General features: G+C 38.2%; 1 protein-coding gene across 1 annotated transcript; it reads right to left on the bottom strand.

Moving 5' to 3' along the window:
- Window positions 1-14,367: 14,367 nt before the first annotated feature.
- Window positions 14,368-53,853, bottom strand: LOC149251367 (protein CURVATURE THYLAKOID 1A, chloroplastic-like). The gene is made up of 5 exons (XM_089459375.1): window positions 53,548-53,853; window positions 15,359-15,465; window positions 15,071-15,178; window positions 14,918-14,989; window positions 14,368-14,707 (listed from the first exon to the last, which is right to left on the bottom strand). The coding sequence occupies exons 1-5, from the start codon at window positions 53,696-53,698 to the stop codon at window positions 14,636-14,638; spliced, it is 510 nt and encodes a 169-aa protein (XP_089315501.1). The 5' UTR covers window positions 53,699-53,853; the 3' UTR covers window positions 14,368-14,635.
- Window positions 53,854-72,089: the final 18,236 nt, after the last annotated feature.

The raw sequence follows: 72,089 nt of genomic DNA, 5'->3' as shown, positions 1-72,089 counted from the left end.
AACACTCATTCCATCTGTGGTTTCAATATGTCTTCCAGAGGTATGACATACCTTACTACAACATATAGCAAACCCTAGAAACCATTCACACAAATGGCTCTATAAATAATCTAACAACCTTCCAAAATACATGTGTTAGACTTCTCACTAGGGATTCATACAAATCCTAGATTTCATACAAAAGAATCAATCAAAATTAATCACAACTTGGTCATTGACCTGACTAGCTTCCACTAGGGTTAGTTCCAAACCCCTAGATTTTCAATCAACCATCAATCAGTCACTAACATGACCAACTACTACTAAGGTTAGTTGTGAACCTTAGATTTACGAGCAATCATCATACTCAACCAAAAATTCAAATTTCAACAATTTCTTCACAAATCTCAAATCATTGCATTCCAGAGATTTTACTTTGACTAAGGTTTAATTCCAAAACCTTAGAATTCCAATCTCAAAAATCATTACATGCATAAATCTCAGATTGTTATATTCACACATACTAAGCAACTTTTAACTTCACTAGGGTTTAGCTATAACACCCTAGATTTTCAAACATCAACATCATAGAATCTCAGATAAGGATTTCATTAAATCCTAAGACTCATGACCATCAATGACTACGTCATCACACATATCTAGGAATTCATAACCATGCATAAGCATATCATATGTCCAATAATATAAATACATCTGACCTAGACCAAGCTAGGGATCCAACCAAAAGGACATATCTCTATATTCCTAGATTTCATCACCATTCAAATACATTTCATATCATGAGATAGTCAAACCCAACTTCACAAATATCAATAAGAGTTAGACACATAAACATATTGATTATACTATGGTTTGACCAAACAACACACACAGACCAAGTAAATCAATTCTAAGACAATATAAGGGTCTGGATCACACATTCCACCAAACCCCAATGAGCTAGGGTTCCAATGTGGAAGCATAGCAAACCCTATATTACCAAAACTTGAAAGGTTACGGGATTTCCGATCTTAGCATTCCATCCTAACAAGTTAGGATTTCCCGATCATACCAAAATCCCAAACATGAAATCATCAATAAAGACTTCAACTAGCATTTCACAATATCCCTAATTAGTTTAGGGTTTCAGACATTCACAACAACATACTCTTCTATTAAGGTTTTCCAAAACTTGTCTAGGGTTCTACAAGAACATATAAGAGTGGGGTGGGTAGATTTATCAAGAGATGAATCATCCAAACAAGAATCACTAGGATTCAATACTGCTAGTCATAACAAGGTTAGTAATAGATCATCAAATGAATAATCTTTTCAATCAATGAATTCAAAGCATACCTTTGTTTCTTAACTAACCTTGTCTTGAGAGATCCTCCTTGCGGATGTTTTCCCTAATCAAGACAATAGAGGGAGAATGGTGATTAGTATTTAACATAATCAAAACTAAATGAATGCATGAGCCCAAAACTGAAAAGACATGAGATACTTATCTTTTTCTGGAACAATCTCAATAATGGCTAAGAGATCATCCTTGCGTCTAGTTATCTTCACAAAGAAAGTTTCCACAGTATCTTCTTTAGTCATCTTCGTAGTCCTCAGCTCATTCTTCAAACTTGCTACTTGACCAATGTTCTTAATAGTGAACAACTTCGACAATGCTTCATACATCTCTTAAGCATGATCAATGTCTTTTATCCCTTCGACCATTAGAGTTATAGCCACCAATTCTAGATCCCTAAATTTCGCTTTGTTGGAATCACTGACTTCTTCAGTAGGCTTCTTTACATTTCCTTTTACCAAATCCAGCACCTTATTCTTCTCAAGGATTAAGTCAATCCTCTTCTTCCAGGATCTGAAGTTGGATACTCCTTCAAGTTTGTTCTCACCCTTGATTGAGTTATACATCTTTCTTTGAGTATAATAGATTCCTTCCCTGAGATAGTGCCTATGAATAGATCTGCCTTTTTCTTCCTTCTTCACCAAAGCTCTCATACCATGTTGGAAAATTAGAAAGGCAGTAAAGATTTTATCGATCTTGATAATTACTTGTGATGTTTCTTATTATTACAATTCTTTATGTCTTCTTTCTTTAGTTCATCAAGCAATTACCAAAAGCGGCAACACATAAAACAATGAACACAAGATGTAGGCACATGCCAGGGCAAAACCCCCTCGAGCGGAAAACCCGGTCAAAGTAATTCTTCCTTTCAATAGTATTCTTTGAGACTCTTCACCCTAGACCTTGCTGAGACCTTCCCTCCACACCAAGTCAACCTCCAAAAGATTGGCCTCTTCCCAACAACTTCCACTATGCAATAACTTGCAACAGCCAACAGCTTCCGGCAGCAGTCCAAATTGGAAGACTTCGTTCTCCCAATTCAGAGCACGAAACAGAGTGAGACCACCACCAAAATTTCGATTTTTCTCTTCTCCTTAGACTCCCCTAAACTCGCATTCATTTCGGCTTCCTCACAACAGAATTTGCTAGCTATCCACTTCGCACTTCTGCCCAACAACATGATTTTCTCACTGTTGCCCAGTAGATGAGAAGATGGGAAGAGATGCTCCAAATGAATTCATAGTCCTTCCTTTTATAAGCTTCTTGTGGGGTAGAATGGGTCCTTAGTCCGACTTGATCTTCTCTTAGGTTGACATCGTGTGGAGGTTCCATAATTCATATTTTACTCAATATTAAACATTTTTACATGATTCAAAAGCCCAAGAAGGGTCTCTTTAAATGTACAATAATTCTATAGACTCAGAATAAATCCTAGAAGTCCTCAATAGGGAATTTGACCTAAAACTTGGTGACCCAAGCATGAAACCCATGCTTTAATAAGTCACAATAATAATAATAATAACAATTCTTTTCTTTATTCTTTTGACAAGTACATTACATAACGAATCAAGTATGTTATTGAAGACCAAACATAGTTACTTTTTCCAACATCTAGTACTACAACTCAAGCCAAAGGTGACAACACTTATCTAAATGATGGCTGTAATTTACCATGGTACAATAAAGCAAACAATAACAATTTAGAGTGCGATGATCCATTATTAGAATTCACCAATTTTCACCATGGTGATAACAAAAATTTGAAACCCTAGCACCATAAATGAGCAAAAACTTAATATATAGCAGTATAAAATACATCAAGCCTCATCATCATAATCATCAATACAATGTTGAGGTTCTCCCAACATGTGGAAAACATCATCATCATAGCGCCAAATCAACTGAAGCATGCTAGCGTCATCATGAAATCACCAAGGGTGGGAATACTCCACTATTCAAAGAAGACATTGCAACAAGATTTCTGACATATTGTCATGTCCCTTCTCAAACACATTTGTAATAGGGTGCAGCTACACAATTTTGCACAATTTTGGCTAAGGAAGAGAACCCATAATTTTCGACTTAGGGACTTACGAGGCAATTCAACTTTATTTGATTGCTAGTGGAATGTGGGGGCCACCCACATGGGAGTTCGAATTGGCCCATTCGAATAGCTTGGAGGGAAAGTCGAATAAGTGGATGGAGGGGCCCACATGAGGCTAGGGAGGTCCAAGGAGTTATAATGAGGGATTAGCTCTCATTTTGGATTCGTTCTTACACCTTGCAATCAAAATTACTTGACTGTTCACTTTGTTGTTTAGCTGAGTCAACCTACTGTTTAGCCACGAATCTCTCAAGCGGGAGATTCAACCTCTACTTTGGGGGATCATCCATGCCCGCCCTAGAGACGCAATTTCATAAGTATTTCAGGAGTTTCGAGAGTGTTTACAACACTACCATTCAACCACAACATGGAGTGCGTATTTCTGGCTAGTTGGGGAATACGCAAGGGGAGTTTGGAGCTATTAGTGATCAAGAATTTGATAGGAGAGTTAGAGGATTGGGAGAGCAATAATGGGCCAACCCTTCTTGTGAGTTTGGAGCCAGCAGAGCCAATATCCCAGCAGTCCGTTTTACAGTTACCTGGGCTTGTGCAGAGAGCCATCACTAGGCTCACGTGGGAGTTGGAGGAAGGAATTGTAGAGCTGGAGCTGGCTAGGAGAAGTAGGAGATCATTTGGAGGGCCATTTGAGGAGCATTGTTGGAGTTGGGAGAGCAGAGATTGACAGGATCAGTCACAGCAACAGAGTTCGAAATTGGAGGAGAGCCAAGCTGCAAAGGGTCAATTTTTGCAGGTTGGAACCAAGGGAAACCCTTTCTGGGTTTTTCTAGGTTTTTGGCAAGGATCAAACTCCTAAATTTATAGAATTTTCTGGGCAGATGTACGGGGTCAAACAGGGGTCCCAACTCAACCAGCAGCTAGAGGAGCTAAGGGGAATTTGGGCCAAAATTCCGAGATCAACATTTGGCCAATTCTTTCGTGGGTTTTTCTGGGTTTAGGCCAAGGAGAAAGGAGCTGAAATCTCATAATTTTCTGAGCACAGGAAGCAATGATTCTAGCCCTTCGAAGTCAACAAACAAAGTAGTTTTCTGGGGCAACGCAGTTCAGTTTGGTGCAGTGGTTGTAGCAACCTTCAATTTAGCATTTTCTCACCTGGGTTTTGTCATGCTTGTCCATTGAGACAAATCCAGGTGCACCATTCTAATTTACTATTGTATTTGCTCCTGAAGAAGTAATAAAATGGCTTAGCAGTTCTCTATTTCTAGTGTTTCCATGGGTGCTTAATGTATATTTCGTTTTCCTGATTGCTGGATTGTTTGCATGCTTTGTATATCACTTACATTCCTGTTTAGGAACATTGCAGTGGTATCAGAGCCATAATCTTGGCTCAGCCTATTGGAAAGATTAGAATCAAACATGGCGATCACCTGGAATGAGGTGATGAGGATACAACAAATGATGATTGATGTGGGGAAGAAGTTGGTTCATTCCTCAGTTGGGAATCCAGACATGATTGCAACTGATGTGGAGTTATTAGGGGAAAAATGGAGGGCATACCAATCATTGGGTCATGGCATTTAAGCGTCCCTCTCTTTTTGGGAATTCTGTGAACTAAGGGGTATGCACAAACCAATGGAGATTCAGTGGGATTTTGCAGGGATGATGAGAAGTATTAAGAAAAAGATGAAAGCGTATTTGAAGGGGCCATGGTTGGCAAAGAGATAGTTGAGCACACACCCATTGATGAGGCGTCATGAGGTATTCGGGGTTCTGACTAAGTTCTCAGGTGATAACAATGCGCCACAGGTTGGTGAGGTGTCAAAAGACAACTCCACTGTTGTTGAGGAGATGATAGGTACAAAGGCCTCCAGATCTATGACAGAGTTGCCAGACGACAGTCACCTAAAACTGACTGGTGAGAATATCATGCATATTGGGTTGTGTATGAAGGAGCAGTCGAAGGCTCATGTTGAGCCCGTAATGGAGGAGGATGTGTAGCCATCCCTTGGGCTAGCCATTGATAGGGTCAACATAAAGGTCACGCGTTGGGTTTTCTGCACAGTTCACTTCAGAGGCCAACTGGTGGGGTCTATAGCGTTATCAACCCACCCTTATGCGTTGGATTGAGGGAAGCTGAGTTGTCTAGACATACTCGAGGGGGTGGACAAGTTAGCAGGACTGAGCTGAGCATGATACCACATCAGCTTGGAGGGCCTGTTCCTTTCACAGAGAATTACACATTCGATACCTCCTTTGGGATTGGATGGCAAGAGGTATTAGGCTGGTACTCGATGGAGCAGGTTAGGCGGTTGGATACATCCATGGCCACATGTCAGCAGAGGCCATGGATTACCAGAGGGACTCGAGGGCACCCACATTTTCAGATCTCCATCAGAGCCCAGTTAGCACTAGTGACAGGATGGTTTGACAGGTGAGGAGACAAATTTCATGAGTTGTCATGGCATATTGACGATGCGTGGAGTGACAGGGTGACTAGCTTACTTTGGCAGGAGCTGGTAGGAGGAGGTGGCATTGACAGGCTATCAGACAGGGCATTATATGGAGAGAGTGCTTTCTTACTAGCATATGGGACGCAGGGACTATTGAGGATAGACGCAATAGTGTCATTTTCGTTAGCATGTGGGTAGTCAGGCCGCTCAGGTCTTTCAGAGCAGATGGGGTATGTAGCCCACATCATGGAGGGCATACTAGCAGAGAGGTCGATATTTTGGCCCATGCAGGATACTGTATGTTACAGGGTGGTACGACAGTGGGCAGTGGTACACAGGACTACACAGAGTTATGTCATAGCGTCCAGTGTTATGTAGAGGGATGTAGTCTGATGCATACAGACCCAACATTAGGCCAGATCAACCAGTGATGTGCGGGGCTATGGAGTGAGGAGCAGGGGCCTGTAGAGGCGCATGGAGATGCAGGGTGGTGTGTCATAGTATGTTGGATTGCTCTGTGGAGTGGGAGTGCCTCACATCGCATTGAGTACATGCGGGGAGTGACAGGTACAGTGACACATGCAGGACCCAAGCCAGTATAGGATGGCATAGCCGTAGTCGAGGGTATCCAGCGGTGTACAGGGGTAGGCCATGGTGTACAATGGCATGTCCAGGAGTATTGGGATGATCGGTGGCATGCAGGGGTGTATAGTGCTGCACAACAAGGTCATGGAGTGTTGCCTCTAGGGAGACCCTTGGACGGAAACATTGGGCATACCTTTGGGCATAATTCACCTAGGATTGACGGGGACACAGATGAGCGATACTTAATGGTATCATCAGGGACTCACACGCCTGACCCTCTTCTACATCCATCACGGGTGCAGTCAATTTTTCTGTTGACTTTTTGCACTTTGGGCATGAGCCACGGGGGACAAGGAGCTCACCCGAGATGTTTGGGTGAGACTTAGCGCACTAGGGGGGAGACTTTTTAGCAGTGGCGTTGGGTTGGTGTGTTAGTTGACAACCACAGGTTGGGGGATGAGGTGATCATCTACAGGGGTGGCATATCGTTCATCACAGAGCCTATGTCTAGGGATCTAGTCCCGAGGGTGACATGTGTCACTCTTTTCTCAGGGCATGTTGGAATCGAGCATGAGCAAAGTATAGCGGTTACGACTGAGGTAGTTTCCCAATATGTGTCTGGGCTCTAGACCTTATATTGGCACATTATCGAGAGGGAAGATGGCAGACCCATGGGAGATCGTTGGCAAGGACAGGAGGGATCCACATACCCTGAGTTGATTACAAGTATCAGATATCCATCTTTTGGTTGCATTCAGGGGGTAGCTCTTTGGCATACGTGGCTTCCAGCGATCATCGGTACTACATAGTGGCAGGCACAGGGAAAATTAGCATGCATTAGATTAGCCCACGATATATGGAGCCTATATAGTGATCACATGCAAGGACTAGAGATGAGGGCCAGAGGGATTCCATTGGTTGATAGGGCTATGCCGCAGTAGGTCTAGCTATGGGTGCAGGGATTTAGTTGATCGATAGATCACTCGTGATGAGCGGAGTCGTGACAGAGAGTGATATAGTTTGCTCTTGGGATGACACATGGGGGTTCATAGAGGGTTTCATCATATGGGGAGGCAGACATTCTCTGTTGCTACACAGGTTCGGTGTTAGATTTGGATGGGTAGGCTTGGGTGCCATGGAGATGCTCACGCAGGATGTGTCTTGCCTCTTTCAGTATTCCACCATCAAGTTCTAGGAGAGGAGGATACTGACTGCGCACAATGGGGAGTATGACATAGTCATAGTAGCGCAGCGTTAGCATGGTGGCACCACTCTGGGACTAGCAGGGAACTGGGGCATCACAGCTCAATAACCTTTAGGGATGCGCTGACCACTGCAGGGGGAGATCATACAGATCTTCCATTGGGCTTTAGCGAGTCACTGATTGAGTAGGGGACTTCTGGTACTTTCACCAGACAGGATAGTGAGTGGAGCGAGGGGAGCTTCATGTTGGACAGGCATGCCTGTGATCCTGGTATTGAAGGATTCTTCCATATCAGGACAGTGCAGAGGTCAGGGACGATCCAGTGGCATGTCTGGGACCCTGGCACATTTTGTAGTGACAGTGGGGAGCAATAGTTAAATAGGTTTCTTGCTTAGGCATTGCTTGAGGACAAGTGATTTTTGGTGCATTGGAAGAGCTTGCCAGATGAGGATGCCACCTAGGAGGGTGAGCACATTTTGGAGCACCCAATTGTGAGGTTGTTTGAGGGCAAGCAACATTTGAGAGGGGAGGATTGTCATGTCCCTTCTGAAACACATTTGTAACAGAGTGCTGCTACACAATTTTGCACAATTTTGGCTAAGGAAGAGAACCCATAACTTTCGACTTAGGGACTTAGGAGGCAATTCAACTTTATTTGGTTGCTAGTGGAATGTGGGGGCCACCCACATTGGAGTTCGAATTGGCCCATTCGAATAGCTTGGAGGGAAAGTCGAATAGGTGGATTCATTCTTACACCTTGCAATCAAAATTACTTGACTGTTCGCTCTGCTGTTTAACTGAGTCAACTGCCTGTTTAGCCACGAATATCTCAAGCGGGAGATTCAACCTCTACTTTAGGGGACCATCCGTGCCCGCCTTAGAGAGGCAGTTCCATAAGTATTTCAGGAGTTCTAGGAGTGTGTTACAGCATTACCATTCAGCCACAATAGAGAGTGCATATTTCTGGCTAGCTGGAGAATACACAAGGGGAGTTTGGAGCTATCAGTGATCAAGCATTTGCTGGGAGAGTTAGATGATTGGGAGAGAAGCAAAGGGCCAACCTTTCTTGTGAGTTTGGAGCCAGTATCCCAGCAGTCCGATTTACAGTTACCTAGGCTTGCGCGGAGAGCCATCACTAGGCTCACGTGGGAGTTGGAGGAAGGAATTGTAGAGTTGGAGCTCGCTGGGAGAAGTAGGAGATCACTTAGAGGGCCATTTGAGGAGGATCGCTGGAGTTGGGAGAGCAGAGATTGATAGGATCAGTCACAGCAATAGAGTTCGAAATTGGAGGAGGGCCAAGCTGTGAAGGGTCAATTTTTGAAGGTTGGAACCAAGGGAAACCCTTTTTGGGTTTTGGGAAAAGATCACACTCCTAAATTTATAGAATTTTCTGGGTATATCGAAGGGGTCAAACAGGGGTCCCAACTCAGCCAGTAGCTAGAGGAGCTTAGAGGAATTTGGGCCAAAATTTCGAGGTCAACGTTTGGCCCATTCCTTTGTGGTTTTTTCTGGGTTTAGGCCAAGGAGCAAGGAGCTGAAATCTCATAATTTTCTGAGCACGGGAAGCAATGATTCCAGCCCTTCGAAGTCAGCAAACAGAGCAATTTTCTGGGGCAGCGCAGTTTAGTTTGGTGCAGCAGTTGTAGCAGCCTTCAGTTCAACATTTTCTCACCTGGGTTTTGTCATGCTTGTCCATTGAGACAAGCCCAGGTGCACCATTCTATTTTACTATTGTATTTGCTCCTGAAGAAGTAATAAAATGGCTCAGCGTTTCTCTATTTCCAGTGTTTCCATGGGTTCTTAATATATATTTCGTTTTTCTGATTGCTGGATTGTTTGCATGCTTTGTATATCACTTACATTCATCTTTAGGAACATTACACATATAAGCTCTGGAAGACCAATCTGAAGCGCTTATCATCAAATATGGACTGGAACATCACACCACTGGGAGAGTGTTGCTCACACCAAAATCTCTAGCATGTGATGCGAATCATATGGTTGCCTCTCATAAAATATGAGGGATAGTAAGGAGAATTTGTGGAGTATACCTTGGGCATGTATTGAAAGTGGAAAGGATGCCAATGAACCAAACAACAACAAATAACAATATTTTCAAATTTTCTTTTCCTTGAAGCGACACAGTTATGAAGACGATTGTGAGTTTGAAGCCAATTCATGGCTAATTACGAAGCTAAAAGAGAAGGATTTGACTTGATGTCGAATTGCATGTTATTGCAATGACATATAGAAAGTATAGGAGTTGAAGTTTGAAGACTTTCAGTGTAAAATTGGGAATCAATGATTGCCCATTCATTGGATTTTTATAGCTTGCAAGTGAAACATTCTAAATTGATGGGACCAGCCCAACGCTTTACCCAAACTACCGTAGGAAAATGATGTTATAATGTTTAATTGTCACGCGGGAATGACTTTGCAATGTTTGTATGATTGATTAAATTATTTGATAGTGATGACACGTATATGCAATGCAATCAGATATTTTGGGCTTTGGTAGATATGGCATTCAATTCGGAAATAATGCAATGTACTTGCCTTGTTGTCTGCACTTCCCGCTCAACTCTTTGCCTGTTCCTTTCGTTCGTTGGTATTCTCGGTCGTTTGTTGTTGTCCGTCGAGGGTTTGCTCCTCAATGTTCTGCAAGGTCTTCGTGGCTGCCTGGGTAAGACTCCTGTGCATTCTGGTTTCTTTTTGCCGTGGTTCTACAAGTCACAGTTTGTTAGCTCATGCACTGAGGTTTTCTATTCTGGTTGGCAACTCGTTGTCTGCTTGTCTCTAGGTTTGGCTCGATGGCTTCCTCCGGTCTCAGGCTTGATGCAAAGGTAATCTATCTGTCTCTGTTTCAACAGTTAAGTTTTCTCTTACAGGCTCTGACCTGAATGCGCCTTGTTCTCCAGTCTAGCGACGCTGTTGGTGGAACGCCTGTCTTCATCCTCACAGCAACTCTCAGGTAACGTTGGCAGTCTCAACGTTTCAGTTCTGTTGCTTCCTGGTTCTAGTCTTCCACTTCGTTTGCCTTGCATCCACTAACACCTGTAAATTCTTGGTTATGCAGATATCGAGGGTTTGCTGTTGGCGGATTTGGGGTTTTCCGTCACGGCTTTGCACGGTAGGCTCTGCCTCCTCTAACTTATGTCAGCCCTTCGTTCTGGTCTTCTGAACTCTGTCTCTTTTCGAGTCAAATGGGTTTGTCAACGTTCTCTGTGAGCGATGCTCTGTTGTATTTGGACCCCGGTCTTACAATGTATGTCGACTGTCGTTTCCGGTTGTAATGGCGGTTCCTTTTCAAACCCTCACTTAGGGTTTAACGTCCAGGGTTTAGGCACTTATACTGGATTCGAATGCTTTGTTTGAAAACCCTCACCTAGGGTTCATGGCTCAGGGTTTGAGCGTGCACGGCTTCGGCCTTACAGTTCTGTTGTGTAATGTTATTTCACTGGACTTTGCAATATTTTGAAAGTAATATTTCCGGCATAAATGTGATAAGACTGGATTGGAATTACCTGGTGATATACGTTGTTTGTCTTCTCAAAATTTTGTGGTTTGAACTGCTATTGAGCACCTCTGTTTGCTTTAAGTAATTCGTGAGATTTTTTATATGAACCTTGTAATTCTGTTGGTACGTGATATGGCTGTCACTTGAATTGTAATTGGAAACTATTGCTCGGTCTGTCGATGGTTGGCCCGTATGAAATCCTGGCTTCTCCCGTGATCTGCTTTAATGAATTTTCAAACCCTTGAATTTAAATCTGTTCTTTGGTCTTCGCTGCATGCACTGGTTCTCTACCTTCAGGAACGTGAGGAATTATTTGTTTACAAGAATTTATGAATGGTTAGCGGTGTATTCAATTTGGTCATAAATCGAAAAACATAATGAAACACAATAGGTATACAGATTGGACAGAACTTCAATTTTCTCTGTTGTTATTTCTTAACTGAGTGCGAGAGGTATTGGACTGAACCCCTTCTTTGGTTTGTCCTGTTACATTTATAGGTTCCCTGTTCCAGTTAATGAAACTGTACAATTGCTTTTTTTTTCAGTTACCGACTCTTACAGTTACTTGTTATTAGACATTCGTTTATATTATGACAAGATTTCCTCTTCAACTACATTTGTCTTTTCCCTTTAAAATAAAAGGATAATCACAGTTTGTTAACAACAGATCAACACATGACTATAACTGTTCAACTACCCTTAACTAACATAAAATAAAATAATAAAAGTCCTATCTACTTTCCTGTCAACCAACAGAAAGACTAAATAAAAGTAAATTCAACTTTTTTTGACCTGGCAGAGACTTCACCCGGTCATGGTGAGCTAGATGCTCCTGCATCATAAACAATTGGGGGAAAACCCAGTCCTGAGGGTGATTTTCTTGTCTGAATTTTAGCAACAAATATTATCCATCAGCAGTGAAGGGTCTCTCAAACAGCAGTCAAAGTAGGAAGGAGAATATGGCCTGGGGAAAAGCTAATCAAAACAGAAATAAAAAGCTAATCCAAACAGCAGAAAAGGCTACTCTTGGTGTGCATAGATAGCCTGCAATAGCATGGTTTTCCTAACTCTTCCATAATCAGTGTGGATGAATGACACCTTGTGCATTGAGATCCTTTATAGGGAGAGTTGAAGGGAAAGACTTAGGTTGGACAATTTTGATCTCAAGAATCAAGAGAGTATTGTAGCAGTGAAATTCTTTTCTATGTTCCATCCACCAGGCTTTGACCACCACCTTCAATGCAGGGAAGGACATCAATGGCAGGCGTATCACTCACTATGACACAATCAATCTCTTGGGTAATAAGTGTTTTGACACAATTATGCTTTGTTCTAGTTCTCTAAGTCCATTGGCTATGTTGATTTAATTGTTCTCGCAGCATAAGTTGGTTTGCTTGTGCATTTACTCTGAATCTATTTCACTTAAAGTACACACTCTTTCGTGCTTATTCTTCTACTTCCATTGTTATAAACCTCCAAAAATTGATCCCAATCAACTGAAATAAGCATCATAACTCACTCTCACTGTTGATTATTTACAGACAGTCTGAGAGTGGGTGTTATAGTGCGTTGATCATATTGGAATACGTGCAGATTTGTTAATAAGGTGGCATAATACATCCATTAGCGACATCCCCCTTGAGATTGGAATAGTCTCAGTCTGAACAGAGAGGCCTTCCAACTATGACAAGGGTTGATTTGCCTACAGTTTTGGGGAAATTGCTTGTGCAGGCTTGTGTGATAACAAGCCTAGAACATGACTCACCTTGAGGATAATCCTTGCTCTTGTAACCCTGAAATTGACCATTATTTGATCCAATACCTACAATATTGTAGCTGAAATTATCACCCAAGCACACCTTGCCAATGTCTCTTTCCTCAAGTCCACAAACCATTATCTATGGAGTCATGGAACGCCATATGAAAAGAGGCACCCATGTCTACAATCAAATCTTGTTCCTCAATAACAACAAAATAACATAAGAAAGTCAAGTAAACACTTGCAGCTTCTTCGTCACCTTTGGAAATCATGATAGTAGACTCTTTTTGTTCTTCTTTAAAAAGCTTTGTATGACTTGCATTCCTTTTTAGTGTGCCCCTTTTATGGCACTTCTAGCAAATGATTTCCTTTTTCTTCCTTCCTCTAAGGGCAGACCTTCACCTTCCTCTTGTTGGATCTATCTTATCTACTTGATCTCTACTCTTTCCACTCTTTGGAATGACCTATTGAGAGAGGAAATCTTCAATATTGTGAAGAAATTCAGCCTTCCTTCTCATCATCTCTTCTTGTAGAAGTTGGGCCACAATAGCATCAAACTTGAGTTGATTAACTTTTGCAGGTCCACTGATAACTACCATGAGAATCTCCCATGATTCGAGAGACTACTCTGCAGGGTCTCAAATTCTGGTTGGCAGCTAGGTGTGCTCAACCGGGTGTGTGGCTTGAGAGAAGACGTCAGCAGCCAATCCACCCTCTGGAAAAATGCTCGAATGTATAGGAAATAGCACAGTTGCTAAAGCATCCAGACTGGTATTTGGGAGATTTTCGGTTCAAGTTCTAGCTGCTCCATGTTTGCTCCTCAACACCATAACATAAGAAATAGTGCCTTCCAGTTAAGTAAGAATTTATGAACATACAATGCGGTCATTATGATGGATTGTAGCTGCATGCATACTTATTAAACTTACTAGTTCTAACTTCTCATTGATGATAAACAATGATTAGTATTTAGTACATTATCCTGTCATAGAGATAGCTGAAAAATTATCAATTAATAATTAGCATCGATATCGGGCATTCACCTTGACAGTCATTAGCTAGAATACGTGTGTTGTTTGGAAGCACCACAAAAATCTAAGAACAACGCACTCTAGTTGCAGTCTTGCTTCACATTCATATTAAAAATTAACGATTTTAGGGAAGTGCATTAAGGTGTTGAAAAATGCAATGGGCTTCACTTTTAAACAGTAATCATGATACTTCCCTCTTTTTCATTAAAAATATGGTTTATACCAAAAGCCAAAGTAATTTCCCCAAAAACGTAAGTTGAAACATGTTATCCCACATAGCACAAATCAGTCGTTTTAATCCCTATATCGCAGTTCCTTAGATTTAGGACCTCCTAAGTCTTACAACTAAATTACAGTGCTAAGTTTTACTTTCAACCAAATTACAGTGGAAGACATACCAAATGCCTCATGAAAGCTATAGTATTCTGTGAATTAAGAAGTACAGTTTTGAATTCCAAATGGGTCAACATATGCTTACAATTGGAGAACATAGTCTGGCTAAAATTAAAAGCAGATAACATGTAATCAAAGTTAATATCTCACTAACATGAGACTATTCTCTAGAAGGGATTGTACACATGGTCCTTAAAGATACAGTGCAATGCCTGCCTTTCCTCAATATAGCAAAACAGATAAAAAGGATCTCCTGGGAACAATCTTATTTCCATATGTATTTATGTTACAAAACTAACTATTCTATGGTTGAACCGGTAATCTTCTTCTTTAATTCTTCAACATCTGAGGCCAGCTCTTTTCGGCTTGACTGTATAAAGAAATAGAAATATAAATTTCACAAGATTAGTAATGGGCATGCACAGAGAGATTTCTCAGTCAAATATTCCTGTAATAATTCCTGAACGACACAATATCACAATTAAAAGACGAATCATTACTAGATTTCCATTAATGTGAGACATAGAGTTTGACATCAAAACTACTAATTAGACCAAAAGTATTTTGAATATGCAGTTACCTTAAACAAGAGGTATCGATAGACAAACCAACCAGTGTAGCCAAGTCCAATTAGCTCCATAAGCTTAGGGAGCTGAAAAAATCCCACCAAAGATCTTAGATCTTACAGCAATGTATTATTGGAATGTATTTGAATTTAAGTTAAATTTCATACCAGAGGAACTGAATTTATTGCTGCAACAATTATAGACGAAATCCATAGAGCCAATAGTGCACCTCCACCGTAAATTAGAACTGTAGGTTTGTTTTCAACTGCATCCCACTGTGACAATGATCAAGATCAAAGGTCTTCAAATCAAAGTGGTTAGAAGCATATCATCAATCTTCTATTCAAAGTGGAATTCAGTTTCATGGCCAATAAATATATGGCTAGAATTCTCTTTTCTTTTCCTTCAAATAATTAGTTTTCTTGGTAAAAATATCCTTGGGTGAGTGGAATTACCTTTTCCTTTAAGTTAGCAAGCAATTCTTCTGTTTCAACAGAGCTCGTGGTAGAAGTATCCTCTGATGACGAGGCTTTGATCGAAAGAGGTGAAAACTTTAATGAGCCTGCAAGCAGTTGCTTTGTAGTTACTTTACATCGATATCATCTAGGAAAATGTAAAAGACAATAATTTAACAACGGTGTGATAAATTTGAGCAGTTGTTGGAAGATGCATTATTTTAATCTCCAGTTAGAATCAACCATGTCACTTTGTGGCCATGATCTGGATTCTATGCTGTCCAAAAGGAACTCTTTGCAGCCCTATGTTCTAGAAGAATGGAAAGTCTCTTGGCACTGATGGTCGGTCTTGCGAGTTGTTCAAGGCAATGTGGGACTCAACTAGAGATGATCTTTGTTCGAATAAGGCCTTTTCCTCTAGACATTTGATTTCCAAAAATGCTTCTCATGACTATTGGAGGTTCGAGACCCATTACCCTCCTACGCATCTCATGCAAAATTTTGGCTAAGGCACTTGCACATTGGATGTGCAAAGTTGCCTCTCCATAGTACGAGCGGAAAAACCTAGTTTTTGTGTAAGATAAGTTCATTTTTGACACTTTTATGTTAGAATGGGAGGCCATGGATTGGGCTCAAGATAATGGGCATGAGTCCTTGTTTCTCAAGATTGATTTTGATGAAGTTGACTGGTTTATTATTATAGATATGCTCCAATGCTTTGGTTTTGGTTCAAAATGTGTTGGAAAGATTCAAATTATATTATGCAATGCCTTAGGCTTTGTTTCTGTTAATAGTACTCTGACGGTTCACATCCCTCTTCATCGTTTAATCAAACAAGCCTACCCCCTCAACCCTTACGTGTATGTTCTTGTTATAGATGCTTTTGGATATGTTTCGGAATTTACGAGGGTTCAAGGGATCATCCATGGTATTTCTCTCTCGGATAGTTTGGAAATGATCAACAGTCATTTTGTGGATAATTCTTTGCTTTCGGTTCATTTGGATCTGAAGTTGGTTCATATTTCCAAGGGTGTCTCTAGAACCATTGTCAGTGACAAGAATACTGATTATTGGTTGATTGGGCATGGTGATCCCCCCGATTGGATGTCTGAAGAGTGGGGTTGGATCAAACTTGGTGGGAGTGTCCGCTATGTTGGGCTTTTGGGGCTGGTCATTTGGTTATTGACATGTAGAAATGGTACCTTAAGGGATTACAGTTGAAGCTTTTGGCGTGGCGGTATAAGGATTTCCCTTTGGCCAGGAATCTTATAGTTGTTTCACGCATTCTTCGAGTTTCTCATATCTATTGCTGGCTCCCTAGTAAGATTCAATTTAAATTGGAGCAAATCCTCAAATCTTTTCTCCAGTCTAAATATGCGTGGCAAACAAGGGCTTCCTATGGTACCTTGGGACGTCTACATAATGCCCAAGGAGCAGGATGGGCTTGGTCTTGTTGATGTGGTGACTCAAGGGTGTATCTTGGCTGTTAAATTGGTAGTTAGATGTTAAGAGGGATCCACCTTATGCAAATTATTTGTGTCATTGGTTTCAGTCAGCTCAGCATCTCCTTTTGATTTAAGGCCCCTTCAGGCTATGCGATATCATCTCATCGCCACAGTTGTTAAAGGTCTCTAAATCTATCCTTTGTTAGAGTATCTGGAAGGCTTGAAGGTTTGCACTGCCATTGACTAGATGGAACTTCTCTATGAGTCAGGTAGGATGGGATTTGTGGTGGAGGGCTATTTGGAGCTAGATTGACCAGAGGCACTGTATTGTGGAGTCACAAATGTGTCAGATTTCAGGCTCGCAGGCTAAGAAAGAAAGGTGTCTTCTTTGGAGAGATCTCTAGGATTTCACTACCAAGGACTTGAAGGATTGGAGAGTGCTTTCTCAGCAAAAGGCCCTCCTTTCCTTGAACAGGCCAGCTGTCAGAAATATCACTAGCTTACTCCAAGCAGAAGATCTATGTAAGCTAAATATTGATATGCAAGAGCCCTTTTGGAGAGATTGAGTGACTGTAAGAATATCTACTCTTTTCTTTATCAGAGACACCTGTTACCCCAAATTGCATAAGCAATTTAAGACATGCTGCCCAGGACACAGTGCGGCTTGCATTTACTATGTCAATATTACAGATGTAGATGTCTCCAAGGACAGTAGATGCTGTCATACAAAGAAATATTGTTGGAGCAGCTACCAAAGTAGCATCTATAGTGTGTTGGCATCTCTTAGAAGCTTTTCAAAAATGGTGTGGTTCCCGACCCTAAAGAAGATACATCTAGATTGAACAAGTATCCTCATAAACAGTGTTGGAAAATCAGGCCAGCTCCACTAGTGTCATTCAGTTCCAAGCTATGGCCATGTTATGATTTAGCTAAGGTGCCAGTGGTACTCTGCCTAATCATCAGAATTTGTGGGACAGCCCTAGTCTGTATTGTCAACATGTTGCAGAGCACCACTGTGACTCTCTGTAGATAGTGGCAGGTCACTTGGGGAGACAATCCTCAAGCGAATCATCATCACAATGTTTCTGCTCCCTAAAGCTATCCATAGAAATTTCAGTTGATTCCTTTCACTTGGATCCACGAATTGTGCCAAGGAGATCGCTTTCAGCCTCTTTTTCCTTATCACATTCTAATTGTTCTCCTCACTCCACCCATATCCCACCATAGAAGGAACAAGATAAAGCTTCATCTTTCATACAGACTATGATCGGGACACACAGCAGCGTCCACGTCACCCTTAACAAACAAATGCCAAGAATAAGGCACATCATGATCTGCTTTGAGTTGCCCCACATTTTCAAATTGGTGACCAAATTTTGGTGCCTTTGGACAAGAAACACTTCAAAAATCAGCAACATTATCATGGGATATAGTCCTTACACCATGCAATAAATTGGGTCCTAATGCCTTCAAATTGGCCCTTCCTCCTTATCTTAGCATCAATGAGGTGGCTAATGTCATCTAATTGAAATTTTAATACCATTCTTGGAGGAATTGCTCCAAATCAGACATCTAGTTGCCATAATTCTAGCATTTTAGCCCTCCTTCCCTAAAAATATTCTTCTTGATGTCACGACATCAAATCGCCACCTACTTGGTATGTAACTACAAAGGTACATTGCCCACTTGCAGCGGCTCTACAACCAAATGGGACCTGCCCACTATTGCAACAGAAATGGAAAATGAACAATATTAACATAAAATAAGCAAGAAACAACGGGATACCTACACACCCAAGGGTTGATTGCATCTGCAAATCCGAGTAATGGAAGTTGGCATCTTCTATAAACACGAAAAATCGATTGATTTGTATTGATAAAAATGATGGATACATATGAGAAGGGAAAATAACACTTTAATAGTGCACTAACCAAATACTTGAAGTCATTAAATAAACAGTTAAGCTCTTATCATACTAAAGTGGTCTTTTAACAAATATAACGCTATTACAAAATCATGAGCTTGTACACAAAATAGGTCATGTACATAAAGTCTAATACCAAATATAGATGTTGTGGTTAGGTATACAACACTATTTAAGTAAAGTGGTTGTCTCAACTAGTATTTGGGTAACAATTTTCTAATCTTTAATAGAAATTGAGGAGGATTTCCTCTTAGAGGAATCATTAGAGAAACTTTGAAGTCTAAAATAGGCCTCCTTAGAAAATAATAACATAAGATTTATGAATTTACAAAGAAAAAGAAAACTATTTTTTTAATCATATATTCAACTTATTTTCTTATGGAGTTACTCAAATTTCAAATGTAGGCACTTACATCCAACAATTATCCACTTTGTATATTTTTGATAAACCTACAACGTGATAAATTAGAAATACATGAAAAAGCATGTTTTTCAAGTATTTCTAGTTTATCTCACTATGGGTATATCAAAAGAATGCAAAGTGTGTACTTGTTGGATGCAAAATTTAATTCCATGTCAAACAAACGCATCCTTCTGAAAATTAAGTAAAACTCATAAGGAGATAAATATAAGATATAATGATTTTTTCTTCTTCTTTCTCTTGAAAGGTATTTACCTCCATTGTTGATGGCGATTTTAATTGCATATGAAAAATGACTAAGTTAAAGGTTCACTTGATCATTTAATTGTCAGCCCAACATTCTTATTAGGTTTATGGAACGCTAATATTGTAAATACAGAATCAAGGACTAGGTTTAACTTAGTTATTCATATGGTTAATGCAAAAGTTTTATTAAATGTATTTAAAGTTTATATATATATATATATATATATATTATATTTTATTTTTATTAATTTAAAATTAATATTTAAGCATATACTACTATGTAAACATTGATTTTTAGAAAAATCAATCTATAAAAATTGATAAAAAATAAGATAAATCATAAATGAACGTTAAAAATTTAATGTAACAATTTATATATTAAAGTTTTACATTAAAAGCTCTATAATAAAGTAACACAACTTGATTGAACTAAAGTATCAATATAAGACACCTTTATTATTTATATGACTAGCCTAGAACCATCTTAATTCTCAATCTACCAAGCTCTGAGAGGGATCAAATCTCTCTTTCGAGGTGCAAACCTCTTTTAGATTGAAAATATATTTAATCTCTCTTGGCACTTGGTAGATCTAGAGTTAAGACAAATCTAGGTTGGTTTAATTATTAGCCTTTAAATAGGCCACAATAAAAAAGAATACCATGGGAAAAACCATGGGTTGGAGTCACATAAGTTATTTTAAATTAAATTAAATTTTGTTTTATTTGAAATGAGTAAAATATTAAACATTAAACATTACAACATCACTACCATACTAGGTTGGAGAAACTTCTCAACCCAATTAGTGTGAAATAAAGAAACTGCAAATAAAATTATAATCATACGTGTTGAGTGTTCAAGTGTGTTGAAAGCAATGTTACATGGTCTCAGATCACTCGCGAGTACTCACAATTTCAACTCTGATCTTCAACCAAACGAGCCAATCTAAATCTCGACGAGTCAAACTCATGTTGACCAAGCTTGACTTGTGATTTCAGCGATTTGCAAAGGAATCAATGAGCCACTCAGATTCTTAGGTTAAAAGTTCACGGGGTTTAATTTTGTGGTTTCGGTTTCACTTCTTCTTGCCGCTTGCCATGCTTGGAGTTCGTTTTCATTTCTTTTCGCCTATCCCAAGACGTTGTGGATCAAACGACACCATTGTCACATTCTTCCCTCACTGCATGCACTTCGGCTTTGGTAAACTATAACCCTTTCTCTAATTCGTCAAGGTTGCAATGGTTTTTGTTGGTAGACTTCATGTATACAGTATTAGGCAGTCAACTTCATGTATTAGGGAACGACCTTAGCTTTGGTTAGCTCACTCATCTTACCAAACTATGTTGCTTTTCGGGTTTTCTATACCTTAGGTCTAGCGATGCCACCCTTTCCCCACCCAAAGAGTCACCTAAGCGAACTACGAGTTTGCTTACCAAACACAAATTACTTGCCTCGACGCTCATGCCAGTAGCTATTGACTTGGCCAGTGTATGTACATATTTGTGGTTGCTCCCTGATGGTCGAGCAACGCTCTTTGCCTTTAAAAATATCACTTTGAATAAAAGAAATCTGTTGTAGTATGTTAAAGTTCTATATCATTTTGAATAAGAGCAAATCGTTGTAGAATGTTGGAACCTTACAAGGACCTATAATAATGAAACAATTTCTTAAATTCATTTGTCGTCGAGTGTATAAGTGATCTACCAATGGGTATAACGTACTAGCAATCCAAACTTAACCCAATTTAGAAGTCATGCTACTGTAACCCCAAGTAAGATTTTAGCAGGTCTGCAGTGTTGGTTGACAAAAACTTGGAAACTCCTTGTCTCGTTTGAATCTTTGTACCTATTTTTGAATATTTTCCAATACTTAATATATTTTATACTTGAAGTATACACATTGTCCTTATGAGTTTTTGGACATCTATTGATATTATGCATTGTTTGGACATGACTTTATTGAATATCAATGAAAACTGTTTTTTTTTTAATTCAATATATGTGTATATCTTTATTTATTGTATTCACCGATTTTTTTCCCATTTTTTCCCTATCCGAGTAAAACTCTTCACTCTTTTGCCTCGATTTATCGCTGATTTCGAGTCTAGTAATATTGGTTGAAAGTCTACATAGACATAGAATTGCACTTGAACTAATTTCACATGCAAGAAAGTTTAAACAATTTGTGATAGAGTTTATATAAACAACATTGAAGTGTATTGAACTTTGAGTTAGATTATGCAGTAGACCGTCGTTGAGAATTTTGTGATAGTATTTATAGTATATACAGAGATTGATTTTGTATATATACATAGATAAGTTTGTATCGATACAGATATTTGTCTATACCGAGGACTGGCTATATCATTGGAGAGAATGACTATATATCGAGGTATACCAGGGTATAGCTATGAAGTAATTACATAGGGTTGAATTTACATAGAGGTCAAGTTCAATATTATCGAAATGGATTGTTAAAGAGTTTAGGGATCGTTTACATTAACGTAGAGTGATTCACAAGACTTGGTAAGGATAAGACTGCTGTACTTCGAAACTCTTGATGAGTTTATAATTTCCATTGTTCTTTAGCTCAGCAAAATAAATATTATTGTATAAAAGAAAACAAATGACAATCCTTAATGTGCAAGTTACACTATTGTATAAAACAAAACAAATGACGACCCTTAATGTGCAAGTTATAAATGGTGACTTAGGGCATAGACATAGTTCATGGGTTGTGTCTTATTGCATTAGCTCAGCTTATAAATCCAGCACAAATTTCATAATATCATTACAAGATAAGAGATAAGATGCAGATTGTTTTATGCTTTTAATTAGAAACTAAAGCAATTCACTATCATGAATTCTTAAGTTAACAATCAGAAAGATATACATATGTAGATCTAAACTACTGTACATGCAGCCTCATACCTTAAGTGGGCCGGGGCCCTGCCTCTCTAAGATGTGGGCTGAAAAATAATAAAAAGCTACAGGAACAATGATAATGCATACAAGAAACAGAATTTTTATATATTGCAAAATAGAACTGAACATGAACTGGAGCTATATCTTTTACATAGTGCATATGGGTGTCTTTATATAGAGTTCAAATAACAGCATATTTGAACTTATGAAAGCAATTAAGGGTAAACAGAATCCTGGTAAACAGAATCCTATCATTCTAGTGATTGTTACAAATCATAACTGAGTCATCTAACATTATCTAAACACAGTTACAAGGTATTGATGATCTGATAATCACCCTATGAGTGACCTCAGTTGAAGATTTATTAAACAAAAGGTATTACAGACTCATGTGATGGTGTGTGTGTTCTATGTTATTTAAGCAACGGATCGATCAGATTGCCAATACACAGAAAATAAGTAGAAAGACAACAGAGAAATACAGTAAGCAACACAAAGACACAAACACTTTTTAATAAGGAGTTCACCCTATTCTCCAGGGCTACGTCTCCGGTCTACCTTCAGTGGTGGCCTTATTTTATTGTGTCTTCAGCAGAGAAATTACAATACAGGGACTCAATATGAGTTCTCCTGAAGCAGATTTTGCTTGGCAGGGTGGTTCTTGGAATCCCCAAGCCACTCGGAGTACACAAACTCTCGTTCTTCCTACCAGCTCTGTGACCCTTGGTCTACAGTGGAAAGAGCCAACTATGATGCTCAATCCGGACAGATTCCTCTATGGGAAGGCTTCATTCTTCAAGCTCTCTGGTGCTCGATGCTGCCTGTGGTCAGCTCGACCCTCTGTCTCCTCTACTTGGCTTTACTGCTCTCTGTGTTCAGTCCTCCTCTCAGGGTTCACTGTTCACTGTCTCTCTTGGTCGCTTGGACTCTTCTCTATTCCTCCTCTCTCAATCTCTATTCGACTCTTTCTGTTCATGGCTTTAGCCATTCGATCTCCATGCCTGTTTGGTTCCTCTCCTGCCTACGTTGATTCTCCTTCCGCCTGTGTGCTGGGAGTTCCCTGTTCGGCGTCAGCATGAATGCTCAGGAAGTAGCCACGTGTCTCCATCGGAACAGCGCCAGCCTGTTCGTCGATTCATTTCTTCGGTTATGTCGTGGATACGTTCTTTCTCCACCATGGCGGTCAACGGATTCCAAATCCCCTTAAATCGCAGCTTAATTCCCTGTCGATTCTGCTTCTTTCTATCGGGCGCAATCTCAGCCGTCCAATCTAGGCTCCTCAAGATCCGACGTCATATGCACGTCGAGCGCGGTTGACTTGCTCGACCGATAACGCGCGATCACGGCGGTTTTTCTCTCACCTCCACTGCCACGCGTCGATCGCTGAGTGGGATCGCTCCGCTCTCCTCCAAAACCTCTTACCGCTCAAGGGCGCCCCGATCAAAACCGCCGGTTTCCAGGTCGTGGGTCCCACCTTCGTACGTTGGCGCTTTTCGTTTCTCTGCCCGCGGTTCTCCGGCTCCCAACGTGACCAAGGGCTTAAGGCCCCTCCATTTCGGCCCTGTTTTCCCAGCGTCACGCATCGAAAATTAGCTCCTTTTCTCGTTCCAAGGCTCCCAGGGGCTACATCGACCTCCTACGCAGTCTCCATGGGCCTCGGTTAGTGCACTTTGACGAGGTCCTCGTCGTTCCACGCCAACTGCCATGGCCACTGGTTCAGGGTGTTTCGATTGCTGTTTTGGATTCTTCAAGGATTTGTTTCATCTCGATACAGTCATGGTTCTTTGACAGTCGTTTATGGATCCGATTTGGATCATGGCCTCCCTACTGAAAAGCTTTTGGACCACCAAAAGTTGGTTTTCTTCAAGCATCGACTAAGTGAAGAAACTGTTGTCTCATTTGTCCAATCTCAATCCACTTTGCACTGCTCGGCTTCGAACCTTTAAGCCCAATCCTGAGGTATTCCACCTGTCCACTGCGCATCGTCCTTACCTTCCTGTCCAGCACTGTATCTTCCTGCAACTCATTAAGATATTCAGGTAGTAGGTCATCAACAGAAGGTAATTGACTCTGCTCTTCAGGGTCCTCAATCATTGAAGGTTCAAACAACCTCAAGCAATCTGCGTTCACGACTAAGTAGATGTGCATGTAAGCTGGCAGATCAAGGCGAAAAGCATTTTCACCAATCTTCTCAAGTATCCTGAAGGGTCCATACCTGATAGGTTTTAGCTTCTTGCCTTCACCTTGCATCCTGTCCTTGCTGATATACAGCCAAACTTGGTCTCCAACTTGAAAACTATGCTCCATCCAATGCTTATCATGCCTAACCTTGAACTTGGCCTGGCTCTTTTCCAATTGTTCCTGTACTGCCTGGTGGATCTCCTGGATCTGTTCAATGAACCTAGTTTCCCTGTCCACATCACTGTGTCTATCAACCATGGTATCTTTACCAAAGACAAAATCCAAGGGAGACCTTGGTATGAAACCAAAGCAGGTCTCGAAAGGAGATCTCTGGGTAGAAGAGTGTTTGGCTCTATTGTAAGCATGCTGCACATAACACAAGTGTTCATCCCAAAGCTTAGGGTGTTTGCTGCAATATCCTCTCAGTAACTGGATCACTGTCCTGTTAACTACTTCTGTCTGGCCATCTGTTTGTGGATGAAAAGCTGTGCTTTTCTTTAATTTGGTGTCCATTAGTTCCCACAGACTGGACCAAAACTTTCCCACAAATCGGGTGTCTCGATCAGATATAATAGAAGTGGGTAATCCAAAATGAACCCATACATGTTCAAAGAATAATTTTGCAGTTTGTTCAGCTGTAATTTGTTTACTACAGGGTGTCAAGATACACATTTTGTTGAACCTATCCACAACAACATATAGATAATCATGACCTTTCCTATATTTGGGCAGTCCTCCAACAAAATCCACGGAAATGCTTTCCCAAGGGTGAGAAGGAACTGGCAATGGGGTGTACAAGCCTAGTTTTCTATTGCTGGGCTTGCTTTTAGCACACATAGCACATTCGTTTACGTATCTAGAAACTGTTTCACTCATTCTCGGCCAATAACAGAACCTTTGCAGCTGTGCCATTGTTTTACTTACCCCAAAGTGACCTGATATCAGAGAAGTGTGTGCTTCCCTAATTATCTTTGCTCTCTCAGTTTGTGGAATGCAGAGTTTCCCACAATAATATAAGAGTTGGTCCTTTACATGATAGTCCAATTCTTCTACTCTTTTGCCTTGACTCAAAGTTGCATATACATCTTTAAAGTCCATGTCCTGAGCATACTGTTCTATGTAGCTTTCATGCAGCACAAAATTATGCTTAAGTATGGTAGATGCATTTATAATGGGTCTAGATAACATGTCTGCAACCTTGTTATGTATGCCCTTTTTATATCTGATGACTAAATGAAACTGTTGTAGAAGACCCATCCATCTATAATGTCTTGATTGTTGCAACTTAGTTTGGGAGTGTAGGTATTGAAGTCGCTGATGATTAGTATGTATTACTGTTTCTTTGCCCATTAAGTAACGTTTCCACTTTTTCACACTTTGAACTAATGCATACAATTCCTTATCATATGTAGGATAGTTGACTACTGCAGGATTAAAAGTCTCAGAATGATAGCATATGGGTTTACTGTGCTGTTTCAACACTGCTCCCAGGGCATAGTCACTGGCATCAGTTTGGATCTCAAATGGTCTTTGTAGATCTGGCAGTGCTAGTACAGGTGTTGTACTAATTTTTTCCTTCAAGGTGTCGAAGGCTTTCTATTGTTTGCCTCCCCACTGAAACACCTTGTTCAATCCTGTCAAAGCATGTAAGGGAGCTGCAATTGAGGAAAAATTGGAAATGAACTTCCTCCCATACTGTGCTGCTCCTAAGAAGCTTCTCACTTTTGTAGCAGACTTGGGTTTAGGCCAGTTTACAATGACTGCCACTTTAGAGGGATCTATTTTCAATTCACCTCCCCCTACTATATGACCCAAATAATTTAGAGAGGTTTTGCCAAATTCACATTTGGAGAGTTTAACATAAAGTTTTTCTCTTTTCAAAACATCTAATGTCTGCTTAACATGCTTTAAATGTTCTTCCCACGTTTTACTAAAAATCAGAATGTCATCCAGATACACAATAACAAAATCATCAAGAAAAGGTCTGAGTACATCATTCATTAATCTCATGAAAGTAGCAGGGGCATTGGTCAAGCCAAAAGGCATAACCAGCCATTCATACAATCCCTGTTTTGTTTTGAAAGCAGTCTTCCATGCATCTTGCTCTGCAACTCTGACCTGATGGTATCCACTGTGAAAATCCAACTTGGTGAAATAAACAGCTTCCTTCAGTTGATCTAAAAGATCATCTATGCGAGGAAGGGGATAATGATTTTTTATTGTTATCTTATTCAGTGCTCGGTAATCAATGCACATTCTCCACGAGCCATCTTTCTTTCTCACCAAAACGATTGGTGACCCACATGGTGATGTGCTAGGCCTGATGAACCCTTTCTCGAGCAACTCCTGCACCTGCTTCTTGATTTCAGCATTCCTTAAAGCAGATAACCTGTACATCCCAACGTTAGGCAAAGGAACATCTTGCTGCAAAATAATATCATGTACTATTCCCTTTTGGGGTGGCAGACCTTGAGGTTCTTGAAACAAGACATCATACTCTGAAACAATCTTTTCTATATCATCTTGCTGACCAGAATTACAACCCTCAAATACATTGGTTTTATCAGTTTTCTTTTCCTTTACAACCATCAATAAGAACTATTTGCATGAATTTATCATTATTTTCATCTGTCCTGAGTTTATGAGAGTATAATTATTCTCGAGCTTATGAGCTCTTACAAAGTATTCGATTCCATCTTTAACAAGTAGATACTTGTTCTCAGCTCTATAGAAAATAGCCTTTCTATCATACAAGTAAGGACTTCCTAAAACAATTCCACATATATCCAAAGGAATTATATCTAACTCAACCTCATCTACAAATGCTGACCCAAAAGAAAACTTGAGTTTGCACTGTCTAGTCACCTGTAGTTGTGCTTTGTCATTCAACCATCCTAATGGGTATGGCTTCTTATGAGGTGTAGTTGCTAATCCCAATTTCTTTACAATTGCTTCAGAAATCAGATTTGCTTGTGAGCCACTATCAAACAAAGTATCAATCTTTTGATTTTTGGAAACAACTCGAATATGGAAAAGCTCATGTCTTTTTCTCTCATGTTCTTCATCAATAACAGATTGAGCACAATTACTAGTAGATGCTTCAGAATTCTTACCTTTTATACCTGTGGCTGCAATGATTGTTTCATCTCTCGAGTCTGACCCCAAATCTTTCTGAATAGCTGCAGCAGTATTCTTCTTCTTGCCCTCGGACTTCTTAGGTCTCAGCTCTGGATGCAGAATCCAACAATGCTCATCATCATGCCCCTCCTTTTTACAGTGAGTGCATGAAGCTTTGCCTTTCTGTGCAGTGTTAGCCTTCCTTGCTTTCCACTTCTGCTTTCTTTTTTCCTTGCTCTTGCTTACAGTGGGTTGGGATAGTCCCCCAACTTTTGGATTTCCATTCTTTCCTCTAGCTTCTAGATGAGTAGCTTGTATAGATACCTCATCTATACTAGTGGGATTAAACATGAGGATGGTATGCCTCATGTAGCTGTGTAGACCACCAATGTACTTCAAAAGAGTTTCTGGTGAGTCTAATGAGATACCCAACATCAATGCTCTCTTTCGAAACTCTTGAGTGTACCCTTGTACACTTTGCCCTTTCAACTGCCGAAGAGTTTGCCAACCCATCATGGCTTGTTGCATGTAGGCCAATGGATAGAAATACTTTTTGATTGCAGTAACAAATTCACTCCAGACAGAGATGGTCTTACCATGCTTCCTCATATCAGCTTGGGTTCTGCCTTCCCACCAAACCAAGGCAGTGCCCCCTAGGCGTAGGCTTGCCAGCTGAATCTTACTCTTGTCTGAGTCTAAATTTTGTACTCTGCCTGAGTCTAAATTTTGTACTCTGCAATACACATCAATTTGTCTAATCCAATTGTCCAACTTTTCAGCATTTAGCTCTCCATCATATATAGGCAAATCAAATTTAACATCTAACTTAATCAAAGATGCTTTCTTATTATGCACAGGGCTACTAGGAGGTGTAGGGAAGCTTTCCTCTCTCCCCATTCCTTTGGAGTGGTCATGGGAATGAAATTCATCTTCTTCTTTATCTTGCTTAGAGCCTGATAAATCTTCACCCTTATGCTTTCTAAAGTCCCTATACATTTCTTCTACCATAGACTTTATAGCTAGGAAACTTTCTATGAATTGAGGGTCTGGCACTATAGAACCTTCCTCTGACATTGTCTTCCGAGAATAGACTCTTCCAATTTCAGGATTAGTTTCCACCAACTCTCCTTCTCCTAATTTGATATTTGATCTAGTGAGCATTCACAGCTAAACCAACACAAGCTTGTCTAACCTTACAGCCTAGAGCTCTGATACCACTTGATCTGATAATCACCCTATGAGTGACCTCAGTTGAAGATTTATTAGACAAAAGGTATTACTGACTCATGTGATGGTGTGTGTGTTCGGTGTTATTTAAGCAACGAATCGATCAGATTGCCAATACACAGAAAATAAGTAGAAAGACAGGAGAGAAATACAGTAAGCAACACAAAGACACAAACACTTTTTAATAAGGAGTTCACCCTATTCTCCAGGGCTATGTCTCCGGTCCAGCTTCAGTGGTGGCCTTATTTTATTGTGTCTTCAGCAGAGAAATTACAATACAGGGACTCAATATGAGTTCTCCTGAAGCAGATTTTGCTTGGCAGGGTGGTTCTTGGATTCTCCAAGCCACTCGGAGTACACAGACTCTTGTTCTCCCTACCAGCGCTGTGACCCTTGGTCTACAGTGGAAAGAGCCAACTATGATGCTCAATCCGGACAGATTCCTCTATGGGAAGGCTTGATTCTTCAAGCTCTCTGGTGCTTGATGCTACCTGTGGTCAGCTCAGCCCTCTGTCTCCTCTGCTTGGCTTTACTGCTCTCTGTGTTCAGTCCTCCTCTCAGGGTTCACTGTTCACTGTCTCTCTTGGTCGCTTGGACTCTTCTCTATTCCTCCTCTCTCAATCTCTATTCAACTGTCTCTGTTCATGGCTTTAGCCATTCGATCTCCATGCCTGTTCGGTTCCTCTCCTGCCTGCGTCGATTCTCCTTCCGCCTGTGTGCTGGGAGTTCCTTGTTCGACGTCAGCATGAACGCTCAGGAAGTAGCCACGTGTCTCCATCGGAACAACGCCAGCCTGTTTGTCGATTCGTTTCTTTGGTTATGTCGTGGATACGTTCTTTCTCCACCGTGGCGGTCAATGGATTCCAAATCCCCTTAAATCGCGGCTTAATTCCCTATCGATTCTACTTCTTTCTATCAGGCACAATCTCAGCCGTCCAATCTGGGCTCCTCAAGATCTGACGTCATACGCACGTCGAGCGCGGTTGACTTGCTCGACCGATAACGCGCGATCACGGCGGTTTTTCTCTCACCTCTGCTGCCACGCGTCGATCGCTGAGTGGGATCGCTCCGCTCTCCTCCAAAACCTCTTACCGCTCAAGGGCGCCTCGATCAAAACCGCCGGTTTCCAGGTCGTGGGTCCCACCTTCGTATGTTGGCGCTTTTCGTTTCTCCGCCTGCGGTTCTCTGGCTCCCAACGTGACCAAGGGCTTAAGGCCCCTCCATTTCGGCCCTGTTTGCCCAGCGCATCGAAAATTAGCTCCTTTTCCCGTTCCAGGGCTCCCAGGGGCTACATCGACCTCCTGCGTAGTCTCCATGGGCCTCGGTCAACGCGCTTTGACCGAGGTCCTCGTCGTTCCGCGCCGGCTGCCATGGCCACTGGTTCAGGGTGTTTTGATTGCTGTTTTGGATTCTTCAAGGATTTGTTTCGTCTCGATACAGTGATGGTTCTTTGACAGTCGTTTATGGATCCGATTTGGATCAATTGAACTCTAAATGGAGCTAAGGCATCTTCTAGATAGATGACATAAATGTAGGAATTGTCAAGATGCCATTAATTTGCAGATGTGCCACCCTTAATCTTTATGTGGAATCTTTGGTCACATCCGAGTTGATCCTTGTGCTGTATTAATTGTAGTGCTTGACCAGCTTGCTTGATATCATCACTTGAGCCATAATCTCTGTTCTAGTTTATTAGTAATATTATGTACATAAGGTAATATCCTAACATTATACCTCAAATTCATCATACAAATAAAAATTATAATTAAATTCAGTCTTAGAATACCTAATGGCATTTGAGGCTTGGAATTAGAGATTGTGACAGAGAAAGGTAGTAAAAGTATGGTTTAGGAATGAAAAAATGTAACTAGGATGCAGAAATGGTATCAATTTGAGAACCCGTCATCTCCCCCTTGTCAAAATCATTGTATGTCCCCCATACAATTCTGCTTCTTTCTTTAAACCATCCAAATGTAATGCTGTCCAGTTTAATGTTAGGTGTCCATACTCAATCCTGTCATAGAATCCCAAAGTTCCATATATTTGATTCCAATGTATAATTTCCTCTGTATCATTCCAATAGAAGGTAGCTTCATAGTCCCCTATTGGACACCAAAGAATGGGTTAATGAAATTTTAAACCAATCCATTGGTTGCCATGTTTCTTCATTGAGTTACTGTAAAACTTAGCTCGTGATAATGCTAGTTAGAAATGTGGGTACCCTGTGGGATTGGGATTCCTCGGACGATTGGAAAGATGATTCGATATATCATGAGATATCAATGTTATTTGCAGAGAATCTGTTTATACAATGTCTTGATAATCTGAAATAGCTTGCCGACGATACATCTTTACGTGCAGAGGATCTATGGAATCTCTGGGAATGTTTGATTGTCATCAATAACCATGTAAGGTAAAGGTTACTCTTCTCTGACTATCAAATCAAATTTAAATTCTGCTCGAGTGATACTTAGTTGCTTCCTTTTATCCAATTAGACCATATATGAACGATGCAAATGTTCTCAGTTGGATATCCCCAACATAGGGGTTGAGATTCCATCGAAGATAATTTGATAGTAGGAAATCAAAAAGTTATAATTCACATAGCAGATTTTGTTCATGAATGGTACCATTAAAATAAGTGTCAGGGAAATCCCGAGCAGTAGAAATTTGGTATATTGTTCCTAATGCCAATTGTTTGAGCCAGGATCTTACCATCTATCATGTAACTGAATTGAATAATTTCGAGAAGGCATTCTGTAAGATGAGGCCTCCAACCTTAGCGAAACAAGCATCCTGTAATTTGACTTATTTTCTTCCAACTTATCCTTATAGGCCTGAATTTTGTTTTTCCATTTCTTTTAATGCTGAAAATACGTTGAAAACCAATGTTCCTTTAACCTGTTAATTACTTCTTGTTGGTTCTCTCTGATGATAATCTCTATATCAAACAGTTCATCCTTATTTCTCCAACTAGGTGGATCTGGCTGCAATTGCATGAAGCCATGTATATAATCTAAAATAGTGTTTACAATTTGATCCACTTCCAGGAGTATGCCAATAGAATTTGTACACTTCTTTTCCAATGCTTGGCCTTTGAGCTTTAAGCATTTATTCTTATCCTTCAGTTTCTTGTTTTCTACTACCAATTGATAATAATTTTTCTTTCCAAAACGAAGAAACTTGGTAGTGAATACCGTACTTTGCTTATGCTTCTTGTTATAAGAAGTCTTAGGCTCCAATTCTTGTATGTCCATGTCCATACCCATAGGTATAGGCGATACATTTGGTGATGGAGGTGCTGTGACAAATTCTTCTTTCTTATCAGATGAGATAACCATGCGAAGAAAGGGTTCCCCAATTTCGAATCCTATAGTAGTGATATCGAGTACTGGAATATTAGTTTCTTTAACCTCCTCCACCCTTTGTGGGCTACTATCTGGATTAATTTTTACTTCAGTTAATGATCGAGTCCTTGAGGAGTGAAGCCAAATTGGTAGAACCCTTGCACAGGGTTTTCAACTAGGCCTTATCTGAACCATTTCGACTTGCAAGGTTTCTTGAAGTGGTTGCAAAGCTGTAGGATACTGCAATTGTAGATGGAATTATCAAAGCACAATTGAGATGAATTATGGGAGATTCAGGGTAGGTTTTAATAATGTGATGAAGTGATAAAGGCTTTGATAATGGGACTTGGCTCCGCACATATGTGTATCAGATGGCAGATTTACAAGCAGGATTTTGGGAGTTTACTATATCTCAGCAATAAAGGCTTAAAAAAAAGAAAGGTATTCTTAGACCGAATTCAAAAGATAACTCAAATTTATACAATAAATTTAAAGCACTAGTTCAGATATTACCTTATGAATTCTCATGGAGCAGAAGTATCTTGAACCAATCTTGATGCTCACGAATTCTGAAATCCTGAAGATAATAACTTCCATCATCAAAAGTAAGTATCACTCAGCTGTTCATACTTTCTAGTTATAACTAATATCCATGCTTTCAATCCTGAGAGGAAAATCTTTGTTGAAAACGATAATTCTTTGTGCAGATGTATCTTGCTAATAATTCCCGAAGTCATGTTGTTGGTAATCTGTCGATGTTCAGAACTTATGTTCGTCGTGTATCTTGAGCAAAATAAGTATTTATAATAAATATCAAATCTGGTACCCCTCCTTTCTCTTTTTTTTTTTGTTCTCGTTCTTTGGATTTGGCCCAGCGGTAAGATTGGTCTCAAACCAAATCTTACGAGGTTTTCACAGCTAATCTTTTTTTTTGCTTGAGTTACTCACTAAATATCTGGTTTCAAGCATCATCGAATCCAATAGCGCCTGAAACCATGGATTTTTTACAATTTTTATTTATATAGCGTATGTATAAGCAAATTTTTCTAATGAAAAGAAAAACAAATTAAGAAGTAAGAAGTGACGGTGGAGAATCTACTTTTCTTACGACAATGTATATCTTGATTTTATGAAATGACATCTGGTTTCAAGCATCATCGAATCCAATAGCGCCTGAAACCATGGAATTTTTACAATTTTTATTTATATAGCGTATGTATAAGCAATTTTTTCTAATGAAAAGAAGAACAAATTAAGTAAGAAGTGACGGTGGAGAAACTACTTTTCTTACGACAACGTATATCTTGATTTTATGTAATGACATATCTTTCCAAGTAAACTCTGGCTATAACATGTCAAAGGCTATACCAGAAATGGTGTATATCTTGTCATATAAGTAACACAAACAACTTTTTATAAATTGAAAGTAGGTTGGTTTTAAAATTTTTTTTTTTTTGGATAATTCATATTTTGATAATGGTTTCTTGTATAAATGAAGTCGATGACCGTTAATCATATATGGTGTGTTGTCATCTATTTTGATAATGGTTTCTTGTATAAATGAAGTCGATGATCATTAATCATATATGGTGGGTTGTCATTAATGGTTCAGATTTTGACCAAATCATTATCATATACTATATTCATCTCATAAGGACCCAACGGATGAATGCAAATATACACACTTCAAAGAGAGATAAGTGTGATGATGAATGATGATCCATAAATGAATAATGCTCTTGTTTATTTATAGAAGGGTAACCAAATGTTATTTTATTAATTTTACAAATAAAATTAAAAAAAAAGTTTACTAAGTTTAAGCTTACTTGAGTGTTTGTTTAGGTTAAAGGTATCATCTCTTAAACAAAGTAAAGATGAGCTTGGGGTCTTGGGTAAAGGTTTTAATCTTGCACAAAAATTACTTGTAAACAAATTCTCAAAAATAAAAAATATATAATGGTGAGAATGGAAAATATACACAGAGATTTTTCTCCTAGAACTCAAAACTAGGAAAACCAAATTGATTTTTCATTATATTCTTTTCAATATTACAATACATTTTATACATGCTGAAGCATTCATAAACCCCTAATCTATTAACCCTACATTAAAACATAATTGCAATTCCCTTGACTAGATCTACAAAATACCATGGGCAAAACCATCGTGCCCAAAACTATGTGCAAAAAACTATGGGTGGGTTGGCTCACCAACCTTGGGTCTGCATAAAAGAAAAATTTTAGGGTGTTGCCCGGAACCCCGTGCAAGGGGGCTATCACCCCCTAGCAAGGGGGTTGTCGCCCACGTTGTGCCCAATGTAATGTAACCACACCTATGCCTGTCGTGCAAAGAATATAACACATACCCAACATTTGGTCAATCTATGAATGTAATCAAATAGTCCAACACCCAAGCTTCCAAGCTCAACATCTGAAGGCTCATTAGGAGGTGTAGTGTCATGTGGAAGATGCTCAACATTTAATGCTCATCTCTAGTGGGAAATGTTGTGGCCACAAGGTCATGTCTACTCTTAGAATGGGGCAAAGAAGTCACTGGAAGGTGCTGAAGTGGAATGGAGCTATCCCTCAAGGGACCCCTGCTGTATGTGTGACACCTTCTAAACCAAACCTCTCAAGATCAAGCGAGATCAACTTCATTAGGGACATCAAACCATTTTAGCATCATAGTGAACCGTATCTAGTGTTAAGAGTACATAAATACTTCACAAAAAACTCACCTTCAAATGTTTAACTAGATCATGATATGTAAACAAGTTACCTCACTTATGTTAGGGATGATTAGATCAACAACCCTATTAGGTTCTTCCAACTTGACATGTCCCAGGTTAGCCCATCAATTCATAGATTTGTGTGATAATGGTGGTTTAGAGTGGGATAGACTTCAGGGAGGTTGCCACAACCATAAGACTAGCTAATGGGTGACCACCATCTTGAGTGTAATAATGTAAGGAGGTTGGTATTGTGGTGGCATGAGTTACCTCTTTCCTGGGCCTGCTTTTTCTGCCCCTCTGGCGCATGTTTTACTTTAATGATTTGTCTTTATTTGGTGCATAGCTTAGGAGGCCAAGATTTCCTTATGCTTCTCTGGTACCTCCTTAAGATATAGTAGTTTCTCATTCAACGAGGTTGGAAAATTCAAGAGTTTCTTTATTTAGATGAAGCATTGAATGCTTGAGGAATTAGGTGATGGCTAATGAGTGGGGTAGACCTCAAGCTAGGATTTTTCCCACATGCTAATCATTGTCTCGACAATATTTTGCAATTTTAAATTTTCTTTCATTATGGTTTTATATATTTTTAATATCCTTTTAGTTGCATCAACCTCCGAGGAAAAGTTTCTAGGCCCTGACTCAAGGATGTGGATATAAGGTGCCAATCCCAATGACCAATGACAACCAACCCAAAGAATGGTTATGGATAACAGGGAGAGACAAAAAGTGGTAAGTATGGATTACCTTGGACACAAACCAAAGAATGGATATGGATAATAGGGAGAGACAGAAAGTGGTAAGTATGGAATACATTGGACACACAATATCAATCATTTCCTTCCCAATAGTGCCATTCCTAAACCTTAAGGCCTATGAGGAGGCCCCACTAGCTTAGAGTCAAAGACTAACCTCCCAAGTGAAGTGTAGGGACAAGGATACAATCGATATAATTTAACCATCTAGTTTTCCCCATGATCCATATCAATATGCGAGTAACATTAAATCAAAGCACATGATCACAAGAATGGTTAGAGTACCTACTAAGAGATGACCCACATTCCTTCAAGAAGCATGCCAAATGGAAGAGAGATTTAACTGGAGTAATGGGTGGAGAATTCTAACATAATGCTGCATGTTGAACATTTTGGGGTTGTTGACTGGTTATTTGCCAAATGAGCAGAAATAATTTCTCCTAGGGATTACCCAATTTTGGTGGGTAACATCTGGCTCCAACTTAGGGACATGTGCTCACCATAGAGTGCATGATCCATGTGCTTGAACGAGAAGTGCATGAGAACCCCAACAATCCCTATTGCTCCTAGACCTGTTACATATGTGCTTGCAACAACTTGTTGATAGAAACTAAGAAGAGTGCTAATTGTCACCATTGTGATATATAATAAAAATAATACTTAGCTGAAGCTAAAATAAAACTTAATATTTTACTATTATGTACACAAGTTAGCATGCACAATGGCCTTGAGGGTTAGCTCAGTTGGTCGAGTCCCCATCATTAAAGCACATTTTCCATTGAGAGGTCATAGGTTCAATTCTCTTGACACTATCGGGGTTAGGTTCCATGGTTGAGCCAACAAGAATTGATCCTTTCGGGTAGATTTGCATGATGTAAATATTTCATGGTCACCGATCTTTGATGACCATGAACCACATAAAAAAGAAGAAGCATGAACAATATCAAAAGAAGGGTGCGCACACAAGAATCAATTCACACAATATTACTCTAACCTATTCCAGCACATAGGGCATCAATTAAGCATAGTCATGCAACAATGAAGCCAACATGCTATTAGATAAATATCACACCTCTTACCCCTATGCTTAACCATGAGAGAAAACAAGGAAATATCACAATCAACAACCATTATTTCATAATACCCAAAGGTTGCATTAGAGAAATAAGGGTGGGTGATGGTAAAATTGCAATAAGTCATTTATGGCTCATCCTTGCTTGAATGGATTAAGGAAGAAAATGGAAAATATTTTTTTTTTCCCTTACACCATTCAAATCCTCTCTTACAACCTGAAAATAGAGTAATTAATGATCAATTTTAAGCACTCTTTCCAAATAATCATTTTGAACATGCAACTCTCAGTCACTAGGGACATTTTGATAGTGGCATGAAGGAAAAGATTAGCGAAGGACAAGATCTTGACAAACATGATCCCATCACAAGAATTAGATTCAAAAGGGGTAACCAAAGTTAGCTCATTACATTGATAACCATAGAATCTGAATATCGCTGACGAATTATAACAAAAGGAAGCAAAGATGCCTTATACAAATTGGTATTTATATCTTCTTGATCATCATATGATGTGCAAGGATAGACAATATCATTATTAGCATCAATATCGATATCATAAATTCGATCCTCGCCAAAATGATAATAATTCATATCCACCTTTCCCTCTTCCATGTGCAAAAAATCATCAATGTTATTCTCTATAGGATTAATGAATCACGCCTTTCAAGAGTTTCAAAAGATGTATCATTAGACTCCATATCCACATAAAGTATAAAGCCTACCTCATCTTTATGTGACAAGGTACCATCCTCAACATGATCCTCTCCATCATTACTTGGACCGTGATCTTCTTCATAGGTAAAACCCTTATTAAGGCCATGATTTTCCTCAAGATCATCTTCAACATGTTCCTCTTGATGATCAAGAAGGATCTCTTCTTTTTTCTCACGGTAATCTTCTTCATCAGTTTCCTATTCTACATCTTCAAATGGGTCTAAGAGGCTTTCCTCTTGAATGGCATTGACCAAGTCTGAAGGGTGTATTCATAACATTGAAACATTGACATCCAATACTCAATAATTTCTTCAATAAACACCTTAATAGAAGGTATGCTGTTTGGTTCACAAGAATATTTAACCCATTTACTCTTTTCTTTTCCAAGGAAATTAATGAACAACCTCATGAGTGCATCCTCATGCATCATATTGTTTTCTAAGGTGTATTTGATGAATTTTACCACATGATCAATGGTTGAATAAGGATTGCCATCAAACTTTGGAAAATATGTCATACAATTTGTACCATATCGATTAGGATATCTAGGAATATCCTCAACGTCCAGAGTAGGGTACATTTCTTGCAAATCCCAAGGAGCCATTATTTTGATATTTTCATAACAATAAATTGTGGAGTCACTAGGGTGAACTTAAATTCCTTAAAAGACGCTTGCTTCACCTTACAAGCATGGAATCTTTAAAGATTAGGGCTTCATTCTTCCAAAGGAGTCACTATATGAGAAGTTCTAACTTTGGCTTTGGGATGTTCTCATCAAAGGGTCTTGAAGCATAGACTTCAGATCATTTGGAGGTGGACTCAACTCCTCCCCGACAATGATGCCAAAAATGTTATTGTAAAATTTAGCAAGCCTAGTGAAAAACCTTAGTAGGTAGATCCAAACCTCGTGACAACAACAAATCAACCACTATTGTCACTTTATCGACCTTTCTCTAGCTATTTAGTGGTGTGTAAACCATAAGGGAGGCTTCCCTATATACAAATCATCTAAAGGATATTCAATAAGAAGGGTTCAACGTGATGGATAAGTCTAATTATTAAGGTAGGGTACTAACAAAGCTAGGAGGGCTAAGATATTCCCTATCAAAGTTCAAGTACTCTACCCTTAGACCAATAAGAGAGATGCTATAAGTAAGGGTTTTATCGATTTTCAACAATATAGCATGTGATGTCATATAGCAACTGGAAGAAATAGTCTTACAATGATAAATCAATAAAGGATCAAGACTATCAATTAGATATGCAAGGTATAGGGTTTGTAATTAAGTTTTTATGGTTGAATCATTCATAAAACAACAATATAATGATGACATTGGCCCTAGAATAAGGGTTTTATAATGCAATAAATGCTAGATTTTTCTTTTAGTCAATTTAATGCAATTCCTACTAAAATGGCAGTGATACATCAAGCAAAATTACTTTTTAGCAATATTTCAAAGAAACCATAACTCTAACCCTAAATATCAAGAATTTTAGAGAGAAAGAGAAAATAGTTGAAGTATATAGATTGACCACCACCACCTAGACTAGTGCCTTGCTCTAAATAGGCAATGGAGTTACCTAGGGAAAATTCAATGGAGATGGCCTTGATGAAGAGGGTGAGAGGGTTAAAGCCTCTTCTTAAAAGTCCTAGTAGCTTCCTTAATGAGGAGATTTTAAATTTAAGAGATGCACAACTCAGTGTTCTCTTGAAGGATTCAAGGGAAACAATTTCACATGGCACAAGGAATCAATATTTCTAGATAAATATAACAATTTTAACCATGACACATGTGGAAATCCTAATTTACAAAGATAACATGCAACAAATAGAAGATAAGTAATAAACTTACAAAATTTCCACAACAATCTCTTCATTTAGTCCCAAGAAACAATCCTCAAACAAAATCTTTCTACAAGAGCAATTCACACCATAGAATTACATCACATCCAAGTAGAATGAGGCAAAAACTAATGTATACTTCCAAAGAGAGAGAAGTATGATGATGAATGATGATCCATAAGTGAATAAGGATCCCCTTTTATTTATATGAGGGTAACCAAGCCATATTTCACTAATTTAGAAGCAAAACCCCTAAAAAGTTTACTTAAGCATTCAACTAGGTCAAAGGTCACAAGCCGATCTTGAAATATCTCTAAAACATAATAAAATGGAAAAAATAACCCATACATGTGGAAGAAAGATGGTCTCCACCATGACCATCCTCCAAAGTAGGCAATAATGCATCAAGTAAATGAGATGAGGGTCTAAGAGTGTTCCTCACTCTAAGAAAATCCCAAAGTGCATGTGTACATCTCCAAAAGGTGCCTCCTCCATAATGACATCATCCAAAAGAGGCCTTGTGTCACCCTTTTCATGTATGTGGGAGTTTTGTGGCACCTTTAATGGAAATCATTAATATCAAAGAGGGATGTGCTAGCCCTCCCAAGTCATCTCAGTGATAATCATCCACATTTGGGCTCTGGAACAAGGTATCTTTCATCAAATAGGATCAAGGCTAACCTTGGCCCTCTTGAATCCACTTGGGCACATCATCAAATAGTCAAACGTCTAATATTTTAAGCTCAATGAGGATCATAAAGAGGTGTATTATAATGTGGAATATGTTCAAGGCCCAACACCCATCTCTAAAGGGGCAAAGTTGGGGCCACAAAGGTCATGACTGCTCTCAAAATAGGGTAAAGAACCCCCTGGAAGGTGTTGAAGTGGAATGGAGCTATCCCTCAAGGGATCTATGCTGCATGTGTGACACCACCTGAACAAAACCTCTCAATATCAAGTGATATCAACTTCATTAGTGACATCAAACCATTAAAGCATCATAGTGAATGATATCTAATGTTAATGGCACAAAAATACTTCACACAATACTAACCTTAAAATGTATAACTAGATGAGGATCTGTAAACAAGTTAGCTCACTTATGTTATGGGTGATTAGGCCAACAACCTTATTTGGTGCTTCCAACCCCCAAGGGGAGTGACATGTCCCAAGTTAACCCATCAATTCATTGGTATGTGTGATAATGGTGGTTGTTGAGTGGATAGATTTTAGGAAAGGTTCCATAGCCATGAGACTAGCTAGTGGGGGACTAACATCCTAAGTGCAATGATGTAATGAGGGAGAAATCATGATGACATGAGTTATCCCTTTCCTCGACCTACTTTTACCACCCCTCTGGTATGCCTTCTACTTTAATGATTTGTCTTTATTCGGTGCATAACTTAAGAGCCTAAGCTCACTTTATACCTTTTCAATACCCACTTAAGATGTAGCAGTTTCTCACTCATCAGGGTTAGGACATTCAAGGGTTTTTATTTAGATGAAGCAATGGATGCTTGAGGAATTAAGTGATGGCTAACGAGGGGATTGTAACTCATGCTAGGATTTTCCCACGCGCTAATCATAGTCCCATCCATCATTTTCATTTTACATTTTCTTTCATTGTGGCTTTATATGCTTTTAACATTATTTTATCTACATCAACCTCTTAAGCTAAATTATTAGGCCTTGACTCAAGGATGTGGACATGGGGTGTCAATCCTAATTACCAATGACTACCAACCTGAAGAATGTAGATGGATAATAGGGATAAATGGAAAATGGTAAGTATGAATTATCTTGGACATGCAATATCAATCAATGCCTCCCCAGTAGTGCCCTTCCTAAACACTAAGGTCTTAGAGGAGGTCCCACTAGAATAGAGCCAAAGACTGACCTACCAAATGAATTGCGGGAACGAGGATTCAATCGAGATCAATCAATCATTTATTTTCCCTACGATCCATATCAATATGCCAATGACATTAAATGAAAGCATGTGATTTCAAGAATGGTTAGAGTACTTACCAAAAGATGACTACTTTCCTTCAAGAAGCATGTAAGATGGGAGAGAGATTCAAACAGAGCAATGGGTGGATAATTCTAGCATAATCCTATGTATTGACCATTCTATGGTTTTTGGTTGGTTGGTTGTTAAATGAGGAGAAAAAATTCCTCCTAAGATTTACCCACTTTTGGTGCATAACAAAGCCCAAAATTGCTTTATGATTTTCCAATACCCCTTTAAGGTGTACCAATTTCTCCCTCATTGGGGCTAAGACATTCAAGAGTTCCTTTCCTTTAGATGAAGCATTAAATGCATGAGGAACTGGGTGATAGCTAATGAGGGTGTTAGAGCTCATACTAGGCTTTTCCCAACATGCTAAATAAGTCCCAACCAACTTTTTGCATGTTACATTTCCTTTCCATTGTGGTTTTTTTTCTTTAATTGTTCTTTCAACTACATCAACCTTTGGGGCCAAATTTATGAGCCCTAACTGAAGGATATGGATATTGGGTGCCAATCCCAATGAATAATGATGATCAACTCAAAGAATGGATATGGATAATCAAGGGAGAAGGAATGTAGTAAGTATGCCTTACCCTAGACACACTATATCAATTAGTTCCACCCTAATATTTTCCTTCCTAAAATCTAAGAACTTAGAGGAGGTCCCACTGGACTAGAGTCAATGACTAACCTCCTCGGTGAAGTGTGGGAAAAAGGATGCAATCAAGATCGAGCAATCATCTAGTTTCTTCGTGATCCATATCTATATTCCCATAACATTAAATGAAAGCAGATGATTGCTAAAATAGTTAGAGTACCTTCTAATAGATGGCCCATTTTCCTTCAAGAAGAATTCCAAGTGGGTTAGAGCACTAACTGGAGCAAAAGGTGGAGAAATCTATCATAATGTTATCTAAATACCATCATAGGGATGTTGGTTGGCTGGCTATCAAGTGTGGAGAAAAAAATTCTGCTATGGGTTACTCACTTTTGGTGGGTAATAGGTCCACAAAATCAAGGCTCCACTTTTCAAATGGATCAATAAAAAATTGAGATTGAAATGGAATTTCATTTAACTAAACCTATTTTCCCATCCATTAACAAATATCACGACTTCTAACATACTTCTTGGAATCTTAAAAGATGGTGGGTTAGTTGTATGCTAAGTGTATTATTTTGTTATAATTCATTTATCAACAAAGTGTCCTCCACATGGATTGTCAAGGAAGGATTTTAAAATATCAATTGATCTATCTTCCTAAACACAAAATTGAATAACATGATCTAGCCTTGTGCAAAAGATGTGCCTATCGATCCATGAGTACATGGCACTTTTTCTGATCACCTTTTGTCTTTCCCTTGGTGAGAGGTGTTGTAGAAGTTTTCCTACAACTTAGTGATATTTGTAAACCATGGGGCGTTAATAGATAAAACAAACAAATGTTCATCAGGAAACATATCCTACACGAGATTGTTATCTCGTTCATTAGTTATTTATGAGAAAAAAATCATCTACAACACTATGCTTGCCTAGTTTATCACAAATTGTGATATAAAATTCCTAGAATAAGAGAAACCATTTGGTCACCCTTCTATTTGTGACTAATGTATTCATTAAATAATGAACAACAACATGGTAAATATGTATAAAAACATGATAACCAATAATCTAATGCTAGAATCTATTGATAACATGGACAACAATAAGAAATTCTCTTAGCCTCGAGGGTTAGCTCAATCGATCAAGTCCTTGTTTTCAAGAACCTATGCTATTGAGAGGTCACAGGTTCAATTATATTGACACCTTCGAGGTTAGGCTCTGTGTTTGAGCCAACATGAAGTGATCCCTTCGAGTGGATATGCCTGGAACAATATTTTGTGGATGTATCGAGTCATTGATCTCTGGTGACGTGAACCACATATAAAAAAAAACAACAACAAATTCCCTTTTAGTTACCATATAATTGAGTTATGTTGGGTTAAGATTCATACTAACATAGTAAATGACATATGACTTTTCATCTTCATGTTGTCCAAGACCTACTTCTATTATTGTATCGAACACATTGTTGAGATATGAAAGGGGAGAGACCAGTCTTTTCCTTGTAATATTGGTGCAACATACAAACACAAAGACAACCTAGCAAGATTTATTCCAGCAAAATTTTGTATCATTTGTTAGCAAAGAGAATAGTGGAGAAACAACCTTGGTAGTTTTTATTATAAATCATTGATAATATCCAACATGAACCAATAAGCTTTGGACTTCTCTTTATGTGGTTGGAACTGAAAGTTTTGAAATCACTTCTATTTTTGCTAGATCAACCTTGATGCCCAAGGAAGATATATGGCGGCTCAAGACAATTCCTTCTGTAAGTAGCACACGAAACTTTTCGTGACCAAGGGATAGGTGAGTTTCTTTGCATTAGAAAACGATTTTTTCTATCTTATTCAAGGCTTTGTTAAATGTGTTTCCATACACAGTGAAATTGTCCATATATATCTCATCATAATCATCAATCAAGTGAGAAAAAATCCAAGGACTGCCCTTTGAAAAATGGCTGGAGCATTGTAAAGCCTAAAGGGTAATACTTGATAGCCATATGTCCTCCATGGATAGGTAACAATAGTATTTTCTTGATCCTCAGGGGCAAGTAGGATTTTATTGTATTTGCTAAATATGATAAGAAAAGAAAAAATGTTCTTACCTTCCAGGGTGTCCTATACTTGATCAATAAATGGTAGAGGAAAGTAATCCTTCAGAGTTGCTTTATTTAATTCTCGATAATCAATGCATACTATCAAAATATCCATTTTCCATTCTTCTTTGGAACATTCAGCAATGGAGAAACCCATTTTCCATCTAAGATTAGGTAAATGAATTTGACATTAACTTTTGCAATTCCTCTTTGATTATTTCTTTAAGAGTGGGGTTCATTCGCCTATTGGGCTACCTTATAGGTTTCAAATCCTCCTTAATGTAGATATGATGGGTACATGGATTGGGTGGATTCCTTGCATATTAGTATATTCCCGTGCAAAAGCACTATTGTGTTTTTGCAATAGTAGAAATAAATAATCATATTGTGAGACTCCAAGGTTGGGATAGATATTCAAGGTTTTATTGGGACTTATTTCAATTGGTATGCTTTTCATTTCTAGAGCAACATCAACAACTGAAGTTAAAGTTTCTGATGGTTATATAGAATTTGTGGTAGTACGGACTTCATTAAAAGATTCTCCTAAAATATGTTCATAAGGTAAATAGATCAGATTTGCGGAGATGAGTAAAAATGTGTAATAAAGTTACGAATCAAATCATATTCAATATATTCTTTAAAATTCAAGGCTTCATCAAGAGTAAGGACTAGCTGAATAATTTCCCCATAATTCTCTTGAATCCAAGAAGGATTTTCTATGTCTATGGAAGGCTTGGTTGGTGTATACAAGGTTAGCTACTTTGTAGAATCACCATGGGTAATGTTCGTGTTACAAGATCCACATTCGATATATGCATCAACAATGGCCAACCAAGGTCATCCTAAAATAAATGGATACCCACCTAAGTTAGATTTTGGTTGTAAGGCAATAAAATCAGCTAGATATTCCATGAATCGATAGAGAGTATGACATCTTTCAATATTCCTTTGAGTTCAACAATAGACATATTAGCTAATTGTAGGACTGTTGGAGTGGTCATATGTTATCTATCTGAATTTTGTTCATGGTTTATTCAGTCATGATATTGATAACAACACCTAAATCAATTAGTGAGTTCAAAATAGATATATTATTAATTTGTACATCGACGACATGACTTTCGAGATCTACATATTTGGTCATGGAAGTCCTATCTAACATAAAATCAACCAATTTTCTTCTGGCATGGATAGTGGGTGGATCCTTCTTTCTCTTTCCAAGCTTCTTCAAACACATTTCCCTAAAAGCTTTTGTATATACTAGGACTTCTTTAATGGCTTGAATGAAGGGAATTTTGACATAAAGTTTTTTCAATTCTCCTAGAAAGTTAATTTTTGAAGGTGTTTGTGGCTAGAACACACTTAACCTTTCAATATAGGGAGGAGTGGAAGGGGTTAGTTGTTGTTTGAAAAGGACCAATGTGTCCAAAGATCTTTCCTCATTTTAATCATTTTGTTTGGAATTCTCCTATTAATATGTTTATCAATAATTGGATAATTTGTATTGGAATGTAGTGTTTTCCTTGATCTTAGTTGTATATCTTAACAACCAATAGGGGAAACAACATATGTTGGAAATATGGGAAAATCAAGTATCTCAACATTGTAAGTGGGCTAAGGTACTTCATTTTTTTGGGTTAGGTACAATTTGGGAAGGAAATTGTGGAGGCCTTTGAGTTGGTTGGTTGGTTGCTAACTGTAATTGTTGTTGTGGTGGTGGTTGAAAATGTGGTTTTTGTTGGAATATCTATGGAATGTGTCCATAAGGAAAGGTTCCCTACCAACCTTGTTACCAAGGTGGATTTTGAACCTAAGGAGGCCATTGTTTCCACAACATAGGTGGGTACCAAATTTGAGAAGCAAATGGTACAAAGGGATAAAGAAAGTTGTAATAAGTGATTTTTTGTGGAGAAGGTACTTGTGTCACAATTGGATTCCATGGTCGTTTCTGTGCAACAAAATAGAGTTGCTTCATTTCCTCACTGTTGCCTTCAAAAACTATTTTGATTTCGGGTAAGGAAGAGAAACTACTAGTACAATGGTTTTGTTTGCAAATGGCGCAAGTTTATATGTTATTTAATGGGAGTTCCTATAATGGATGCTTTTTCCTAGATTTTAAACAAAAAATGGACAAAGTTGGCATGTCTTTTGCTTGATTTTCTTTAATCTTCATGGTATCCATATGTGAACTAAGGGAATTAAGGATATTAGTTTTGAAATTGTCTACACGTTTCGTATATACCCTATTAACACCAATAAATGCAGCTTTACTAGCAAGTTATGTGTTGTATTAGAGACCTTTACCATGTTTGGCACTCCCTTGGGAATATATTCTACATAAGTCACAAATTTTTTTCATATGAAATCTAAGAATTGTCCCCTGTTCCCATTAGATTGAGCACATATAAGTATTCATTGCATATTCCTCTAAGTATGGTACACAGTGTTTCAAGGGGTAATTCGTGTTCCCTGGATCTTTGAACATTGAATTGAAACCTTTCTACATAACATTCCATACTCTCATCTTCCTTTTGGGTTAGCTTGAAGATATCCTCTCATCAATCCCTCACTTACAGTGGTCTTGATTCTGATTCAAAAAAACATGTTTCATTTCCTCCTAGGTATAGATGTAATTCGCACCAAATACCATAAACTAGTAGATAGTTGCATATTTGAGGGTGGAAGGAAACAATTTAAGTTTTTGGGCATCAAAGGAGTAAACATAACTCCTAGAAAGAACATCATATTAAAAAAGAAATGTATCAGGGTCCTCATTAATCAAACCATTAAAGTTAGGCAAAACAAAGGGTGAAATATTTTCATTTTGATTGCCCCATCTGGTTCTTGGATAGGAAATTCAAATGTGATCGATTTTGTGGATTGATTAACTATGTTTTTACCTTCTCCCTCCTCCATGTTGTAAAGAGGATATCCCCAAACTAATATAAGCTTAAGTGATTTTGATTCCTCAAAAGAGAGTGTATTAGATGAAGAAGTCTTAATGTTTGGAAAACGAGTTAGAGTCTCATATTTTGATACTTTTGAATAATCTTGGGTTCCCAAGGTGGGACCAGTAACTAGGGGACTTAGAGTAGCATCAATGGATTTCCCATCAATCACATTCAATGCAACTTCCTCATTAAGAGATTTGTGTTCACTCCTAGAGGTAAGTCATGAGAAACTTAAAATTCCTACCAAACGATTAATAGATTGATGAGTTCTTATTATCTTACGAAATCATCCCCTAGTGTCTCGAGGTCTATTCATCTATGGTGATATTTTTTTATGAAAGACCAAGAAAAATTACTACATCAAAATAAATCAAACTTTAACGAAACAAGCTCTTTGGATATGGGAGTGGGATCCTAACATAACCACCATGAAGCTACAAACAGTCCACAAACAGTCTCATTCTAAAATAATAAAGCATATGACGATCCAAAATTTACTTATAATAGGATTTTTACAAATTAAAGTGGTTACTCCTGTTATCTCGCTAGCAACAACATAAAAATGACAACAATTTCAATTACAACTCAAAGATGACTAAATTAAAAATTCACCTAACCATTTAATTGTCAAACCATAATTCATTTAAATTTATAAAACATAGATAATATATATACAAAATAAAAAACTAATTTTAACTTAAATATTTCAACAACCAATTAATTTTTTTATTAAATATATTTAAAATTAATATGATTTTATTATTATTATTATTATTATTATTACTTTAATTTTAATAATCTAAACTTAATATTTAAACCCTACTACTATCTAAACATTAAATATATTTAAAATTACTATAAATTATTATTATTATTATTTAATTTTTATTTTATTAATCTAAACTTAATATTTAAACCCTACTACTATCTAAATCATAAACATTGATTTTTAAGGATTACTCTATAAAATAAACTAATTAAAAATCATAAACAAACATTAAAATGTAAAGTAATATAACAACCTACACATTAAAGTTTTACATTAAAGCCATATAGCAAAGTAATATAACTAATATAAATCACTTATAAAATATTCTATCATTTATTAAAGTATAGTGATAACCTATTTTGCAAACTAAGGAAGGAAATAATATAAAATGTTTCATAGAGTATGAACTTATGAGAACTATAGTGATTAAAACTAACATATTGGTATAAGACACCTTAATAAAAGGGGCAGCAAATAAAATATAACCTTACGTGTTCAGTGTTCTAAGTGTTGAGAGTCTACATATAGAGAGAATTACACATGGAGCTAATTTCACATGCAAAAAAGTTTGTACAACTCGTGAAAGATTTTATATAATCAAATCAACTGGAGTGGATTGAAGCTTGTGTTAGAGGATGGAATAAGATCGTTTTTGAGAATTTTAAGACAGAGTGTGAGTGTTTATAATAGGTTGATTTTGTGTATATGCAAAGCTAAGTTTGTGTACATATTATATATAGAAATTCATTTAGTTATTTCATTAGAGAGAATGTCTATATATTGGGGCATAGTTATATATATATATATAGATTCATTTGGTTATTTCATTAGAGAGAATGTCTATATATTGGGGCATAGTTATGTAATTATAGACGGTTGAATTTAGACACGGATCAATTTTATTATTATCTTGAAATGAATTGTTAAAGGGTTTCGGGAGTTTTTACATTCAATTAAAGTGATTTACAAGGATAAGACTTACAAGGATAAGACTATTTTATACCTGATAAGATTATTTTATATTTGAATTTTTATTTTTTAACGTTTTTAATTTAACAAAATAAATATAAATATAAATATTGTATTATTATTATTATTATTTTATTTTAAGGTTATGGTCAAGTCAAACACCAAATTGATGTATGAGATTCTTTTGTTTGTGGAATAAGGGATTCACTTTTGCGCATTGATGTATGAGACTCTCTTGTTTGTGAAACAAGGGACTCACTTCCGCGCAATGATTTGACTGCTAAGTCTACGAAGGCATATATACTACCCCGTTCCTTAATGTGCAACTTATAAATGGTGATTTAGGGCATGGTTACACTTCATATGTTGCGTGTCCTAATATATTAGTTCAATTTATAAATCCAACACAAAATTCAGATTATTATTATTATTATTATTATGTGTTTGTAATTAGAAACTAAAGCAATTCACTGTTATACATTTTTAAGTCCACAATTAAAAAGATATGTGCCTATATAGATCTAACTATTGTACATGTAGCCCCATACCTTTTCGAGTGGACCTTGCCTCTCACAAATGTGGGATGTAAACTACTAACAAGTTATAGGAACAATGATAACACACAAGAAACATAATTTTTGTATCTTGCAAAGTAGAATTGAATATGAAATGGAACTACGTCTTTTACATAGTATATACGAGTGCCTTTATATAGAGTTCAAATTACAACATATTTGAACTTATGTAAGCAATTAAAAGTAAACAAAATCCTATGATTATGGTGATTGTTACAAATCACAACTAAGTCATTTAAGGTTAGGTTGAATACAAGGTATCAAACTCATAATGGAGATAAGGCACATTCTAGATAGATGGCATAAATGTAGGAACTATCAAGATGTTATTACTTTGTATTTGTGTCACCCTTTAATTTTTATGTGGAATCTTTGATCGCATCCAAGTTGATCACTATGTTGTATTAATTATTGATTGTATATATGTCACCTTTTAATTTTCATGTGTAACCTTTGATCACATCCAAGTTGATCACTATGTTGTATTAATTATTGAGTGCTTAACCATCGTGCTTGATATTATCACTTATATCATAATCTTCGTTTTATAAAATTTACTAGTAATACTACATACATGAGGTAATATCTTAACTTTATACTTTAAGTTTATCGCAAATAAGAATTGTTATTAAGATTCCATCTTAGAATACATAATGACATTTGAGGCTTAGAATTGGAGATTATGATAAAGAAAGGTAGTAAAAATATACCTACCTTATTGTGTTTTATTGGAGCCCTTATTGAATTTTATTGGACACTTAATTAATTTTGATCACTTTCTCCATAATTTTGTACTCTAATAATATAGATGAATATACAATATATATAGTTCCAACAATCCTCTTTTCATACTTGCTTCTTTATTATTTCTTGTGTGAGTTTCTTGCATTATTGGTTTTGTGCTCATATCATTAAAAACTTTAATCAATAGTTTTAAGTTAATGAGGTTTTATGCTTCACAAATATTGCAATCGCAACGTAACATTTATGGAGACTTTACTAGCTCACAACAATCTATATGAGATCGAGCCCTACAACATAAACATGTAGATGCAAAGTTTTGTGTAGGGTTGCAACACATAAATTTGTAATCCATACATGCAAGTTTGATCTTGCATGAGATGTTATAATTCATTGGTAGGCCCACAAAGTTTGTTTAGGCATTGTCTAAACACGGCAGCGGCTAACCAACCTGCCATATGGCATTAAATGCCTGGGGAGATGCAGGCTGGATAACTCGATAACACGCGAGCGGGGACACTGGGCATTAAATAAGAAATGGGAATTCGCGTGTTATTGGGCTATCCAGCTTGCATCTCCCCGGGCATTTAATGCCCTATGGCAGGCTGGTTAGCCGCTGCCGTCTAAACACCCTACGACCTAGAATTTTGGCCGGAATTTAGTGATTTTTTTTTAATCCAAACCTTAATCATTGTTTTTTAAAATGGGTTATCTTAATCTTTGCTTTTTAAAATGGGGTTTTAATTACATATATAGATTCCACACCATGAGAAACCCCAAGGACACTTGGATTGTGGAGAGTTTACAACTCAAACTTGTGATTCCAAGAAATCCTTACAGGATTTTGGACAAATTACACCAAAAAATATGCCGGAAAACCTTCCAAAACATAAAACAGATAAATTATGACCTTTTGTTTATATAAAACACTACTTACCAATGACTTATCTATATGCTTTCCAATCTCTACAACGCTACCTATCAACGTTTACAATGTCTACAATAGTACAGGTTCCACACCAATCATTTATAGAGTAGTCTAACGAGGCTACATTTTTTCCTAGAAAATAGTGGAAATTCTCACAAGATTTTGAACAAAATCCAGCAATTTTTTTTGGAATTCTGAGTTAAAGTTGTTAAGCTTCAAGATTTTGGGTGGCCTAAAAATTTTTGATGGTGTTGAATCCATTTCCATCATAAAAAACGATTTAAACACTTCTATGATTGAATTCTTGGAAAAAAAAAAAACAAGATTCTAATAACAAAATTGTGACGTTGATAAATAATACCATCATTTATTTCATAAATAGATAATAAAAAATTATATCCCGTTGATCAACCATGGATGATAAAAAGAGATGTCACATAAATCCATGTGTCCAAGCCAATCATTATTCTTGACTAAGATATACCACATCTAAAAAGTTAATTGTAATAGATAAAAAGTTGAAGTATGATGTAGCTGCCGAGTGGCTCATTGTTTTGTTGTGGGGTCAAGGACCAATATTTTTAATTCACTAACACCATTAACAACTTAAATAACAAATAATTTATCTTCTAAATCGAAGTATTGAATCCCCTTAATAGCCATTTTTAATTCACTAACACCCTTAACAACTTAAATAACAAATAACTTATCTTCTCCATCAAAGTATTGAATCCCCTTAATAGCCTTACTCACCTAATTGGCATCGTGTATCCCAACGAACCATTCTAGTGTCGGTTACTCGGCCCCACCTTTACTACTGGAGAACATCACAGAAAACTCGAATCCAACGGTACAGATGGAATCTGTAACCAGTGGCTGAGACGGGGCTTAATCTCTGTTTAAAATATAAGTAATGATTTTTGTTGCTTGTTACTGACAACTGTTAGCAAGCAACAAAGTTTGCTTGACAGTAAAGCGATAGACGGTGAAAGCATAAGACAATGATCAAACTATTTAACCCTTGCAATGAGCTTCCAAAGTCTTTAAATTTTGTACTATCCGCCGAACGAGTCTGTCCGCCATTTTTTTTTTACTCAATACAAGTTTAACCATTTCAATAAAAATTGAAAAACACCTGCATCAACTCCTAACCAATTCGATTGAGACCTCCACTCTGCAAACACAGAGCATGTCATAGAGAAAGAATTGATAAGCAAGCAAAAGCAAACGTCGTTAATTTAGTTCTGCGTGTTGCACCGAGTATTCTCAGATACTCTATCCAGAGTATGAAGAGCATAGTTGTTTTTTTTTTCAAAAAGCAAGGATTGCCATACAGTTCAATGCAGACCTTTTGTGGATAAATATTAAGATTATAGGGTAAATTTTATTGAATGTTTAGTGGTCAGAGATTGTTAAAACATTTTTTTGGTATTTACTATATGGTTTTGTTTTGTTTTTTTAAAAGTGTTATATTCATTGCATGTGTTTTAGGGGTTTTTGATGGTGCTGAATCTATTTTTGTCATCAAAATATGATTGAAACATTCTCTCAAAATTAATTTTTTTAAAGATTTTAGAAAGAAATTTACAATACAAAATTATAATCTCATTAAAGAAGACCTTTACTTTTTAACTTAAATTAAAAATATACATTTTCAGAAAAAAATTATATATTGTCCTAAATTTAAATAGTGAAATAGCTCATAAAACAGTTTAATTGAAGATCGCTGTATTATAAAATATGATATAAAACAAGAAATTTAAGGTTTAAATCCTAGTGAATCAAATCAACCAAATAAAAAAAAATTAAATAGTAAAATAATTCTTGAAAAAGAAATCCCCTCAAAGAAATGGTTCTCAACTGCAGTGGAGAGAAGTATAAATATCTAGAATAACGTTTGGATCTTGGAGCTGCCAATCCTTTAAAGCCCCCTGAATATTTCGAGGGATATTGAAGGAGCCATCCCTTTAAAGTTCCGTTTGTGATTTGAGAAAATGAAATTTTTAAATGTAGTGAATTGCAAATTGTAAAAGTAGTTCGGGTTCTCCAATTTGAGAAAATGAAATTTCTACATTTAGTAATTGGGCTGAGTTGCAGATTGCAGGAGTAGTTCAGATTCTCCACCCATAAAAGCTGATGTTACTCCAGTGAACCCAGAGTTAATTGTGCATTCTGGAAGGCAGAGGTAACAGAGGCTACATATTTATTTCCCTTTGAGAAATTCAGTTTGTTTGACCTAGCATTTGAATCTTAAATCTCATCATTTACCTAATAAATCATCAATGGAGTGTTCTCGAAAACTCAACCTTTAGAACATTATTCATTAAAATATAACTTAAATCTCATCATTTACCTAATAAATCATCAATGGAGTGTTCTCGAAAACTCAACCTTTAGAACATTATTCATTAAAATATAACTTACATTTCATACACAGTAATCATCAATTGAGTGGTCTCGAAAACTCAACCTTTAGAACATCATTCATTAAAATATAAATTACATTTCATGACACGTTTCTTAGGCATTTCAAATTAAAAATTTGAATGGAAATGGAAAATAATTTGAACGAGGAGGCGCAAAATTAGAAAAGCATACTAACCAGTTCTTAAAACCGATACCCTGGAAACTGGAAGTTTTCCAGCAAAGTGCAGCGCCATTAATGGAGCTGCTAGCCCTTGGGGAGGTGATTGTGCTGTGCATATCCCTCTGAGGCAGGTCACGGTCATTCCACCCGCCGCAGCCATTGCCATTGGGAGATAAAAACGAAAGAGAGTGAATACCTCCTTGGTCGTCCGCGTTTGAGTGGAGCGAATTAAGATTAAGATAGGTTAGTTCATTGGTAGAGGCAATCATAGCCACATTAGATAGGTTGGTTCATTGGCAGAGGCAATCATAGCCACATTTTCTCCCCCTCTCTCTGTGTCTTGAGAAACGATATCGTAATATGCGTGAACGTTCTTAGGATTGACACGTGTATTCGGATTCGCTTTTGATTGGCCACTGCCACTATCTTTACACCATTCTATCGTCCCATCAAATCCATATTTAAACATTCTGCTGCCCGATACACTCCTTGATTTTTAGGTAAGTTACTGCCCTCCCCTCTTTAACCGTGGATTTTCCAAAATTACAACTATAAATTACTTAGGAAAAGAAATGGCCCGTACGCGCACTTCTAACTTCACCTCGCCATCAGACTTGTATTTTGTAACAAAATGGTTGATAAGGGTGCATGAAAAGTAAGAATATTATTAAAATTAAAAAAAAAATAATTAAATTATAATTTTATTTTAAATTATTATTATTATTATTAATTATATAAAAAAAATTAATTCTAGAGGTGAAGAAGAGAAAGATGGTTGAGTTGAGCATTAAGGTTCTCGTATTTACTAGCGAAGTAGAAGGTGTAACCATTGTATGTCTGCTTACCTCAAGGTTTCAGTGTGAGAGGTTTAGTGAGGACCTTTGATTCAATAGATGTCAAAAGAGGGACGAGGACCCTTTGGATATTTTACGGGAGGGATCTGGTTGGATCAAGAGCTTACACTGAAGATGTACAGAAGTCGAGCAGTGACGGCTTCGGTCGGTATAATACGACAAGACGCAGCCTCATGCAAGCTGATAACCTTGACTGTCGTTATTCGGGACACAGAAATAACACTTCTCAATACCGACTGGGATCTCTCACATCATGCGGGGCTGGAAACTGGAGATCTAATACAAATTATATAGATATGGGGATCATAGACAAGTATATGTACTAGCATATCTGTTTTGGGAATGATGACTCTCAAGCAACTTCTTGGTAAGAGTTACCAATCTCTTTCCGACATGGTTTGCGCCCTTCATTTTCCTAGATCGAGACATGAGTAGGCTTGTCGGAGCTTCAAAAATTGCAGATCCACGTTATCTACTCCCATATATGATAGAGAGGTATAAGAAAAATAACCCTACAACATTGTTGGAAGAAGGGCTTCCTTTCAAATTTTCACAAAGACTCCAGATGATATATCACTTCTTATAGGGGTTCGAAAGGACTTCTTGGTATCGGACCTGAAATGAGAGATCTATAAAAGAACAAATATTCCAATGGAGATGCAAAGTCTGATCTATGCATATGTGCAGGAAGATCCCTACAAGATGAAATGTTGCTCCCACACCAAGGAGTTGATCAAAATTCTTCCATCTTTATCAACCTGAGGTTGAGGGGGGGATTGCCTCGATCCAGTTTCCCCAAAGGATCAGAGTCGAATAAAGGACAAGTAAATGGAAGTACTTCTTTCAAAGACATCCTTAAAGGGGAGTTTGTTGCCTCAAACAAATTAACTCAGACTCTCAATATATCCAACCCCTATATTGTGGAGCAGCCGAATCAAGTTCCAGCAATGGCGGTGGATCTATTTGAAACAAACGATCTATGCACAACATATGAATCCCAGGCAGTCATATGCAAATTTAACAATTTCTGGCCAAAACTAGTGGATCTATTCAAGTGGATATTCTAAACTTGGACAATTAATTGTGAGATACCCCTATGCTCCACGGGTTTTTTCATAGTAAAGTTTGAAACATCAGAGGCTCGAGAGTATATATTACAAGAGGGCCCATGATTCCCATAATTTTATGCCAATATAATGGTGGTATCAAGAATGTCTGTGTGGGTTAGATTGCATAATCTCCCCCTTCATTTCTGGCACCATAAAGTATTAGAAGGAATTGGGAATCTCATAGGGTGATACATAAATACATATACATAAAGAACCGAAGAACGAATCTACACTTTCACCAAAATTTGTGTGGAGGTGGACCTCAACAAAGGATTTCCAGATCATATTCTCTTGACACATAACAAGCAGTGTTGGACACAGTTTCTAGATTTTGAAAACACAACTTTTAGATGTCGAATATGTTGACAAACAAGACATCTACAAAATACATGTCTTGCGTCCAAGAAAGAGCCAAGCAGAAAAAAGAAACCAGGAAAGAAACCCAAGGGATGACAATTTCCTGAGCAACAATTTGAAGACGAAGAAGATGATGAGGAAATAGGTCCTCCCAACAATGAAGGCACCCAAAATCTATAAGAAAGCGTAGAAAATGGGGGAGCCAATCATGAAGCACCATAACCCATAGTCTCAACAATGTATCCGGAGAAGATCCCTAAAGAAAAGGAGACGAGAGGTTTCAAACGTCATCATGATTCTGAAAGTTCGAATTCAAATAAGGAAATTCCAAGGATGAATGAAGAGAACCATCTAGCACTTGTAATGACCAGTCCATCTAAAGGAGGATGGCGGAAGGTAGAAAACAAGAAAGGAAGAAAAGGGTAACTTGTTTACTTCCTTTTGAAGTAGTTTATTTTATATGTTTTTATTTCTGTAACACCAGTCTTTATTGGTTTGATTGAATGATCTGTGAGCATCTACAACATGTAATTTTGTTTTCATTAATAAAATTATGATTTTTCCTTGGGGAAAAATAATTATAAAAAATATATAAGAAAAAAGACTTTTAACCATGAAGATTTATCCCTATTTTAATATGGAGATTTTTAAATTGTAAATAGGTTTTGCTACAATACCATGGGCTAATACCATGGCTTATCAATATCACATGTCTAAAAAACCATAACTCACTTCATATGACACTTGTTCATATAACCTTGAGGGTTAACTCAATTGGTTGAGTCACCATCGTTAAAGAACCTTTATTATTGACAGGTTACAAGTTCAATTCTCTCGACACTCTCGGGGCTAGGCTTCATGGTTGAGCTGGGAAGAAATGATCCCTTTAGGTGGATTTACCTAGTACAAAGATTGCGTGGGCATAGTAGTCAACAATCTTCGTAGTTTGTGAACCATATTGAAAAAAATATGACACTTGTTCATATCATATTTTTTTTTAATTAATGAATTTAAGTAAAATGGTAAAAAGGACATAACTACAATTATCATCATTACAAAATTGTGGGCTTCTACAGCTTGGGTTCTGAGCACGAATGCTGGTCATTTGAATAACTATCTAGGGTTTCATCTACACATAATTCTCATTGATCCTTTCTGCCTATAAAATTGATTGCATAAGATATGGAAGAATTGGAAGGGTGGGCAGATCCCCCTTCCTATCTCAAGGTAGTAGCTCATAATAACTTTGTGAAAATGGTAGCAACTATGGAAGGAATTTTACTAGGAACTGGGAGTCAAATACCTAGTTCAAACATACCTTCCCAAGACCAAATGCAAAACTTGAAATCAACATAAAAAGGCAAAGCCTGCGTATGCCTCACAAAGCAGAGCAATAGCTAGATCTTCTTGGAAATGAAGTAAATGTATCCTAAAGACGAAAGATATTCCTTGCTACAGAGTGCAATCCAAAAGAATCAGTAGTAGAATCTAGTTCACGAAAAAACACAACCTCATAGGAAAATTCAATGGTATCTGGCCCGGAGAGAAAGATATTGTCAAATGGATCAAATACTGGTGGAAACATAAAGGACAAGTTGATTTACGACTTTGATCCAAGGGATTTTTCACCACAATCTTTCATTTTCTAGAATAGGGATCAAACCTTTGAGAATGGCCTATATTTCTTTGGAACGAAAGGTCTACATCTAAAATTATGGACCGAGAGATTTGACCCAAAAAATAAGATTTTTGTAGAGCGTCAGTGTGGATCCGACTATATTCACTTCCTCAAGAATTCTAGGATTAGAAGATTCTCACTGGAATAGGTAATACAATCAATTATTTCGTCAAGATATCAGGAGCAACCAAGCAGGGATGTTATACAACATATGCTCGCATATGCGTCTACATGGATGTTTCCAATGCAATCCTAGAAGCTATCCGACCAGATCACGAGAATGATCAATATAAAATTTCGATTATGGATATTATCCCATTCCATTGTCGCAGATGTCAACAGCATGGACATCTATTTAGTGAATGTCCCTTGAACATCACTCCCAAATCAACTCAGGATGGAGATTCAAAGAAATCTTATGGGTTCACAAAAGTCTAGCGCAACAAAACAAGTGGTAAAAAAAAAGCACCAACAAGAATGCAATCTAAGAAAGTAGAAAATAAAAACTCATTCACCATTCTAGAAACCTTAGCAAAAGAAGGAGATCTCTAGGAAGCACAATCAATCCCATAAGGAATAACATCGAGGAAAATATAGATCCAATGGCCTAGGAAAACCACAAGAAACCTACGATCGTTGGTCCTAAGTAGCACTATGAAGAGTCAAAGATTCAAATGGAGAATATAGCCTTGGAGGAAGATCCAACAACTGACATCATTGATCAGGTGCTTCAAGAAGTCCCCTTAAAGAAGTAGCACACACACTGCATAACAAAACACACATTTCCCTTCTAGAGGATCAGATCAATCGCATCAGATGGGCCATTGAACAAGAAATCGATCTCAATGCCACTGAGCACATGCTAAAGGCTTCACAAGGAATACAAATGAATTCCACGCAAGGTGTTCTCATGATGCATGCATCACCCAGGCACAAAGGAAGGAAAACAAATCTACAATCATTGCATGAAGTAGGCACGTATTTGATAAATACTAGCCAAACTAGGCCCATTCTGGGCTTCTTCTCTCCTTCCAATCATTTCCAATGAAGTGCATAACTTGGAATATTAGGGGTCTTAACCAAAAGAGTAAGCAAATACTCCTCTAATACAAGTAGCAAGAGAAAAATCCTAATATATTTTTGGTGCAATAAACTAAATGCAACAGTGAAGCAACCATATCTACTCTGAAAAGATATTGGCACAATCTTGAAGTTTTAGCCCCATATGCCCATGGATTTTTGGGAGGACTCCTATTAGCCTGGAATACATATGCCATTAGACTGACTAACGGTTCAGCTACATGGCACACACTAATTGCTCATTTTCAACTTATTGGGACAAACATCGAGGGGTATGTTACTCATTAGAGGAAATTTCAACCTACAGGTGGCCTCCTAAGGAAAAATAATAAAATAATAGTTAAAATAATAAAATAAGAGTTATGAATTTTGGAGGGAAAAGAATAAAACTAATTTTTTAATTGTATTTTTAACTTATCTCCTTATAGGTTTAATCAAATTTCAAGTATAGATGCTCATTGAATGCAAAATTAAATTCCAATCCAACGAGTACCCATTATGCATACTTTGGAAAGACCCACATTGGTAATAAATGAAGATGCATTAAAAAGTATGTTCAATGTGTTTTTTAATTTATATTTAATTTTTATCATTGTGGGTCTTCTCAAAAGTATGCATAAGCGGTACTTGTTAGATGTGGAATTAAGTTCTACATCCAACAAGTGTCTACACTTGAAATTTGCATAAACCTATAAGGAAATAAGCCAAAAATACAATTAAAAAATAATTTTTATTCTTTTCCCTCCAAAATATTTACATGTACCTCTTTTTAAATTTTGAGTATTTTGATTTGTTTACATATTATGACATGAAAATTTCATGGGCACTTTTAGGCTAAAATTTCTTATAATGACTATTTATGGCCCTCATATGCAATAACTAAACAAAATTTTATGGAGGAGCTAAGAGACCTCAAAGAAATCACTTAGGGGCAACACTAGATAGTAGGGGGAAATTTTAACCTCGTCGTCTCTCTCCTCGAGAAGAAAGGAGGGCTTATAAGGATGGAGGAAGACTGCAACATATTCAAAAAATTTGTAAATGAATCCACTCCGGTCGATACCCCTACCAACAATGGCAATTATACCTGGAATAATCAAAGGGGGTGGAATCCATCAAATAGAAAAAAAAGGCTAGACATATATATGTAGAATTTCCTGTAGATTCACAAGCTCATGCAATTTACTAAAGCACAGGACAAGAATCTACTTCTACTTTCAACCAGAAGAAGCCAATAGATCGATGAAAACAATATGAACAAGAAGAAGATAAATCAATGGCACATAACACAAGATGTATCTGGGGAAAGCCACTGCTCAAAACCCCACTATCTGTATAGCAATAATCATAAATATGAGTGAAGATACAAAGCTTGTTCTCACTAGAACAATTCCGCACAAGTATGCTCAACTCTCTCAGCTCACAAGCTAGCTCAAGCTAAATCCTTATCCTATTCAGTAGCTCTCCAATCCCCTACTCTCTTGCGTAATTAATAGGATGAATAACCCATATTTAAAGGGAATTCATGCTTCCAAAACTACGCAATCCAAACATAGGATCAATCTCTGATGCATGCATGATATTTACACTCTAGTAAATAATATCACTAATAGTACACTGTCCCTACACTCTAGTCTCAACTGGGTCTTTCTCATAATTGACATGCATGAGTTTCTGATGAGAGAATCTTTAGTTAACTGGAGTAACACTAGTGGATGCATTAGTGCACCAACTGACCATTAGTCCTCTATTAGTTCCAAAAACAATTTAGAAATAATTTAACTAAACTTAACTCAGTAAACTGATTGATCTAATTACAACTCATAAATAAATTCATCTTGGACCCCTAAAACTTAGGGATCACACTTACATGACTTCAAATAGACTTCCAAATCGAAATTCCTAGGATAACTAGGTCAACTCAACCTAGTTAACTATTAGAAGTTTCTATGAGAAAAGAATTACAATTTTAATTCACAATTTAATTCAAGGACAATTTAAATTGGAATTTATGGATTCTATTTTTAACATTTCTTGTTGCTATTTTCAACACTCCCTCTCAACAAGAAAGAAATTCAACTCGATCCCAATCTTTAACCTTTGGAATGTTCTGCATGCAACACTTCTCTCTAGTGTTGTTGCTACAACAACTCCAAAAAAAAAAAAAAAAAATCCAACCTGAGTCAGTATGATGCCTCTGTCATCAAAGTCTCTAACTACTATTGCTTTTGTCGCCTGAAAACTCTACACTTATGTTGACTTTGCCTTTCTATACTATTGTCAACCCCTCTCTACACTCTTCACTATTTGACTGCTCTAGCCTTTGTCATTCTGATCTCTGATTGCATCAATCCCATTGATTCCTCCCGCTACTATGTACTTTGGACTCTTATAGCAAGGTACAATCCATGAGATAAAACCTCTCAATGGACCCTGCCCAATTTCAGCCCTCTTGGGGCTAGCACTTCACATCACCCCACCTCACACCTGGAGGTATGGCTACATGTACCCCCTCCATGGGAATGTACTCTAACAACATAATCTGCCTCAATACACAATCTTTGAGATGATGATATCAGATATCAATATGCTTGGACCGATCATGAAAAACTAGATTTTCAGAGAGTTTGATACAACTTTGATTATCGAAGTAAATCACAATTGGATCCATCTGCTGACCAAACAAACTGACCAAGATCTTCCTAATCTATATGGCCTCACATGTTGCCTGACTTGCAGCCATGTACTCTGCCTTTGCCAAACTGAGTGCAACTAATCTCTTTTTCCTGTTGTACCAAGAAATTGCCACTGACCCAATACTGAAGATCCCTTCTGATGTGATTTTTCGGTCTGACGGACTCCCTACCCAATCTGCATCGGTGAAGCCTTGAAGCTTCACTTCTTCTGTCTGTATGTACCATAATCCATACCGAGTAGTGCCCCTGAGGTATCTCAATACATGCTTTGTCGCCTTCCAATACAGCTTGTTAGGCCTAACCATCACTTGACTAATCTGGTTAACTGCATAGCATATATCTGGTCGTGTGTTCACCAAGTACATGAGTGAACCCACAAGCTTCCTGTAAACAATAGCTTCCAGTACTTCCCCTGAAGTAGCATCCTCCTTCCTCCAGTTACATGCTAGAGGAGTCTCCATGGGTTTGTTGCTCTCCATGCAGAATCTCCTGAGTATCCCATTATAATACTTGCTCTAAGACATAAACAACTCCCCATCTCCCTTCTATACCTACATGCCAAGAAAGTAATGCATGAGCCCCATGTCCTTCATCTCAAACTCTCTTGCGAGGTCCTCCTTGCAAGACTTGATCAATTGATCATCACCTGTCAATATGAGATCATCAACATAAAGTACAATGATAAAAAACTTACCTTCCACCACTATGTGATACAGGTTCACATCCGCTTCACTCTTTGTGAAGTCCAACTTGGTGAAGTAGCTATCTATCATGGGGTACCAAGAATCGGGTGCTTTCTTCAGCCCATACAACACTCTCTTGAGCCGACACACATGCGACTCACGGTTAAAGGTTTCAAAACCTTCAGGTTGCTCTATGTACACCTTTTCCTCAATCATGCCATCAAGGAAGGCTGTCTTCACATCCATATGATGTATATTCCAACCCATCTGTGCTAATAGTGCCAATATGGATCTGATTGATGAGTACCTTGCAACATGAGAAAAGTTCTCATCATTATCAATCCCCTCTACCTGTGAAAAGCCACAGGACACAAATCTAGCCTTATGCTTCTCCACTACCATCTGTAGCTTGCTTTACCTTATAAAGCCAATGTGAGCTCACCATTGACTTTTCCTCCAGTCTCGAGACCACATCCCAAACACTGTTATGAAGTATGGAGTTATACTCCTCCACCATGGCATCAACCCAAATCGGTTGTTGTATTGCTTCCTTAAAGGAATATGGCTCTGTCAAAAAAAATTCACCCATAAGAGCCATGTATCCAGTGTACCTCTTAGGTGACCTCCTCTACCTGCGCTAAGAAGTGGGTGCTCCCACATTCTCCCATGCATCATCCAACAATCTGTCAGCCTCTCTAGTGTGCTTTCTTCCCTCTCTGGAAGACTCTACCTGAGTGGATGCCTCCATTCCCGTATCCTCTGAATGTGGCTGCTCCACATCAATATGAGGCTCCTCAACCTTAGGATCTAAAAGCTCCTCATCTGCATGTAGCTCAATCTCCCTCTCAAGGGAAACTCGCATGGCCTTCTCCTCATCGAATTTGACATCCCTGCGAACCACTGTCATCTTGCTGGTTGGAAAGTACACCCGATAGTTGTGAGGTGTATCAGTGTACCCCACAAATATCCCCAACTCTGATGTAGGCTCAAGCTTCTTCCATACATCTTTGATCACATGGAAATATACCGATGACCCAAAAATCCTGAAGTGACCAATATCTGGCCTCTTACCGGAATAATCCTCCTCTGGTGTCTTCATCTCAAGTATCTGATGTGGGCTATAGTTCTGAATGTAAATTGTTATGTTTCATGCCTCAACCCACAAGTGTAGTGGTGGGACTTGATCACGCAACATCGCCCTTGCTGCCCCTACTATGCTTCTGTTCTTCCTCTCAGCCACCCCATTCTGCTAAGGGTTATGAGGTGGCGTTAACTCCCGTTTAATCCCTTCCGCTGCATAGAAGTTCTTAAACTCATTTGAGACATACTCACCACCATTATCACTTTGTAGAGCTTTAACCTTCTTGCTCGACTCTTTCTCCACCAATTCTTTAAACTCACAAAACTTTGTGAAAGTTTGATCCTTTTTTTGCATGAAAAATATCCAACATTTACGAGAATAGTCATCAACAAATATAACATAATACCTATGTTTGGTTGTGGATGCTGTCGATAATGGTCCACACACATCTGAATGGACTCACTCTAGAATAGCCTTTGTTCGACTGTCTCTATCGTGAAAGGAAGACTTGGTGTATTCTCCCAAAGTACACCCCTTACATGTATCAACTTGCTCAAGCATACCTTTGGTAAGACTGGTAGAGATCTGCTGCAATATCTTCAAAGCCCCATAATTCAAGTGACCCAATCACCTGTGCCACAACTCGCCAACATCTCGACTCTACACCCTTTCTGGTTTTGTGCTCAAAGCATCACACTCCTCTACCTCCAGCTTATAGAGATTATTCACCTGAATCCCTATCTTCTTTACTTGACCTGCGACTATGTGTCGAAGGAACACCTTTCCTTTCGAGAAGATTATATCATAGCCTCTATCCTTAAGCATGGCAATGAATACCAAGTTATTCTTCAGTCCGAGAACATAGATAACATTATTCAAGGTGAGTGGATCCCCATGCTCCCTCTGAAAAGTAATCGTGCCCAATCCAGTAACGCTATACTTCCTGTCGTCACCCATCTCGATATGCGTTTGGAGATATTTCCCCTCCAGGTCACTAAATAACTCTTTGTTGCCAATCATGTGGAATGAAGCTCCACTATCTAAGTACCATACACTTCATCATTGATTACACCATGCATGCAATGAGGGAAAAGTCGAATTTGAATTAAGAGGCCAAAGCCTCACCCACCACTCCTCTCAAAGACTTCTTCTTGGACTTCTTGACTAGAAAATTTATAGCAAAATGGCCCAGCTCATGACAATGAAAACACTTAACTTTTTTCATGTCTTTCTTCTTATCTCCATGACAAGAATCTGATTTGGAATGGGAAGCTTTCCCTTTCCCCTTCTTCACCTTAATCGCTAAGGCATAGTTCTCTTCATCATCAGTCTTTGATGAAGAGAAATCCCTGGTATTCCTCTTGATCTCCTCCTGCATCAAATCCAACCATAGTCGTTCCCAATCTGGCAGCTTCTCTCGACCATTGAAAAAGTCCTGATAACTATGCCAACTCTTTGGGAGTCCTAGAAGAGCAAGACTCACCATATCATCCTCGACAACCGTGATTCCAACACTTCCAAGTTCATCACGACATTGAGTGAACTTGGTCAAGTATTTTGGAATAGTCTCTCCTTTCTCCATTTTGATTTTTCAAAGTTTATCCTTCAGTGCCAACTTCCTTTGGTCTTTGTTGTTCTGATACAGGTTCGTCAATGTTTTCCACATAACATAGTTTCCTCACCATGGAGACTCGAGACAATGTGGTCTCGAACTCCCTCAAGGATTATCCGCCTCGCTTTTGCCACACATTTCTTCCATTTGGCCAAATTATGTGCATCTTGTTAGCGCTTGAAATTTCACCTCAGGCTGAGAAAGGTAAACCTCAAGGCTACATCAAACCATTTAGCCTCGTAGCTAGCCCTACGGGGCAGGAGAAGGCTCTCTCCGGTCAATCTCGGTAGATCTTCAATGGGATGAGATGAACAACAAGGTAACACTGATATTAGGCTAGTAAACTGATTAAAAAGGTTGATTTGGGGTTTTTGGGTTTTTGGTGGCAATTTGAGGGAATGGCAATTTTGGGTGCAGGGATTGGACACAGTTTCTGCAGGGGATTCCTTGGGGCAAGGTAGGAAACAGTATTGATGCCTTTAACTGAGGTGGATGATCAAGAATGAAATATGAGGAGCTAAAGAGAGCAAACAATGACTTTGAATTCCCTTTAGACAGTAGAAAACATGGAAATTAAACAAATTTAAAAGCAGAGCATGGCTAGCATGAATTCATACTTTAACACTTCATTTGTTTAATGTGCAACAGTAAAGAAAGGAAATGAATCACATAACAAAGCTTACAAGAACATGAAGAAACACACCATCAACACATGAGTCCACAAGAATCCCAAAGATGACTGCAAAACCCTGGTCTTCCTTAGCCAAAAATTGCAGAGATACAAGTGAAATAATACAATGATAGCTTCTCCCTCAAGAGTCCAACCATGAAAATGAGCAAGAAAGTACATAATATAGATGATCTAACCTCTTTCCCTGCCTCCATGGGTCGAGCTCACTATCATAGGAGCTGTTTCAACAACTTCTAAACTAGACACTAGAAAATAGGCAGTCAAAACAACTTGCCTCTATAAACTTGGAAACCAGTTCATATAATCAATTTTTACCCTTTACATGAATGAATCTTCTAGAAGTGTTAAACAAGAGTAAAAGTGTCTTAGAGTTACCAAAATTACATCAAAGATAATCATCTTCAACCCCAAAAAGTCAAACCAAGTCAAACTATGCTTTTCCGAGCTGTACAGTGAAATCTGGCAAAGTCTGCTCAACGGGTCGCGCCCCCCTGCTCAACGGGTCGCGCCCCCCTGCTCAACGGGTCGCGCCCCTTTGGAGCTCTGTTTGGGGCACTTTCAGGTGTCAGAATTGGGTGCAGGATAGCTCGTTGGAAAGGTCTATGAGTCTAATTTCCAACTCAACTGGAATTTTTGAATTTGGAGGTCATTTGCCTAGTCAAAACTCAATTCTCCCAAGACTGCTTTCTGCAACTCAAAAAAGGGGCAGAAAGTCAAATTTTGCATGTATTTTGACCTTCTGGAGGCCCAAAACCCCATAAAAACTCAAGTCCATCCATGGGCATATGTAACTTTGCATAAAAAATTGGGAAATGCTGAGTTTTTGTGAAAATGAGTTGCCATGACAAAGGGTCTCACCGGGGGTGAGACCCGTTGAGGAGCCAAAACCTGTAAATTACCAAAAAATGCCAAAATTACCCAAAATTCTTAATTTTTTTTGGAATTTGAGCTGTGGCTAGGCTATTGAGTGCCATGATCTTTCAGTGAGGCCTCAGCCAATATATGGAGGGGATCGGGCTTCTTTCTCCTTTTTTGTGCCTTGGCCAACCGCCTTGGATCCGACGATTGTAATTTTGACATTTCTCTAAAACCATGACACCTGTGCAAAAAGTGAAGGAGGTTTTTCTTCTTTGGCATGTTGTGGACAAAAAACTCTCTCATTTTTCCAAAATTCATCTTTTATTGCTCTGGAACATCATTTGAGTGCGACTTGTCCCGATGTGTGAAACAAGGAATTTTGTCGAAATGGAGCGAAATGAAGGGGATAGGGGGCTTTTAAATTCTTGGGGAAATTTTTGGAAGTAGGGAGGGATGTTAGGAAGCAGGGGAAAGTGGAATCTCAGAGATTGAGTGAGGGGAAGGGGTCCAAAAGGGCAAAACACAGGCCCAACCTAGAAAATTGCCAAGTTGTAGCTAGAAACTAGGGTTTGTGCAAAAATGAGGAATTTGGAAGATATAAGGGATGGGAAGTGTTTGATAAGGTACTTTAAGGATAGGGAAAGGTGTATGAACATCAGGAAACAAGTTTTTCCGATGATTTGACCGTCCAAGAGAAATTGGCTTTCAAAACCCTAGGAGAGGGAAATGACCTTGCCAAGGCACAACTGAAGCATGAACAAGATGTAAAATTACTCATTAGACACTGACATGACAATGAAAACCCTATGAATGATGATAGACTCAGCTGAATGGTGACATGGACCAACATTTTGACAACTTTAGAAGGAGTTAAGGCAAACCCTAGACCTAATGCCTAGTGACCAAATTTTGCTTGAAAACTCTTTGAAATGACAAAATTTGACTTGGAAACTCTGAGACCACTTTGTAAGAGCATATTTGATCACTGGAGGAAGGCTGGGAAGACTAACACTAACATTGGCTCCAATGGGGATGGTAGCTCCTTGGAGGTGCCAGGAACCTTAGACATTTGGGAGAGCAGACCAGTGCTTGCAACCATTGAGCGATGGAGTCATTATTTACACCTTTGACACAAAATTTTGACACATTTATTGAATGAAAACTTGACTGAAAACTGACTGAAACTTAACTGAAGCTTGACTCAAACCAACTCGATAGCAAACTGAAATAACTTGAAAAAACTCACTCAATAGACCAAACACAAATGACTCATGACTAATTTAACTAAAACAAGAACTTACAAAGCTTATGGAAGGGTAGCAGTCCATCAAGATGTGAAATCATGATGACAACCACCTGTGTTTCTTACAAGACAATATACATCAAACTATATCAAAATGCCAATGCAACCAATCAAGCAGATGCCTTCTTGACTGATTCTCCCAATCAGATCTCATGATCAACAATAGATACTGGTAACTGGGCATCCAAAAACATAGCTGACCATGATCTCCTTCATCACTGAACACAACAATAATCACTTTCACTGCTGACTGTAACAAATCTGCCATTGGATCCTGGAAAACATAAAGACTTGACATTGCCACCTCCTGCTGAAAGAACAAGGTATCCTTTGCTTCAAATTCTGATATGCTTTCATCATGTGCTTCGGAAAGAGTATGTTCCTGGTCCTCAAAAAATTCTGAACAAGTATATGAGCAGATCTCCTCTTGAAATAACATTTCAAAACATGAGACATATGAGGAAGAATCTGAAATGGAATCCTGAATGATCTAATCTTTTGTAGTTTGAATATATGGTAAGTCATCCTCATACGATATCATAACCAAATTATCAAGTTCCTTATTAAATTCTTCAAGCACAATATTATCATTTACATCATCTACCACAAATTCACTCAAAGAAACTTTTTCACTTGCTTGAGCAAAGATCTCACCTTGCTATTCATGAGCTGACTGAATGACCTCCTCATGAAGATCTAGTTCCGGTGAGGTGGGAGCACTTAGATTTGTAACTTCGTTTTCTTCATGCCAGCTGATCTCAACAGTTGAGTTCTTCTTTATAGGATTCAACACAAGGTATTCTTGGTCACCATGATCTGAATTTTGATCTGAAATAGCTGAGTTGACTGCATTATATTCTAAAATTGAATCTTGGCTACCTTGCACGCTGTCTTCTTCTGTGGACAGATCTGAAACAAGCTCTTCTCTTTCATCAATTACAGCCATATGGCCATCTTCAACCTGCTGATCTTGACAAGTATCCTCTAAGATTTCTATGTGCTGCTGAAACGACTTTTCATACAGGGCTTCCATGATCTCTTCATCCATGAAATTATCATCTTCATAAAACTTCTCAAGGCTTTCAATAAAACTATAGGCATGCTTGCAACAGTCTTGAACTAAATTCAATGATGGATAAGAGTCCTTATATCTTTCAATGAACATAGCATGAAAATCCTTTAAACAGTAAATACAAGCAGGTGGCAAACTTTCATACCATGATTGGGCTTTACCTTCCAGAGTGGCCAAGAATATCTTCATCAAGCAATCTTCAGGAAAATCCACCTTCAACTTGCGAATATGCATATGAAATCTAACTAGATGTAAAGCATCATCCTTCTTACCATCATCATTAAATGTAGGCAAATTCCTTGACCAATCTACCTTTGGAATTTTATTTGGAAAACCAGGGATGTGATCTCGGCTCAAGGGGAGCGTATCTTCTTGTGATTTGGTCCATCTTGAAAATCTCACAGCTACTGATCTCTCTGCAGTGAAGTCACCATGAAGCATTGATCTCTGGAGTTTTCAGTGAAGGAGTCACCAGTGAATGATTTCAGCCTTGCAAGTGTCTGATCGTTGTTCACCATCAACAATCAGATCTGAACTTGATACATGTACTGGGGTAAAATGCAAATGAAGTGATGTATTCACAAGCTCACGGAGATTGACTGAAGCAGCATTTATCTACTAACGCTGATGTAAAACAAGAGCGTTTTCGAAGGCTACCTGGCGTAACTTCAGGCTCCGTCTAAGACTTATGAAATAACACGTCAATGAGCAAACGATTAGTTTGTTCTCCCCAGTATGGTCGCCAGTATGTTAGCGCTTGAAATTTCACCTCAGGCTGAGAAAGGTAAACCTCAAGGCTACATCAAACCATTTAGCCTCGTAGCTAGCCCTACGGGGCAGGAGAAGGCTCTCTCCGGTCAATCTCGGTAGATCTTCAATGGGATGAGATGACCAACAAGGTAACACTGATATTAGGCTAGTAAACTGATTAAAAAGGTTGATTTGGGGTTTTTTGGGTTTTTGGTGGCAATTTGAGGGAATGGCAATTTTGGGTGCGGGGATTGGACACAGTTTCTGCAGGGGATTCCTTGGGGCAAGGTAGGAAACAATATTGATGCCTTTAACTGAGGTGGATGATCAAGAATGAAATATGAGGAGCTAAAGAGAGCAAACAATGACTTTGAATTCCCTTTAGACAGTAGAAAACATGGAAATTAAACAAATTTAAAAGCAGAGCATGGCTAGCATGAATTCATACTTTAACACTTCATTTGTTTAATGTGCAGCAGTAAAGAAAGGAAATGAATCACATAAAAAAGCTTAAAAGAACATGAAGAAACACACCATCAACACATGAGTCCACAAGAATCCCAAAGATGACTGCAAAACCCTGGTCTTCCTTAGCCAAAAATTGCAGAGATACAAGTGAAATAATACAATGATAGCTTCTCCCTCAAGAGTCCAACCATGAAAATGAGCAAGAAAGTACATAATATAGATGATCTAACCTCTTTCCCTGCCTCCATGGGTCGAGCTCACTATCCTAGGAGCTGTTTCAACAACTTCTAAACTAGACACTAGAAAATAGGCAGTCAAAACAACTTGCCTCTATAAACTTGGAAACCAGTTCATACAATCAATTTTTACCCTTTACATGAATGAATCTTCTAGAAGTGTTAAACAAGAGTAAAAGTGTCTTAGAGTTACCAAAATTACATCAAAGATAATCATCTTCAACCCCAAAAAGTCAAACCAAGTCAAACTGTGCTTTTCCGAGCTGTACAGTGAAATCTGGCAAAGTCTGCTCAACGGGTCGCGCCCCTTTGGAGCTTTGTTTGGGGCACTTGCAGGTGTCAGAATTGGGTGCAGGATAGCTCGTTGGAAATTTCTGTGAGTCTAATTTCCAACCCAACTAGAATTTTTGAATTTGGAGGTCATTTTCCTAGTCAAAACTCAATTCTCCCAAGACTTCTTTCTGCAACTCAAAAAAGGGGCAGAAAGTCAAATTTTGCATGTATTTTGACCTTCTGGAGGCCCAAAACCCCATAAAAACTCAAGTACATCCATGGGCATATGTAACTTTGCATAAAAAATCGGGAAATGCTTAGCTTTTGTGAAAATGAGTTGCCATGACAAAGGGTCTCACCGGGGGTGAGATCCGTTGAGGAGCCAAAACCTGTAAATTACCAAAAAATGCCAAAATTACCCAAAATTCTTAAATTTTTTTGGGATTTGAGCTGTGGCTAGGCTATTGAGTGCCATGATCTTTCAGTGAGGCCTCAGCCAAGATATGGAGGGGATCGGGCCTCTTTCTCCTTTTTTGTGCCTTGGCCAACCGCCTTGGGTCCGGCGATTGTAATTTTGACATTTCTCTAAAACCATGACACCTGTGAAAAACGTGAAGGAGGTTTTTCTTCTTTGGCATGTTTTGGACAAAAACCTCTCTCAGTTTTCCAAAATTCATCTTTTATTGCTATGGAACATCATTTGAGTGCGATTTGTCCCGATGTGTGAAACAAGGAATTTTGTCGAAATGGAGCGAAATGAAGGGGATAGGGGGCTTCTAAATTCTTGGGGAAATTTTTGGAAGTAGGGAGGGATGTTAGGAAGCAGGGGAAAGTGGAATCTCAGAGATTGAGTGAGGGGAAGGGGTCCAAAAGAGCAAAACACAGGCCCAACCTAGAAAATTGCCAAGTTGTAGATAAAAACTAGGGTTTGTGCAAAAATGAGGAATTTGGCGGATCTAAGGGATGGGAAGTGTTTGATAAGGTACTTTAAGGATAGGGGAAGGTGTATGAACATCAGGAAACAAGTTTTGCCGATGATTTGACCGTCCAAGAGAAATTGGCTTTCAAAACCCTAGGAGAGGGAAATGACCTTGCCAAGGCACAACTGAAGCATGAACAAGATGTAAAATGACTCATTAGACACTGACATGACAATGAAAACCCTATGAATGATGATAGACGCAGCTGAATGGTGACATGGACCAACATTTTGACAACTTTAGAAGGATTTAAGGCAAACCCTAGACCTAATGCCTAGTGACCAAATTTTGCTTGAAAACTCTTTGAAATGACAAAATTTGACTTGGAAACTCTGAGACCACTTTGTAAGAGCATATTTGATCACTGGAGGAAGGCTGGGAAGACTGACACTAACACATCTGATGCTACTGCCTTAGGAATTTATTGATCAAAAAATTCCTTCAAGCAATTATCCTCTAGCAGCATGTCCATTCTGTCCCTCCAGGCTATAAAATTCGAGCTGAATTCCAAGGCATACTCGAGGTACAAATCGTGGAACACCATTTTTCGATCCTGAAGTATGTATTGCAAATTCAAATTTCACCTGTAACCCAAAACTTAAAACTTCGAAATCTCCTCTAGTATATTGTTCTCAGTTTTGATACCATGTAAAATTTCCTATAGATTCACAAGCTCATGCAATTTGCTAAAGCACATGACAAGAATCTGCGTCTACTTTCAACTAGCGGAAGCCAATAGATCAATGAAAACAATATGAACAAGAAGAAGATAAATC

The sequence above is a fragment of the Pinus tabuliformis genome, chromosome 7 (genome assembly GCF_031772625.1).
Source record: "Pinus tabuliformis cultivar Carrire ecotype Pingquan chromosome 7, CPIR1, whole genome shotgun sequence".
NCBI classification, from domain to species: domain Eukaryota; kingdom Viridiplantae; phylum Streptophyta; class Pinopsida; order Pinales; family Pinaceae; genus Pinus; species Pinus tabuliformis.
The sequence above is the reverse complement of the archived record's forward strand: the minus strand, read 5'-3'. Positions and strand labels throughout refer to the sequence as shown.

What these genes read in the sequence shown, in the direction of transcription:
- LOC149251367 (XM_089459375.1), bottom strand. Translation starts at nt 53,698, where the DNA reads ATGGCAATGGCTGCGGCGGGTGGAATGACCGTGACCTGCCTCAGAGGG. An exon ending in TTGCTAACTTAAAGGAAAAG is followed by an intron (nt 15,179 to 15,358) that starts GTAATTCCACTC and finishes TCATTGTCACAG; the next exon opens with TGGGATGCAGTTGAAAACAA. An exon ending in ATCGATACCTCTTGTTTAAG is followed by an intron (nt 14,708 to 14,917) that starts GTAACTGCATAT and finishes TTCTTTATACAG; the next exon opens with TCAAGCCGAAAAGAGCTGGC.